At 46.9% G+C, this 71,246-nt stretch overlaps 1 protein-coding gene across 3 annotated transcripts; it reads right to left on the reverse strand.

The window, feature by feature from the left end:
• Nucleotides 1-24,050: 24,050 nt before the first annotated feature.
• CALB2 (calbindin 2) lies at nt 24,051-54,014 on the reverse strand. 3 transcript variants are annotated; one of them, XM_008069576.1, is made up of 11 exons: nt 53,849-54,014; nt 40,223-40,299; nt 37,365-37,454; nt 35,078-35,158; nt 31,529-31,585; nt 30,864-30,941; nt 30,272-30,327; nt 29,906-29,945; nt 29,631-29,684; nt 28,885-28,956; nt 24,051-24,744 (listed from the first exon to the last, which is right to left on the reverse strand). In XM_008069576.1, exons 1-11 carry the CDS (start codon nt 53,940-53,942, stop codon nt 24,628-24,630), a joined length of 816 nt encoding a protein of 271 aa, XP_008067767.1. In that variant the 5' UTR covers nt 53,943-54,014; the 3' UTR covers nt 24,051-24,627. The 3 variants fall into 3 exon arrangements, with proteins under 3 accessions (XP_008067767.1, XP_021574029.1, XP_021574030.1); XM_021718354.1 differs by lacking the exon at nt 28,885-28,956; XM_021718355.1 differs by lacking the exons at nt 29,631-29,684; nt 29,906-29,945.
• Nucleotides 54,015-71,246: the final 17,232 nt, after the last annotated feature.

Genomic DNA, 71,246 nt, shown 5'->3' on the forward strand with positions numbered 1-71,246 from the left:
GAGTGGTTTGAGTTCCTCTGGGTATATTCCCAGTAGGGGGATTGTGGGATTGTATGCATGGTCAATTTTAAGATCTTTTAGGAATCACCAAACTGTTTTCCACAGAGGTTGTGCTAGTTTACATTCCCACCAACAGTGTAGAAGTGTTTCCTTTTTCCCACATCCTCTCCAGCATCTGTTGTTTTTGGGTTATTGATGATGGCCAACTTGACTGAAGTTAGAACCACAACCAATTTTTGAGGAGGAGTAATGGAGGGGAGAGATTGTGGTTTGAGGATCATGGCACAGCCAAGGCAGAGTCTTGGGTAGTCCCACATTGGAGGCCATGAGAAAACAGTGGGTGCTTGAGCCAACGATCTGAGTCAAATCTCTATTATGTTCATGTTCCAGCTCTACCCTAGAGTTTTCATACCTTTAAATCAGGGGTAAATCACACCCATCTCAAAGCATTATTGTGGGATTAAATGAACTCATATGTAAAGTGCCTTAAATATGTGTAAAGTACTCAACACATGCTACCATTAATTAGGGGGCAAGAAGAGAGAGGAGCAGTTGAAGGGGCTGCAGAGACTTCCAAAGTGGAGCAAAGTCCCAGAAGCCCTGGGAGTTAGAACAGGCTTTGAGAAGTAGAATGGAGCCATCATTCCACGCCATGGAGCACCAGCTTGATGCCAGGTATGCAACATGTCTTATCCCAGGCAAGTCTCACTGTAACTTTATGACAGAATTTCTATTGTCATCCCCACTCTACCAGGTAACAAGCTCAAGGTCACAAGAGTATGACTTACACTTACGGTTATAATCTGCACCTTACGTGTGAAGTGGCCCTTGGGTTAAAGGTTAAAGGCTGGTCTCCCTTAGATTAAGATGGTCATTTGCAGGGTACCTTCCAAGGGCCAAGGCTCTGGCAAATCCTGGTGACCTTGAGATGAAGAGCCCCGAGCCACAACCTCCGTGAGTTCCCAGGATGAGGGATTCTGTAGCCTCTTCCTCCATTGTGCCATCTGCATATGCAACAGGTCTGATGCCAGGAGGTCTCTCCAAGGCCCAGATTCCTCTGCTGGCTCAACTGCCCTTCATGGCTCCCTGTGGCCTCCAGCCTGGGGTCTGATTCAGCTCTGAAAGTACTCTGCCTGCTTTCCAGGTCTGGTCTGTGTCCCGAGCCCCTGTCCTATCCTAGCTGTATTGCTCACTGCTGTCCACTCCTTACCTGTTCTCTGGTCATGTGGATCTTGTCCTGCCTATTGATACCCTTCAATTGTCTTAGACTGCAGGAAGCCTTCCCAGGCTACCCATCCATACTGTCTTGTTCTCCCTTCACTGTTTTTCTAGATGTAGAGATGGTTCTACTGCGTGGCTCAAGGCAAGAGGCTGCGTTTGGCTGATACCATGTGTGTCCGTTTTAAGTTAGATATGAGGACAGAAAATCTTTGAGTCAGGGATGGGGGTATCTTAGCCATCCCCAGGCCATGTGCTGACAGGTCTGGGGAAGTTCAAATATCCCATAAAACTCTTGCCACCATGTATTGCCATCTTGTGCCTAGGCCCTCCTTTGAGTTAGAGGAGCAGGGAGCACTGGACCTGGAGTCAGGGTCTTGAAGTCTGTGCCACCCCACTCAAGACATGGTCAATGACCTAGGGCAAAAGTTTTCTTTCCTCTGGGTTTCATTCTCTGCATCTATGAACTGTAGATACGACATTGGACCAGAGGGGCCATTTTGGTAACCAGGGACAGAAATTTCTCAAACTTTGTATATTTAATTAAAAAAAAATTTTTTTTGAGACAGGGTCTTACTCTGTTGCCCAGGCTGGAGTCCAGTGACAAAATCATAACTCACTGTAGCCTTAAACTCCTGGCCAGTGAGTCTCTTGCCTCAGCCTCCCAAGTAGCTGGGACCTGTCCACCATGCCTGGCCTGGTTTCTCAGACTTTAATGTGCACACAGTACCCCCCTGGAGAATCTGTTAAATTGCAGATTCTGATTCTGTTTGGGGTGGGTACTGAGATCTTGCATTTCTAACAAGCTCCGGGTTAACCTTGACACTCTTGGCGGGTGGCCTAGCCCAGTGGTTCTCAGCCCTAATTGAACCATAGAATAGTCTGAGAGGTTGCTGCTTCCCTTCCTTTGCTTTCTTCTCCATTTTAAATTAGAGTTCCTCTGGGGAGACTGTAAAAAGCCTTGATGTTAGGACTGCACCCAGGGTTGTAAAGTCAGAATTTGTGGGGGTGGGAACCTGGCACCAGTAGTGTTTAAAGTCCCGGGGGGGGGAATGGGCCACCTGAAACCCAATCCCCACTACTACACAATGTGTCCATGTAACATACATGCACATGTACCCCCTGAGTTTAAAATAAAAATGGAACAAAACAAAACAAAACAAAAACATAAACAAACAAAAAACTCCCCAGGTGAATCTAGGACTGGGAACCCTGCTCTACCGCCCCTAAAATTCCTTTCAAAGCTTTTGTCTCTGCTGCCGCCTTGTGGCCATCATGTTCACTCGCAGATTTCAAACTTGAGCCCTTTTCCTAGAGACAGGAATAGCAGAACAATAAAGAAAAGAATGCTGCTGCCCATTGGGAACAGGCTTTCCGGAGGCTTCAGGACCTACCTTGCCGTGGGTAGGCTTCTCCTCTTCCTGATGTTGAAGGGAATTCTTCATGCAGGGGCCTCAGTCCCACAATCCTGGGGGTAGCCCACTTGAGTAGGAAAGATTCCAGGTCAACGGGGGACAGGAAAGCTCTAGGACAGCTGGCCAGGGGCTGGAGACTGGATCCCAGCATCTGTGCCGGCCAGAGCTGGACAGCGCTCAGGGAGGCCATAGTCCACGGCTTGGCGTATCTGTGTTTCCGTGTCCAGCGATGCCTCATACCAAAGCCCATAGTGTTATCCACAGGGAAGTAAAAGGACTTTTGCTGACATTTGAGGGGCTGGGGTGGCTGTCAGAAGGCCTTGGCCACTAAGAAGAAAGCTCCCTTAGCAAGTGAGCAGCAGAGACGGGGTGAACACCTGGCCAGCTGGTGCCCACCTTGTGCTCCATCCCAGTCCCCCTTTCCCTGCAGCCCTGCATTTGTTTTCAGGACCAGCCCCTGGTGAGGCTTCATGGGGCCTGGGGTCAGCCAGGCACTGCTCGCTCACTCATCTGGGGGAGGAGGAATTCTGCCTGGAAGAACTGGCAGCCAGCCCTGTTGTCAGGGGAGGCAATGGGATCCCAGCAGGGAGGCGTCCTCTGACAGAATCCAGGACTCCCAAAGAGCTATGGCACCCAGGCTGCCCATCTGTCCCCACTGCTGGTTGACCACAGGCACTGCAGAGGGACATACACAACTTTGGCGCCGGAGTCTCTGTAAGCACACTTTTTATAATAATGTCCCTTTCCTGCTCTCAACCTTGAGCGGCTCCCAACTGCCCAGTGGGAAATATTCCTCAGAGCCTCACCCTAACCCTCTCATCCTGATCAGACCTGCCATGCACTGTCCCACAAACAGCCTGAGCCGCCCACTCTAAGACATTGCTCCTAACCCCCCATCCCACCACACTCAAGCAAATCCAACACCTCCATTGTGTGTGTGGGGTTCACATACCTTCTCTCCCACCTCCTCTTGCCAGCCCAAGCGAACTTGTTAAGGCCCGATCCGATAAATCGGCTGCTATCCCTCATGACCAATTAAAATATAAGGGGCAGAGACTGTGAGAAAAAGGAGTGTTTAATTTCTGTAACCAGGTTATAGGGACACAGGTTGGCATCACTGCCAAAAGAAAACCCGCTCCAAGTAACAAATTCATTCCAGTGTTTATATTCAAAATTCATAGCCCTTCACCCACCCTGAGTTTGAAGCCTGAGTACAGTTTTTGCATGACTAAAGATTTACGGGAACAATTTTTGATATGTTACCACTGACATGACATAAAGTCTCCTGGTCCTGTTGACGTTTTAGGTAGCATTTTGGAATTTGCAATATTTTTTTTTTACAGTTTTTTAGAGGAAGGGGCAGACTGCAATATTTGGATGGCAGGGAAAACATAATTGTAGCAATCTTTTATTCCCAGAGCCCTGGCCTATGGCCTATGAGTTCAATGTCCTTGTATTCACACAAGCTTTCAGACACACTCCTGCTGGCCTCAGTCTGTTCTCCTCCTCATTAGGTGGTCTGGTTTGCCCAGCTGTTCTTTCTTTTTTTTTTTTTGAGTTGGAGTCTTACTCTGTTGCAGACTGGAGTGCAGTGGCCGCTCCTGGCCACTGCAGCCTCGATCTGCTGGGCTCCGGCGATCCTTCCGCCTCAGCCTTCCAAGTAGCTGGAACTACAGGCGCACGCTACCACGCCCGGCTAATTTTTTTGATTTATTGTAGAGATGAGGTCTTGCTGCCTAGGCGGGTCTCGAACCAGCGGGCTCAGGCAATCCACTCACCTCAGCCTCCCAAAGGCGCGGGATTACAGGCTGAGCCACAGCTCCTTCTTCAGCACCAGCAACGGTTTTCTGGATCGTTAGGCAAGGCTGTGTTAGGAGAGGAAAAGTGGGGCGTGGGGAGGAGAAAAGAAAATTGTTCACTTCTGAATCCAAGTAGCTTTTATGTTAGCCCAACTCAGCTACAAGCGAATACAAGTTTTTAAGTCTTTTCTACATGACTGTTCTAATATAACCAAAATGGCCTCTTTTCACTCTATAACAAACTCCCTCCCTCCCCTGAATCTACAGAGAAACTTCTCCAGGCAGGGCTCCTTTGTTCCTTTTCTTTTCCCCTGGGATGATCTCTCTCTTTCTTGGGGGTGAAAGGTGGTTTGGACTTTTCTGAATCCCCTGCAGCAGCTGCACACACAAAAAATGTTTTCCGAGTGTTGAATTCTCGAGTGTCCGGGTTGTGGACAGGCTTGTGCAGGATTCAGGAAGCCAAGTGTCCCTTGGCAGGGTCGAGGCATGAGGGCTGGGAACGTTGTGGGAGCCCCATCAGACACGGACCCGACCAGAGAGGGAGGTCGGGACCGAGAGGTGGGAGGGAGCTGGAGGTGGAGAGCAGCTGTTACCTGTGGTGAGTTGGGAGAGGGGGAGGAAGGAAGAGGAAGCAACTGGAATGAGGGAGAAAGTTAGGAGGGGCACTGGCTGTGTCTGTTTCTTCCCCTTAGAAATGCTTTCCCCTTCTCTACCACATCTGCCTCTGCTTCACCATCTCCACCACCAGCCTCCTTGGCCTTTGGTCCTCCTTTCTACTGCCCGGTCCTGGCCCTGCATTCATCTCTGTCAGATCTTTGCTTCGCTGTTTCTTTAGTCATCTGCCTCATTCAAGAAGCTCCATGGGGGCTGGAACAGTGCCTGGTCACTTCTGGACCCCAAACTGCTGGTCCCTGTGGCTAGCACATGAAAGGCCACCAACAGAGGATGCCGAGTGGATACATTCATGAATTAGTAAGAGGGCATGGTAGGCATGATTTTCCACCTGTGAGGATCCTACTGATTCCCAAGAGGTTGTATAGAGCAGACGGAGGAACTTCCCAGGAGGTGATGTTGCCCTGAACCCAACCCTCCGCCAGCCTGAATGGAGCCACAAGAAATCTTAGATGCAGACCTGAGTTTGGGTTGCTTGGCAACTAGCCAGCAGGGGGCACTCTGACCCCACCTAGAATTCCTACGGGTCTCCTAGTCCTCATTCTCCAGAGCAGGGATGCTGGCCCAGGTGCAGGACACCCCGTGTGGAATGCAGCTGTCCAGAGCCCCAGGGCATGGCTGTCTGCAGCTGACTGGCTCTTTTCGGTGCCAGACGCCGTCCACACAGCCTAGTCTCCACGCGATGAGGAGTAAAAACATTGTGATGATGCTGCCCATTCATAAATGCAAAGTGGCCCAGGCCAAGAGCACAGGTGTAGTCCTTACCTTGTCCCGACTGGCTATGTGATCTTGACACATTCCCCTTTCTCATTCTGTTTCTCCCTCATCCAGTGTGGAGTTCATCGCTTCCAGCCTGTTCTAGAAGGTGGAGCACCCCTCTCCCAATCACCCTGGACTATGGTGCTGCTGTCTGGATACCGGGGTTGGATCCATCCTTGCTTTGGGGGGCCACATGGCTCTTAGGGGGCCAGAGTCAGGAGAATCAGCCTGTAGGGCCTGGTCCTGAGCTGGACCTCTCCTATCCTCTTCCCCAAAGTCACCCTTGTACAACTGCAGGGGGTGAGATATCCAGTCAAGGAAAAGCCATGCCCCATCTAAGAGCTGAGCCTGTATAGGCCTTGGCGTAGACAGTAAGATGTGCTTTCTGTTCATTGTTCAAAAGGCACTGGACAGTATGACATGTTGGTTCTGGCTACACAATTGCCCCATAACAGTAAGAAATATCCAGAGACAGGATGCACATCAGATGCAGATGGGGTTTGTCCTCGGGAAGGAGGGGACCAAAAGGAATAGCAGGATGATGAGAAACTTAGTTTAAAAGAACGTTTTGCTCATTTAAAAAATTGGGCTGGCACACCTATGGCAAGTAGGTGACATCTGCTAAATCTGGTTGGCTGTTGTTTTCTGAAACAAAAATTTTAGATTTGAATGTATGTATTTGCAAACTATAAGACAAATGTGCCTTTAAACACAATTTGGTCGAAAGCAGTTTCTTGGTGGTCACAGGCCTCCAACAGAGGTGCCCATGGGGTGTTGGGTGGTTTTTCACAGCAATCCGACCCCCAAAAGGGTGATCGTCAGTATGTGATGACAGAGGCCCTGAGCCTTAGGGTCAGACCCAGGCTACAGAGGGGGACAGTAAGGCAGACTCCTGCAGGACCACAGTCTGCCTGGTCCAAAAGTAGCTTCTCACTATAAAACAACAGCAGAGAGAGACTGAGGGAACTGGGAAGAGGTTTCAAGGAGGAAAACTAAGGCAACCTCAGGCCTTCAGTTTTACTCTCATCTATTTCCAGATATCAACAGACTTCTGGCCTCCCCGAGGAACACAGAAAGGGGCCTGGCACACTGAGCGGACAGGTTTGATGATGACAAATGAAGAGGTGATGATGGGTCATCTACTGGTGTGCTGGTCGTGCTTGCTGGTGAGCATGGTTGGAGATGAAGAGGAGCTACCCGAGGCCCTGCAGCTTCCTACCCAGGGGCGGTGAGCCCGCCAGAGCTGCACCTGGGCGCACCTGCACCTGGGAGAGATTCAGGGCATGGTCTGCTTTCTGCAAACACCTGGACACTGAGGAGCGCACTGCCTCTGCTCTGAGGCTTGTGTTGTCCATGTCTACGCCCATGCATCTACCCAGGAGTGTGACTGTCACTGTTGCGGGCAGTGTGACAGGGCTGGCTAGGTACCTTTGATGGTGTCTCTGGGCACAGCCTTCACACTTGACCCGTGTGAGCCAGAGGAAGAGCCTGGGTGGTGAGAGCGTCCTGGTTGGCTGGGATCCCACCACGCTGTTCCACGCAGGGTCCCAGAAACTGGAGTGTGGGGGCACCATTCCTGCACTTTGTCACTTGCTGCCGTGTCACCTTGGCAAAGCTATCTAAACCTCTCTGTTCCCCAGTCTTCTTCTCTGTCCCATGGTGATCATAATAGTCCTGACTTGATTGGATGACTGTGAAGTTTCAATGAGGTCGTATGTGCAAAAGGTTTTTTTGGAGCAAGGTGTTTATTATTATTATTATTATTTAGAAAGATGAACAAAAAATTGGAATATGTTCTAAAAAGAGAATCTGGCCTCATATACTTTGGGTGTATCTTTTGGTGTCTGGGATTGAGGGGTGTTCATGAGTGGACCTGCCCCCCCCAGTTTCAAAGCTTTGTATCTGTATACACATGTATAAATGCCCCCGCTTCCCGCCACCAGGGACAGAATCTACAGCTTAAGTAAGATGCTTAGAGGGGCCATGACTCAAAGATTGGATGCTTAGGGGGTTTCAAGTGCCTTTATTCTAGATGAGTTTCTTAACCTGGGCACTGTTGACATTTGGGACCAAATCATTCTTTGTCATTGTAGGATGTCCTGTGCATTGTAGAATGATTAGCAGTGTCTCTGGTTCTACCCGCTAAATATCAGGTACAGCTTACACCTCATCCCCACTCCAGTCAACAATGCAAAATGTCTCCCGACATTGTCTAATGACCCCGGGGTGGGGAGAGAGGGACAAAATTGTCTCTGAGAACTGCTGCTTTGCAATGTTCCCTATGGATCGAGCCCTCAGTAAGTGATGATTATTCAGTGTTAAAGTTTAGCAAGATATCTTTTTTGAAACTCAGTGATCTCTTCCTATTTCTATACACTGTTGGGAGGATTCAGTGCAATTCTGGGAAAGTCCATGACTACAGATCTTCCAAACTCTAGTTCCATTTGCTGTAAAGTCCTGGTTCCTAAGCTGGGTTAGACAGTTGAATCAACTGGAACCCAATTTTTATATTTCTTGTTACTCAAACCTATAGTTTTCCAGACTGGGCAACAAGAAAGACCCCTGTTCTTAAAAAAAAAAAAATTAGCCAGGTGTGGTGGCACATACCTGGAGTCCTAGCTACTCAGGAGGCCGAGGCAGGAGGATCACTTGAGCCCAGGAATTTGAGGCTGCAGTGAGCTATGATCCAGCCACTGTGCTCCCAGACTGGTTTACAGAAAAAGACCCTGCTCAAACAAAACTAAAACCAAAACAAACAACGCTAAGGATTTTTTAGAACATGAAATGCAACATAAATCTTTCATTCCTTTACTATTAGCAAAATATGAGCTACAATGAAAACTTAACAGTTGATTCTGTGGAGAACAAGATATTGAGCTAATCTTTTGTGGCAAATACATTTTTGTTATGCCTCAGAATTGGTAGTTCCTTATTCAGGGGAAAGATCAGAGAAGGGTCTTATGCAGAAGGCTCATCAGGAAACAGGTGGAAGAATTCGAGGTCCCCACTATCTAGGGGGAAGTCTCAAAGATCCCAGGGAGAGGAGTGGTCATCTCCTTTTGGTGCCCTCATACTGGGCACCTCGAGTGTGATGAGCATCTTGGATATTTTGTTTGGTTGTTGCTGTGTTTTACCATCCTCCACAGACAAATCAGGTCTGGCTCTCCTCTTGTTTGACTTCTTAAAGACCTACTCTAAAATCACCCCAGTAATTGCAAATGACTCAGGGATGTATCACTGCTCAGAAGTGAAGAATGTTCTCCAGACTTTGGAAGCTTTTTTCTGAGTGCCTCACAGAACTTGTTCAGGTGTACTGGCATGATAGTTCCCCATGGCTGAGATTGTCTCAGCCACACGTAGCATACAACCACAGAAGCAGCCTTTGGAAATGCCATTGGGGCAACCAGGAGTGCCTCTAGGCCTTAGCATGGGGAAGCATGTACTCATTTTTGCCCTGAGTTGGTCGATGACCCCAGGTATAAGAATCAGCATGGAGTCAAACTCTTTGGTGGTACGTCTCAGTGGTGTTGAGCACGGTCATTTGTGCCTCCTTTTCAGTCATGTAGATCTGAGCTGTCATTTGCACAGCTGGTCCTGTGAACTTGGTGCTTAGAATTTCCTCATGAGCCTTGGGGTACTTTGGCTGTACCACAAAAATTGTAACATATACTGAGATGTCCAGAGTTGAGTGAGGAACTGCTGCTGGCTGTTTTGAAGGCACTGGCAAGGCTCTCTGTAGAGCAGAGGTGGCTATTGCCCTGGGACTCTCTGGGTAATGAGTAATGAGGATGCTAGGATGTTGAATGCAGCATAATATAGACCAAATCAATGTTGCAGGTCATTATTGTATCAGAGATTCTGGTTTCCCAAGAGTATGGTGGCCACAGAGTTGGGGATTAGGCTTTGGAGGTCATTGCAAATGGCACCTCCGAAAATACATCTCTTAAAGGCTGGGCACACACAATGGATTGAGGTACAAGTTGTCACAACAGTGTGGTGTTCACTCATTTGCTGTGTATACAGACAGCATAATCAACTTTGGCACATGACATCTCCGCAGGTAGGGCCCCAGTCTCATAATTCTCACTTGGAAGAGCCAGAGAGAGATGCCGAGAAGCTGATGATTGGACTGATCTTGGATTGGCCATCATTTTGGGACCCGGGTTGGTTTCTCTTTGACATTTTGACATGATGGATCTTGTGTACCTGCCTACAGAAGTGAAGCTTTGCAGCAAAGCACAGGTATAAGGTCAGGAGAGACCTCAATGGGCTCCGGGATGAGGTGGAGGGGTTTCTTCCCAGGCATGGTCTCCAGTCAAGGCTGAATGTCCCAGTGAGGCCTGAGGAGGACCTTGCAGCTTGGCTCATTGTTGGTGGTAGGGGGAGGCAGTTTGGGAATAGTCTTTATAGTGGTCAAAAGAGGTCTTTTTTTTTTTTTTTTTTTTTAGTTGGAGTCTCACTCTGTCGCCCAGACTGGAGTGCAGTGGCCGCTCCCGGCCACCGCAGCCTCAACCTACTAGGCTCCGGCAATCCTTCCACCTCAGCCTTCCAAGTAGCTGCAATTACAGGCATGTGCTACCACGCCCGGCTGATTTTTTTGACTTATTGTAGAGATGAGGTCTCGCTGCCCAGGTAGGTCTCAAACCCACGGGCTCAGGCAATCCACTCACCTCAGCCTCCCAAAAGTGCAGGATTGTAAGCTGAGCCACCGAGCCTGGCAAACGAGGTCTTCAAAAAAAAAAAAAAATCTCAAACTTCAGATTGTTGTCTGCATATACCTTCTTAGGTAAAAGGAATTTATTTTTTTAGGGAAAGCACAGATTGTGTTTTTTCAAGAAGGCTTAAGGGGAACCAATGTGGGAAGAAGAGGAGACACAGGAAGCCCTCCCGGGTGGGGTGGTGGTCTCCCCAGTGGGGTAGATGCCCTTGTCTTGGTGTGACCATAGAGATCATGAAAACAACTGACAACTGTGGCATCAGCTTTTTAGAAGAGAAGGGTTTCTTGCATCTGCCGGTGGGACCTCAGCTGTACCTGACGAAGGTACCTACTGCATTGGGGGCCTCAGATGTCCCTAGGAACTGGTGTTGGGGCTCCCAGTCTACACTGGGCTCCTTCAGCAAGAAGAGAAAGACTCCACAGGCTGGCTGTTTGTTGGTGGTGAGAGAAAGACTTCACTTGGTCTGGGTTGGGCCAGAAGAATTCTGGTGGTTGTGGCATCTTTCAGGAAGTCTCTGATGATTGCTGCTTCTCGGAGTTGTTTTGAGGGACAGGGTTGGTTGAAGAGTCTCTTTCTCTCTTGGTGTGCTTGTCCTAAAGCAGGTCTCCAGTTGGGAGTGCCTGCAGGGAAGGCCCTGTGGCGAGAGCTCTTTGAACATCCTGTGTTGTGAGTGAGAGTTCATGGGTGATCTCGTTTAGAATGCAACTGACTTTCAGGAGGCCTTTCTTGTTTTTTCTCAATTTTTATCTAGGTTTATCCTCAATTTTCTTCTTGTTCACTTTCACTTCCTCAAGCAGCTTCTGCTCTTTCTCCTTCCTGATAGGTTGTCTGTCCGTCCACATGACTTGTGCCAATGGCCTTCGCTGAGGCCTGCTGGCGTGGTTGTGCCTTCATGATCCAGATGCAGGGAACACTTGGCTGCCTTCCCTGCTTTACTTACACTTTCCACTCTTGCCCAGTTGGCCCATCAGCTCCCCTGGGGCTATGCGGTTCCGTTTTTTCCACACCACTCTTTCTTCCTGACTTTGTGTTGCAGAACCACGACTTGCTGGGGACTGGGTTCTGAGGGCTTGAGGGAGATCGTGGACATTTGGCTTATTGGTGGTCGTTTTTCTTCAGCCTTCCCTTTTCTCCCTGCCACGGTGCAGTGATACCTCTTATTTGGGGTTGGAAGAGAAGAGGGAGGAGGGCTGCCTCTTTCAAACCATGGAGAACAATATTTTGTCCTAGGGTCATAATGAACTGACTTGTCAGACTGTATTTTCTCATCCTGGGATTCATTAAACTGTTTTCTGACTTGTGGTGCATTGGGTTCTAGGGAAGGTGGGGAGTAAGGGTGAGCCATGGCAAATGGCACAGGAAGTTAAAGTATTCATCCTGCCAATTTTTGTCTCTCATTGGTTGAATGATACTTTGGGGTGTGTTACATGTCCAGAATTTGTGGTTGCCTTGTCTTCTTGGGCCATTTATTTCCCCCTTTATACTTTTTTCCGTGACTCTTCAGCTTCTTAACAAGACAAGAAGGGTCACAGACTATTGTGGTCTGAACTGCTTAGTCTTTGCTGAAATATCCTGTCTTCTGGGGAAATATCCTGACTTCAGAGATTTTTCGTAAAAACTGAGGCCAAGGAAAGTCACACTGGAAAGAGAGTCAATTGCAGCGCCTTTCTTCAGGACACGTAGGGTTATTTGGTGAGGGGAGGAATCTCTCCTCTGGGCTACGTCTCTGGGAATGGTTCCCAAACCTTCTGGGTGCCTCCAGCAAGCCCCAGCTGATGCGCTGTCCTGTCCCACAGTCACTGCCTCAGAAGAGCAAGATGAGTTCCCAGGCTTCCACAACTGTAGTAAAGCCAGGCGATTTTGTGATTTAGAGTGCGGTTGGTGGTCAGGAAGGACTCTTCAAAACTTTGATATTTAAAAATTCATATCTAGAAACCTTGCTTTTCCTTACTTAACCTTTGTGTTCAGTTTGCAATATCTGCTCTGACAAATTCGAGCAAACCCTTAAGTTTAAAGGGGGTTGGTGAGATTCTGGGTTGCTTTCAAAGGAGCTAGTGATCAGACTCATGACGTCCCTTGTTCTTGACCTGCTAATGGGTTGTGGATAAGCTCGTGTCTTTCACATTCAAGAGGGCCAGGGCTGGCTTCAGGTGCGTGTGGCCTGGGTGGTCACACACAGCCCTGCACTTGGTTTAATGCTCTGTTGTCACAGTCTCGAAATTCTTAAAGACTTTTGAAGTAGGAGGTGTCTTCTATTAGCACTGGACCCTGCAAATCATTTCTCTGGTCCTGAAGGGGGCAGTCCTGGAGCAGGAGCCTGTTCACAGCCAATTGGTGAGGACTTGTGGGGGTTATGGGGAGCCAGCTCAGTTGAGAAGGAGCCGTGGCAAGAGGCTCAGGTTGAGGAGAAAGCAGAGGCGGGGACAGAGGGAAGACAATGAAGGGGTGACTGAGGGGCTGGCTTACTAACGGGATGAATAGGATGAGGGATCAGGTATTTTGTAGGGGATTCAAGAAGGCAAGAGCATTGCTGTAATTATTTGTCGTGTAGTCAGAAGGGGCTGGTGTGGGCAGGAATTGGCTGTTTTTGTTCCCTGTTGTATCCCTTAGTGTGAGTGGAGCATGCACACAGCCTGTAGTAATGCTCAAAAAAAAAAAAAAAATTTTTTTCAAACAATGAGCAACTTCACAGCTGAGCAAATGACAGTGGAATGTGTTTCTTTGACAGGTAGTGAGCTTCTGGTCTGGGGTGCTGGTTAAGCAGAAACCCATGGGCCAATTGGTGTTGATGGCTAGTATTTCTGCTGTTGGTTTAAAGTGATGGAGTTTACTTGCCCTTCGGTACATATCCGTGGGGTTGGGTCCCCTGGCTCAGATGCCATAATCATGCTATGCCTTTTGAATTGAAGAACTTTCTTCCTTTGGCTCCTGGCCCCCGACTCTGGATTTTTTGTGTCCCCACTGGGTTCCTTGTTCTTCCCTCTCCCTCATCTTGGGCACAGGGCTCTCTAACACATGCACCTTAAAGATGTCCCCTTAACAGGGTGGGGGTGCTGTGGGTCCCACCAACCACCTCTGTCACTTAAGGTCTGTTTCTGCACTGCTTATGATGCTTCCCACCCGACCAACACTCCCACTCTGTCCCTGCAGCCGAGCAATCCTTTTGCCAGTGTAGGTGGTCTTGAGACCAATCAATAGGCTCGCCTTGCCACCTATCCTCCCTGTCCTGGGATGCTGCTGTCTTGGAGATCAACTTGCCTTTGCTCCTCATGTTGTATAGGTTTTCTGGAGAAAACCCTGCAGGATGAGGCATCTTCAGGAAGGCTGGGGTGCTGGGAGCTCAGGGAAGGGACTCTATGGTGTTAACTCAGTCCAGGAGAACTACAGCTGCAGCGGGGCAGGGGAGCCCAGGGTTGTTTTTCTCTGGGAGGGATGGGGAGCCTCTGGTGCAGAAGGTGAATTAAGCAGCACGCTCCACAGTATGTGGTGGGTATGCTCAGTGGTCATGAGACATCCCTGTCTTGGCGTTCGGTATTTTCTGCATCAGATTTCTCACTCTCGTGCCTCCTCTGCCATTGAGGCAGCTGCTCTGATATGTCTACGGGTGTCTCTTTTAAATATGCTCTAACAAAGCATTGCTGCTGTTTTGTGGGTAGGTATTTTTAATTCACACAGATGATGTCACACACTCATCATTTTCTTTTCTCTCCTTTTCCACTCAACACTATGCTTTACGATATGACCTTCTTCTCTACAAACTTAAAACATGCTGATATTAACCAAAGAGCTTTTGTTTATGTGGGTTAGCACTATTGATATTTACCACATTAGAAATAAAAAGGTGATACTTAGAAAATAAAAAACTCATTCAAAAATAGCATTGATGGAGACATTGCATGCTAACATAAATAATATTTTAGTATTATTACAAAAATAGTTTTGACCTTGCAAATCCCTGTCCTAGTTAAGTGTTAGTTTGTTCCAGGATATGAAAGGACACTACTTGGAAAGTGAATTTTATTTATGTTGCTTTATAATACCTGAGTTTGAAAAGAAACTATGAAATGTATCAAATTTCAGCAAAATCTCAGGTTTGGTGGGCTTTCCCCCTTGGTGACTGATTAATTCCACTGCCTATAATATGACAGGTTTATTCTGGATAGCAAAGATTCTCTGTCTTACCAGAATACTTTATGGTATTTTGTATTGAATTTGTAATGTCCTAAAATAGATTATTTTAAAATACAAAGAACAAAAATTCCTCACTTATGAACATGCTATATGTACACTTTTCTTTTTATTTTACTTATTTTGCAATGTATCTGCATAGACTTCTTAAAGATTGAGATATTATTTGTTGTTTTAAAGAGTACAGGTGAATGGTTTTTAGTTTATGGTTAGGTGGTGAAAACATCACCACTACTTTATTCTAATTCCAGAGCACTTTCAAAATGAAAATCCATACTCAATAGCAATCACTCCCCATTACTTTCTGCCCCTCTCTCAGCCCCTGGCAACTATGGGTGTGTCTCTCTGGGTGTGTCTATTATACTGGACATTTCATATACAACGTGAGACCTTTTATGTCTGGCTTCTTTTACTTAGCATAATGTTTTTGAGGTTTATCCATGTTGTAGCAGGTATTAGAACTTCATTTCATTTATGACTGATTAATACTCTGCTGTCTGGATATACCACATTTTGTTTATCTATTCATCAGTTGATGAGCATTTGGATTTATTTCTACTTTTTGGCTATTATGAATAATGCTATGACCATTTGTGTGCAAGTCTTTGTGTGAATACATGCCTCCAATATTCTTGGGTGAGTATATTTTTCAGTGCTTCCTTATCTGAATTAAATGTGTATCCAAGAATTATTTTTCAGGCAACTCTTTAGATCCTTATATCAGATAGGAAGAAATGAAAGGGAACTTTCGGGGGTATATTTTATACCTACAGTGATTTCCCAGGGGAGCCTAGGAAAATCACAGAGATTTTTTTCTTTCAGATCAGAAGAGATGCTCAGCCTTCCTTCCCTAGGTTAAACTTACATAGACGAACTGTTATTAATGAATTATTAAATATTTTAGAAATTATATGTTTTATGGGAAGTCCCTGGTGATTGGTCAGTGCCCTCACTGCTCAGAATATTTTTGTCTTCTGGAGAAACACGAATCAAAGCTTTTATTAAATAGTTTATACTATGCCCTGATAGAGAAGTTTATTCTTCTCTGTTCTGACATTGATTAGAGTAATAAATTAACCACAGCCATGAAGTCTCTGTCATCTACAGATAGTTTTTGGTTTTCTTTTGATGCTTGCCTGAAGGCTCTGCTCTAAGCTACATGCTGCAGTTTGTAAAGGATGGTCATAGAGCTTGGTAAAGGACTATGCCAGGTACTTCAAACTGTTCACATTTTAAAGAAGAGACTCGTGGGTACAGGCACCTGAGCTGATATCACTGAGGCAATTCTCAGATTATAACAGTGGACTGAGCCAGGATTTCCAGGACTCTTCTTACGATGATGATGATGATGATGATGATGTAGAGACAGGGTCTTGCTATGTTGCTCAGGCTGGTCTTGAACTCCTGGCCTCAAGCGATCTCCTACCTCAGCCTCCCAAAGTACTGGGATTATAGGTGTGAGCCACGGCATCTGGCCAAGGATTCTTTCAAATCCAGAAGCAAATGGCCTCAAGAAAGCAACTTCTAATCCAAGATCCAGTGGAACAAGAATTACATAGGACTGCATGAAGTGATGCGGGAATTTCATTGTGGTTATTTGTTTAAACTACTGTTAATGCTGTCTTAATGTTCTATCTTCAGGCTATATGAGGAAGCCTTTTCTTTAGCTCTCTGTAACCCACAACAATTTAGTGGACTCTGTTTTTGTAAACTACAATAAAATATTTGAAAATTATACTTGGTTTTCGGTGGTGTACAGGGGTATCTCACTATGGTTTTAATTTGCATTTCTCTGGTGGGCCAGTGATGTCAACCATCTTTTATGTGCTTGTTTAACATTTGCATATCCTCTTCAGTGAAGTTTCAGGAGATGAGATTTGAAAGCCACTTGCAAACCATCCATTCCAAGTTCCCCATTCTACAGATGAGGAACCTGAGATCTGAGAGTGAATGTCTGGCCATTCTGTGGTCTCTGTATGAAAACAAAGGACAGATGCAGGGAGGACTGAGCACACTGAGCCAGGCCTGTGGGCAGTTTCTGGAACCCTCAATCTCTTCAGGTTTTCCTCTGCTTTGCCATGGGATTGGTGTATGCAGGTCAGCTCCCCAGCCTTGGCAGACACAGTTGTCCCCTTGGGGTATCATCCTGGTTCAGAGGACTCATGTCCCCTAAGTAGGAGGCCATGCAGCTGATGGGTACCTTGTCTGAGGGGTGGCAGAGGTGGGTAGGACTTCTGAACGTGGAACCATCTGAGTCCCTGCGAATCCTGGGACAGCAACAGAGCACACAGGTGGAAAACAGAAGGAGTATCTTCTGATCTCTCAAAGTGGGTCTCCCTTGCCTGAAATCAAGGCATCAGCAGGACTGGGTTCCTCAAGGCTCTAGGGGGGCCTATTTTCCTGCCTTTTCCAGATTCTAGATGCTACCTCTTCCATCTCCAAAGCCAGCAATGGCTGGTAGAGGGTTTCTCCCATTGCATCACTCTGTTTCTGACTCTTTGGCCTTTTTCACATGTAAGGACCCTTGTAATTACATTGGGCCCACCCAGATAATCTCCTATTTTAAGGTCATCTGATTAGCAACCGTAATTCCCCTTTGCATGTGAGAGAACATATTTCTCACGTTTAGGGATTAGGACAAAGATGTCCTTGAGGGAGGGGGCATTTTCCTGCCTTCTATAGTCAGCTTGGCCCCTTAGAGTTGATTGTTCTAGGAGAAGATGGGTACTCAGTGAAGAGATGCTCTGGAAGAAGCAGGCACCCCTGGGTGTGTGGGTTGAGTAGTCGTGGACAGGGAGAGTAGCGTGTAAGCCACCCGTCCTTGTGGGCTTCTCCTGGGGAAGCAGTGGCCAAAGTCCAGTGGAGAAAAACAGTGCAAAGGAGGGTGTGGAGGGTGGCAGCAGGCTGCAGCCTAGTCAGGCTGGGCTTCACTGAGAAGATGACAAGATTGGAAGGAGAAAAAAAAGCCACGCTGCAGGTTGGGAAAAGAGCAAAATCCAAACTCCCAGCAGGCCTGCAGGGCCCTTTGTGAGCTGAGCCTCACCGCACCTTGAGCGTTATTTCTTTCTTCTACCGCTAAGCTTCTGCTCTGTTGAGTGAGTTGCTGTTCCTCCAAATGAACCAGGCTATCTCTGGCCTTGGTGCCACTGTTTCTGCAAGTTTTTTCCCCCTGCCTGAACATTTTTTTTTCCAGTTTATTCATCACCTCATTCAGGAATTCACCCCACTCTTAACCTGTGTTTTTTTCAGACCCACCATTATCACCTCTTCATTCTGAGTTGCTAGTTTCCCCATCTCAGTCTAAGCTTCCAGCAGCCTCCCTAGCACTTAGCATGGGGCTTAGCTCATAGCAGGTGCTCAGTAAGTATCAGAAGAATAAATGGTCTCTACCATCTATTCAGGCACAAAACTGAAAAGTGCAGCCATTATGAACACAAGTTATGTGATCAAATTGCCTCCAGTTGAATTCCTACTTTACCGCTGTTACCTTGAGCAAGTTACTTCACTGCTCTGTGCCACCGTTTCTGTAAAGAGGAGACAGTAGTAGTACTTCCCCAACAGGGTTTGTGAGGACCAAGCTAGTCAATCCCATAAGTATGCTTAGGAAAGAACATAATACAGGGTATGTTATAAGCTGGTAATAATGCTATCGCCTTGTATTAGTCTCCTAATATGTCATGTATATGTTTTTACCTGCTCAACTTCCTAACAGGTGCTTGTAGCTTCAATTGTTCTGAAATAAAACAAAATAAAATTGGGCATGGAGTCAAAGTTCCAAAAACTGTGGCCACCAAAAGATGAGCCCTCTTGAGGGATTCTATGTGTGCTAGAACATTTTCTATTTTTTGTGCAGTTTTCTTAATAGGGGGCTTACGTGAAGACCCCTTTCCTCCCACACATTCTTCGTGGTTTTAGTTAGGGACTAAATCTAGCCACTATGCCCTCAAATGACAAGAGCCCCGGTGTATATGTGTGGCTCCTGAACCAAATCCTGTAAGGAAAAGGTGGTGGCCACTCCCTCTCCAGACTGTCTTGTCTATGAGGTCTGGTCAGCTCAGTACCCAGGGCCCAGGCTACTTTAGGGACCCACAGAAATGCTCTCATTTTTTTTTAAAGCCAAGGAAAAATGATCTTTTAGGCTTAATAAAATGTCTTAGTATGTAATATCAACATATTTGTTTTTATACCAAAGTAACCATAAAACATACTTTTTTTGTTGTGGAGGAAGGTGTTCACCAAAGCAAAAGTACCCAGGGCCCATGAGAGTCATAATGCAGTCCTGCTTCCTCTGCTTCCCTTTTACCCCTACGCAGGACTGGAAGGAGGCCTGAGAAATTTCTAATTTTATATGACTCAAGCAGTACATGAATATTCCTTGTGATGAAAGAATTCTTCTGGATGAAGCTCCAGTCTCTATGTATCATGCCCAGTCTTGTGCCCTTCCACAACCACTGTTAGTCCCGATGTGCTCTCCTAAACCTCGTGTTTCACCTACATACATGCTGGTGACCAAAGATGTCAAACTTCATAAAATATTTAAGAAGATTATTCTGAGCCAAATGTGAGTGACCTAGGCCTATAGCTCCATCCCAGGAAGTCTTGAGAACATGTGCCTGAGGTGGTTGAATTGTAGCTTGGTTATATACCTCTTAGGAAGACAAAAGGTCCTACATCAATGCATGTGAAATTTACATTGATGGGGCTTGAAAAGGGAGAACATCTCCAAGTGGTGGGGAGTGGGGGGGTTGCAGGTCATGGGTGGAGTCAAAGATTTACTCTAAGAAATTTTGAAATTAGTAAAGGAAATGCCATGTTGAGATAAGGGGGTGGCTTGAGGAATGACAAGGAAGTTTCTTTCTTTTTTTTTTTTGAGTTGGAGTCTCACTCTGTCGCCCAGACTGGAGTTCCTCGGCCTGCTGGGCTCCGGCGATCCTTCTGCCTCAGCCTTCCAAGTAGCCGGAATTACAGGTGCGTGCTACCTCGCCCGGCTGATTTTTTGATTTATTGTAGAGATGAGGTCTCGCTGCCCAGGGGGGTCTCAAACCCGCGGGCTCAGGCAATCCACTCACCTCAGCCTCCCAAAGGTGCAGGATTACAGGCTGAGCCACCAAGCCATGCTGGAAGTTTCTTAATATGTAGATGAAGCTTCATAGGTGGCAGCCCTGAGAGAGAGTAGACAGCAAACTCTTCTGTGGGTCCACAGGAAAGAGAATCTATATAGATGCAAATTTCCCCAAGTGATGGCTTTGCAGTGTCGTAAAATATTTTTGATTCTCTTCTCTATCTATTATGTGATGTTGTGCCAGCCAGGTTGGAAAGTAACCCACATTATATAGGGCCAATAAAAACTCATCTCCCCAGTTTCCTTAGTTAGGAATTTGGCATGAGAGAGGGAAAAAGAGGTCAGAGGTTAATCCTCAAGGTGCTCATGTTGACACATGCGTCCTGTCTCCTCTTTCAGGTTCATTTACATACGTACCCACATGTTGACATATATACCCCATCTTCCATATGCATCCAACATCCTGTGCTCCATGTTTTAATTTTTTTTAATTTTAAATTTTATTGTTGTAGAGACAGGTCTTGCTATGCCTTCCAGACCGGTCTCAAACTCCTAACCTCAAGTGATCTTCTGGCCTCCCAAAGTACTGGGATTATGTGCATAAGACTCCACATCTGGCCAGTTTTTGAGTCCTAACATGTTTATTCCTGTTGTCTTACCCTTTCCTCCCTCAATCCTTTCCCACTTCCAGTCAGAACTCAGGAACATGGTCTTGCCATCTGGGGACAGAGGCTTAAACTTTGTGAACCTAGATTTTTTTCATTTGTGAAATGGGGATTTGTTTGGTGACTGATGTTTTGTTGTTGGATACTGCCCTGCTCTGGGAACCAGATCACCTATCTTTTCTTTGGAATGTCCATCTCCCATTTTACACATTGGTTCTAAGAAGGACCACCCCACCTGTTGGCCATGGGTGATTGGTCAGAGGTAAGCACATCACCTAAGGGTGGGCCAGAGTTCCTACCTTTTGGCATTTTGAACTGGAACTAGAGGAAGAGGAGCAGACCCTCTTTGCCAGCAAGGCATTCAGATGTGTTATTTGGAGCTGATTAGTTCAGTCAACAAATGTTTATTGAGTTCCTACTGTGTGCTTGGCATAGTTCTAGATGCTGAGGATTCAGTCAGCAGAGGCCTTGTTTCCTGCCATAGGGAAGATATCAGTCTGAGAAAATAAAGCCATTAGTTAGAGTGAAGCAGAAATAAGAGACAGAAACAGTCCTTGCAGTATTCTAGTTCTCAGTTCAGGTTGTCGTAGAAGACCTTCCAGACACAAGATAGTCCAGCTTCTATCCACTAATTGTCCTTTTTGCCAGACTTAGATAGAACTGGGTTTCTGTTGCCTAACATTCAAAGTCTTGACTCCTGCAAAGATAATATGTTCTGAGTGACTCATGCCCCAGGATTCTTGAAGCTGATATTTTTCCATAATTCCCTGAAAGATTTCCCAATTTAAGCTCAGGCTCATACCCACCCTCTTACCCTGATGGTAGAGTTACTCATCCATTCATTCATCTACTTTTTTTTTCTTTTTTAAAATTAAAAAATTTATATATATATTTTTAGAGATAGAGTCTCACTCTGTTGCCCAGGATGGAGTGCGGTGGTGGTGCAATCACAGTTCACTGAAGCCTTGAATTGCCGGATTCAAGCAACGCTGCTGCCTCAGCCTCTCTAGTACCTGAGACTATAGGCATGTGCAACTACATTTGGCTAATTTTTTGTAGTTTTTATAGATACAGTGTCTCACTATGTTGCCCAGGCTGGTCAAGCAATCCTCCTGCCTCAGCCTCCTAATCACCCACTCTTGCATCCATGCACCTCTCAGAAGACACAGCCTCCACTTCAAGGGGTTCACATTATCCTTTCAGAAGACTTGGGGAAGAAAATAAGCGGTCATTGAACTCTCAGGCCTCAGCAGATCAGATTCCTTTCAATCAGCGGTATCAGATTCCTTCACCTTTTAAAAAAATATTATTTTATTTTAAAGATGTGGGATACAGTTCAGGATTAGGTAGATAAGTGGTCATTGTACAGGTAAAGTTTGGGCTTCCCTTTCGTCCCTGCTTTCAGGTACACTTTGGTCCCTTTGCGATCAGGTACACTTATTGATGTTATGTGCCTCTACTCTTCCCTACCCTGGCCAAACCCTTTCTTATCATGTAATGAAACGTTCAGGGTCCGCTTATAAATGAGAACATGTGGTACTCTGTTCTTTTTGTGTGTGTGTGAAAAACTCCCTATTGAATACTATGTTCATTATTTGGGTGACGGTTCATGAGAAGCCCGAACCTCAGCATCATGTAACATACTCATGTAACTAACCTGCACATATGCCCCTGAATCTAAAATTTAAAAAAATGCATCTTTGCACAGATGTTTTACAAATTCATATCTCTAACCCCAACCTCTTCCATAACTCCAAGTTCACATTCAGTGCCTGTTGGTATCTCTATTTGTCTGAAAGTGCAGGACATCTTCCAATCACCCCTTCTTCATCACTCCCCACCCTTCCCTGTCTTGTTTTCTGTCCTTGAGAGGCTGGTCTGTGTGGGCATCATCAGTAGGCTATTGGCTCTCTGGCTTCAGGTTGGGTTCAGGCAATGTGGAATCCACTGAGTTGGGGGTGGGGGTTAGGGACTTTCACTTGAAGCCTAGTGCCCTGTGTGTGTTGGAGGGTACAGAGTCGGGAGCTATTGCTTCTCATATGGGAGGACACTGGTTGAAGATCAGGAATGAATGGGGACCGTGCTTAATAGACAGGGTATACCCTCTCAAGTTAGCTTCAGTAAATATGGATTTGTTGTAGGATACATAGGGATGGCAGGGAAGTCAGTATTAAGAAGTGCATCAGGGCCTCATGAGAGCCCAGAAACTGTCAGAGTGTTACCCTGCCCCCTCATTCTCTCTATTTCTCTCTCTTCCCCCGCTCTTTCCTTCCCTTTTTCTTTGGCTTTTGTTTTCCAATCTGTTTTTCTCTGCATATTTTCTCTGCTATTATCTGACTGGCTCCCTATTCCAAGATCTTAGCTTCTGCTTTTCCCAGCATCCAAGACCTAGCTTGGGATTACCATGACACCACCTCTAATCCCAAAGCCATATTGTCACCCAGCTTCAATGCCACATCTTCTGCCTGACAGTCCCAAGTGTCAGCCTCAAATTCCAGGAGACTTTTAGATTGGCCCCACTTGGATAAAATGTTCATCCTTGACACAGTTGGCTATGGGCAGGTGGACAGAGGTCAGATGGCTTGCTGGGCTGTATCATCCAGGCTGTGCACAGAGTGGGTTCTCCCAGAAAAGGGTATGACTGGGAAAGAAATAAGGGTTGTATTGGATTCAGGTGGCCAGTACACAAAGGCGACTTTGGAGTCAGGCCAGCCTATAATCTCTGCAATTTAAGAGTTACAGCACTTTTAACAAATTAATGTCTTTGAGCCTTAGTTTCTTTATCTGAAATTAGTACCATCCTGTAGGATTATTGTGGGATTAAATGAGGTAGTGTTGTCAAAATGCATCTTGTAGACACTCAATACATGATAGTATTAAAAAGAAATCAGTCATCTCTCTATTCTAGGATCTCAAGGAGCTCTGTGGATTTAAGGGCCAAGCAGGCCCTACATCAAAAGGCATGTGATCAGGTGTTATGGGATAAGTTGCACTTTGAGGAAGATAAATTAAATTTGTGGTTGTCTAAATGTCTGCTGGAGGTCCCTCATGCTTGGTGGGAATCATATAGTCCCACCATTGTCACACCCCACTTGTGTCCTTACTATAAAAGGAGCAATGACTTAGAACATGAATCCAATCTGCTGGATTCATTTTCTAGCTCTGCCTCCAACTGGCCACGAGACATGGGCTCGTTATGAAACATTGTCATCTTTCTTGCCTGTATAGTGGAGACAATCACAACACCTCTCTGAAAGGATTTAGAGAGATATTTTAGGTCCACTGTTCATCACAACACTGGCCACTTAGTAAGATTTCAATGAACCAGTAACTGATGTGATAATCCCAGAGACATAGATGCAAACATGGAAGGAAGTAGTGATTCAGGTTGGTAAAGGGACAGCAATGAATGCTGAGTGAAAGACACAGAGTTGTAGAGTCCTACACCCCAATTAGGTGGTCCTAGTACTCTTCCTTACCCACATGAGAACAGGCCCACCCTTTGTCAAGAACAGATGCTAGCTGCAGAGAGAAGTCGACCACTCGACAAGAACTGGGTAAGCTTCCACAGCGGAACATTTCCATTTTATTGTCTATAAACTCTTCTTTGGTAAACAAGAAACCCAAAGAGAAAAGGAGCACACCGAGTAAGGAAGGCAAGGAAAGGGCAAGTGCCCTGCACAAACAGGAGCTCTGAGAAGACAGCTACACCATTAGCAAAGTGGTGGATGGAACTCGGAAGTCTAGGGTGGGTGGTGGCATGGGGGAAGGGCAGAGGGGAGAGAGAGGGAAGAGTCCTCTCTGTTGGACATAGAAGCTTAAATCATACAGCGAAGGAGCTCATGCATCACAGCAAAGAGAATTAGGGACCCTCCACCCATGGCCCCATCACCTTCCATGCACATGATCCACTGTAGGCAGAAAGTCTACCTCGGTAGGGTTGGGTGGAGGGGGTTCAAAGGAGGCCTGTCAGTAGCCCATCCTCCATCTCTCCTTTCCTGCTCTGCAAGCTGGTGTATGCAGGCTATAGGGGCGGGGGAGGGGCGCTCATGATCTCTGGATCTGGGTAGATGTGTCAGGGTGGCAAGGGCAGGGTTTGGGGGAGGTGGAGAAGCAGCCCCTTTCCCCCTTTTACATGGGGGGCTCACTGCAAAGCACAATCTCCAGGTCCTTGCGGTAGAGCTTCCCTGCCTCGGCCAAGGACATGACACTCTTTCTGTAGTTGGTGAGCTGTTGGATGTTCATTTCCTAGGAGATACAGAGAGAGGGTAAGAGCAGGCTCAGTGATGGTCCCAACCAAAGGAGCCCCCTACACATTCATAAACACACCTGCCTGACCTTTCATCCCATACCAGTGTAAGTGGTTTAGAGGAATACAAAGCATGGGCTTTGGAGTCAGATAGAACTGGGTTAAAAGCTTCTCTCTTTTACTTACTGACTGTATTGCTTTGGGGAAAGGAGTCAATCTTTCCGAGGCTAAGCTGCCTAATCTGTAAAATTACACTAATATTAAAATAATAAAATAAAATAATAAAACTAAAAATACACTATTATTAACAGTACTTGCCTCATTGAGGTGTTACGATGACTACCTGAGGGAATGAAGGTTAACAACCCTTAGCATAGTTCCTGACACAAGCACTCTGAAAAATAGTAGCTATTATGATGACAGCCACTATCTATATATAACTTGATGGGTCTTCTACTTCATTGGGCCTCCATTTACTCAAAGCCCATCTGGGTCCATGCAAGTGATGAAAACTTCCCTGGTCTTGTTTTCAGGCCTCTGAACCATAATTCCCTAACGTTACCCATTCAAACAAGGTTTACTAAATCCTGTCTCTCCCAGCAACAACACTCACCAGCCTCCTTCTTGTTCACTGGCTTCTTCTTGTGGTGCTCAAAGGTCACTAAGACAGGTGACCCATAAACATATGCCCATAGTCTCATATAAAATAGAGGTCCAAATTAAACAGACTATTGATATCTAATAGGCCCTGTGTTGAATATATGCTTTACAATTGCTTTGGATACAAATAGCCAATGAGTCTGAACATAGTAAGGTCATCACTGATACTGGAAAAACACTTAACTATCTTTTTCTGTATTTCCTTCCTTTCTTCCGCCTTCTTCTCCTCCTCCCTATTCTCTCCTTTCTTTCTCCTCCTCCTCCTCCTCCTCTTCTTCTGTATTGAAAATGTTGGCAGACTTTTTTTTTTTTTTTGGTGTTGGAGCCTCTGGAGTGCCATGGCACAATTGTGGTTACCATAGCCTTGACCTCCTGGGCTCAGGTGATCCTTCTGTCTCAGTCTCCTAAGTAGCTGGGATTACAGGCATGTGCCACCATGGCTTGCTAATTTTTAATATTTACTGTAGAGATGAGGTCTCGCCATGTTGCCTAGGCTGGTCTCGAATTCCTGGGCTCAAGCAATCCTTTCACTTTGGCCTCCCAAAGTGCTAGGATTATAGGCGTGAGCCATTGCACCTGAACAGCAAGAAGTTATAAAAAAAAAATTCTTTCCTTCTATGCTGATGGGTCATTATCTCCATTCTGCTAATGAGAAAACTGAGGTATAGTTATGCTCATTAGTATGCTAGTCCCCTGAGCCCTGAAGTCTAATTATTCACTTAGTTCAGTCCTTAGTCACCTCTTTTTCAGTGCTCAAACACCAGACTTTTTACCCCCACTGTTGCAGGACATCCCTTAGTTACTGATTTCTGGTTTGATGCCACCAAAACCCAAGGGCACTTTGCAAGCATGTCTAGCTCTGGGGAGCATCTTCCCTAGAGTTGTGAAGTCCCTGGAAATGTCACCTAATTTATAACACTGAAGTGTGTCTGAGCTATCTGCCATTCAGTTAGGAGCCAAATGGGGCCCCATATGTCAAACCCCAGCTTGAGACACCTCCCACAGTGAAGTCTGGCAGTGAGAGGCTTAGCAGCATGGGGGAAGGGGCTGCTTATTTCCTATGTCTAGAAGTTTCACATAAAACTGGAAAAGGCTTTAGTGAGTTGCCATGGCCTCAGGAATGCTGAAATACTGAAGTTCAGTTCCATCAGCCTGTCCCTCCAGGAGCCTCAAACATTAATCTGCTCAGAAACCTTATCATAGGCCATGCAGGCAGCATCCAAACGGAATGTGCATCTGCTATGTAGGTTTACCAAAAATGGCTTTTTCCCCAACTCAGGTGCTGCTGTGTGTAGTCATGCAGCCCTCTCCTTCTACTGATTCACTCTCTCCATCCCCAGGTGCCAAATCTGGAGGTTGGTGCAGGTGGAAGCCTCTCAGGTTGACAGCTTTAGGAATACCCTTGTTCTCTGACCTTCGGAGTTGCTTCTGAATCCCAACACCTGAATCTTTACTGTTGCTTTCATATGTAGAGTCAACCTGTGCAGCTCTCTTCATTACTTGTCCTTTGTGTTCTTCAAGAAAGAGCCTAGTTAGTTGATGACCAGGAAGTTCAGGTCACTCTGAGGTTTAACGTGTGTCTTTAGGGTTTATCAACCTCAGGAATATGGCAGGGTCTTATGAAGACCAGTTATGCCTCATTCACATGATTACATAAAGATAGTTTCTATTATGGTGTGCAACGTTCCTTGGACATAAAAAGACACGTACATAATTTTTTTGGCTTGGTGTAGTAAATCCTAGCACTTGGGAGGCCAAGTCAAGAGGATTGCTTGAGCCAAAGAGTTCGAGACCAGCCTAGGCAACAAGTGAGACCTCATCTCTACAAATAAAAATAATAAAATTTAAAAATAATAATTTTCTCCTAGAATTTGGTGCTAGGAAAAGAGTTTGCTGAGTTCAAACACTGGGTGAGTACTTCCTTCTCCCTAAGAAGTATTTGCCTCCTTATCATTTATTTTCTGCTCCTTTCAAGAGTAATTGTAGGTAACATAAAAAAAATAAATTTAGGATGAAACAAATGAAGGATGAGATTCAGGATAAAGAGATCAGAAAGCACTTGAAAAGAGAGATAAATAGATTCAGAGGCTGCAGATAATTTTTTCCTGAAATTGAACATTAAATTTAGCTCTTGCTTGGTAGCCAAGGCAGTTAGACAACTCAAGGAATTATAGAACTTTCATCATCTAATTAAAGAAAGCAGTGAAACCATTTGCTCAGAGAAAGGCATGAAGGAAGACAGCAGCAAAGGTTTGTCCCCTGGCTGCTGATCCACCTGACACCTCATGTGTAGAGCACTAAGACCAATCTACGGGAGGGTCTCCTGGGTATGCCCAGCAGGCAACACCAGGCAAAATAATGGAACTCACTTCTCTGTCTTTTCTTTAAGGGGAAAAACCTCCTTGGTGGCTCTTTTTAACCTTTCCCCATCTCCAGATTCCATGATTAATCAATTCAGAATAGCCCTTCATGTCCCACTGGCCCCTGCCCTCCAAAATCTCTCTTTGTGTGGAAAGCAGGGGTGGGGATGTGTGGTCAAGGTCTCAATCTGTTGCCCAGTGGCACAATCATGGCTCACCATAGCCTTGACCTCCTGGGGCCAGATTATCCTTCCACCTCAGCCTCTCAAGTAGCAGAGACTACAGGTGCATGGCACTGTACCCAGTTAATTTTAAAAATTGTCTGTAGAGATGAGGTCTCATTATGTTGCCCAGGCTGGTCTTGAATTCCTGGGCTCAAGCGATTCTCCCAAAGTGCTGGGGTTATAAGTGTGAGCCACCACGCTTGACCAAAAGTGGGCTTTGCTGACAATTTGGCCAACACTTCTGTGGGCAGGGCTATCTGCAAAGTGCTACTGCTTCATAGCAGCATCACTCGCAACAGCTAGCACATGGATAAACCTGTGTGTCTACAGATGAGGACTGGATAAACAAAATGTGGTATATATCCCCACAATGCAAAATTATTCAGCTTTAACAAGGAAGAAAATTCTGACATGCTACAAGATGGATAAACCTGGAGGACAACACACTAAGGGAAATAAGCCAGTCACAAAAAGACAAATACTATATGATTCCACTCATATAAGTACTTCGAGTAGTCAAATCAGAGACTGATAGTTTAGAACAGTGGTTACCAGGTACTGGGAGGAAGGGGGATGGGAGTTATTGTTTAGTGGGTACAGGTTTCAGTTTTGCAAAGTGAAGAGTGGAAGGTGGTGATGGTTGCACGTTATGAATGTGTTCAATGCCACTGAACTGTACACTTAAAAATGGCTAAGACGGTAAATTTTATGTTCTGTGTATTGTACCATAATTGCATTTTTAAAAAATCAACCAACCAGAAATAAAAACCAAAAAAGCCTGCCATTGCCTTGTTATGGTAGATCTGAGGGAAAGGCATTTCTCTCTACCTCTTCCTCAGAAACCTCTCCCATCCCCTGGGGACAGAGGCCCAGGCCTGTGGGCTCAGGAGCTCACCTTCTTGTTTTTCTCATACAGATCCTTCAAAAGGGCATCCAGTTCATGCTCATCAATGTAGCCACTTCCGTCCTGGTGATGGAAGCAGAATCAACACAGAGCTCTAGAACACCCCGACCCATTTCGGGAGGTCTAAAAGTCTAACCTGCCCATTACTCTGTGAAAACGGAGGTGTTCTGATTGTGTCATGTCAAGATCACACATCCCTTCTGTCTTTACCAAGTCAATGGGCAGCTGAGTGCAAACTTTGAGTTGTCTTTCATTTGCATGGAAAATATAAATGAGATTTGAGAAGCATTTAGTTAACTCCCTAAGTTTGGGAGTTATTTAAGGTTTACCTTCAACCCTTTGGTTATCACAGGGGACAGCAAAGGGAGGGGCAGGCAAGGGGGTCATTTCACTCTCAACTTCCCAGGGACACAACTGACCCTAGTGCCAAAATGGATCTGACACCAGGGCAGTATTGACTGTCACCTCCCTGTGGCCCCTGACAACACCATCATGCCCCAGTTCTGACCATAGCCCTCTTTCACTAACGATTCTGTTACACTCTGAAGAAACCAAGCCCTTGGGCTCCGTAGGCCACAGATGGAGAAGGACATTTGTCTTCTCATACAGCAGAAGATACTGCAGGAAGGAACCACACAGCCCAAGCTGCCCATCTGGAAAACTCGTCTCTTCCTGCAGATGAAGTCAAGCCCTTCTGGGGCTTCTGCTTTCCCCTTCCACACCATCTTCCTTCTTACCTTGTCGTAAAATGTGAAGATTGCATTGAACTCCTCTGAGGTCAGCTTCATGCCCTGTAAGGACCAAAGTGTTAAAGACAGAAGCAAAAGTCCCAGGATATGTGTGTGTGTGTGTGTGCGTGTGTGTGTGTGTGCGTGTGTGTGTGTGTGCGTGTGCGTGTGCGTGTGTGTGTGTGTGTGTGTGGTATGGTACATTGAGGGAAGGAGTGGAAGGACAAAGCTCAGAGGGATAAAGGGAAAGGAGGAAGCAAAGAAGATCAACGTGGCTTTTTTACCTGAAATTTAAGCAGGAAGTTTTCCTGTACAGGCAAGAGTCTGGAAAGAAAATGTTGGCAGAGATTAGGAGACAGAGCACAGGCGAGAACAACTCAGGCCTGAGGGAAGGCAGAGGCGGTGTCTGTAGTTACAGAAATAATCTCTGAGCACTTAATAATCAGGAGTTAGTGGAAAGTTCAAAAAGAGGGAGACAGACAAAGTGAGGTGTTGATGTTCACAGTTCTATCTAGCTTTGTCTTGAACTTCTGATGCCGGGTCCTGTCACTTTTTCTCACTAACTGATCTCAGAGATAGGGAAGGAGGCACAGGAATGATCCGCAGGAGTCTTGTTACAAGTGACACTGGGAGCAAGGGCATGTGCTTACCGAGACATCTCTGAGAGGCCCAATTTGCCATCTCCGTTTAAGTCAAACATTCGTAGCTGTTGGGGACAGAAAGAGGTGCCTGGGTTATTTGCTTTGAACTCTCACATGGAATCTTGACCTGTCATTCCTTTCTACTGGAGAGGAGAGGAAGGAGGACAGGTAGCACAGGCTCACGCCTCTTCTGAGATCACCCGGAGGCCAGGGACCAACATCATCTAAATCAGTCACTGGGGGAACAGCAGGCACTTGGTCACTGCTCCTATCTCCTCTTCTCAGGGAGAGGGACAGCTGGGGCACAGCAGGTCAGGACTAAAGACCCACTCTCTCAAGTTCATCTTCTCCTGAGCTGCAGAGGTTGCCATGGAGACAGATGTTCCCCAGTCTCACACTGGCCCAGGAGTCAGCTCACATCCAGCACATCAAAGGGTGTGTGAGGCCATGTACTAGCATCTGTTTTTTGCTAGCTGCCACTGTGAGGCACTTCACCTGGGCCTAAAGAATCAGCAAACAAAAGACCCCGCACAGCAGAATCCTGTGGCTTAGGGGTTGAGTCCTGCACCCCTGGGGAGGAGTCACATTTCTGCCCACTCACTATGGTTTGAGTGTATTCCTGGAGCTTGGGCTCATCATATGGTCGATTCGCCTTCTTCAGCAGGTCTGACAGGAATCCCTGGAATATAAAAGGCTTCTTCAGAGTTTATAACTCATTCATTCAGCCCCTCATTCTGTTACTCACTCATTCATTCAGATAGTCTACAAGTTTTCTTGAGGTTGACTAGTTCTGGGGCCCATGACCCTCATAATCTCCTAACCCCTTAACACCTGGGGAGTGACTTTGAAGGCCTTTGTAGCTCCTGGATGTAACCTTGCCCCCGCAGAATAGGTGCTAGAGACTGGCTCTGCCACCTGAGAACCCAGTATCCAGGGCTAAGCAGTGCCTGGGAATCACTGGTTTGCCAAAGGAATTTGGGTTAACATACAAGCTAGAGGGCCAATCTTCTTTCTGGAATTGCCTTGAGGATCCTTGTCCTGCACACAAAGGTGCAGAAGAGTGGGATTTGGTTGAACACTATGGCCTGCAGCTCCTTGTTCCTGATTTCCCTCAGTTCCTCTGAACAAGGTCAACAATTCAGTGCCAGGCCTGAGTCATTCTAAGAAGCTCACAAACCCATCCTCCTCATCTAACATCCCTCCCTCCCTAGTCTCCTTAAACCCACTGCCACTCTGGCCTCATACCCTCCCCAAGGCCCATCCTACCTTGAGCTCATTGGCTTCAATGTAGCCACTTCTGTCAGTGTCATACTTCCGCCAAGCCTGCAAGGGGAATATCAACCTATTTGCAAAAACATCACAATCTACATGCCTCCCTTCCATTCCCCTTTAATGGGCCAGGCAGGGTTTTGATATTCAAGAATATTAGAACAAGATGAAGACATGGCGATGGTGTAGCTTAGTCTCTTCAGTGTCACAGAGAATATGAGGAAACGTGAATTGATCATGAGATTCTAAACCAGAACCACTCAGCTAAGCTGTTTCCAAATTCCTGACCATAGAAATGGTAATATAATAAATGCTTGTTGCTTTAGGCTGCTACACTTGGGAAGTAATTTGTTACATAGCAATAGACAACTAATATAGTGGTCTTGAGAAAATATGGTCCTGTATACAACTGCTCTGAAATCTTGGCCTTTTGCCCAAGCTATCTGGTGGAGACCAGGGAATGCTATTGCGGGGTAGAGGGTGAGATGGGGGGTACTGCCTGTATCTGTGGCAAAGAGACCCAGAGAATCCTGTTCCCATAAATCTTTGGTCTATTTTGGTGCCTCATCTTTCTTAGACTTTCTTCTAAGTTTTGCTCCCCTGACTTCCCTTTCCCCTCCAACTCCAAATTGTACACCTGAATACCAGAAACACTTGATTTTCTGAGAGCAGGAAAACACTAATGCTTTTCCTAAATCTCATCTCCTGCCCTGACCACTTCTCCACCTTGTATGTCCCTTTCTATTGTCAGGAAAGTTAGAATTTTATGGATACTTACAGTTACATATATTTTATGTAAAGTGTCTTCCTTTCATACCAGTAAACAAGGCTATGTAATTCTCATGGGATATTAGTGTCAGGGTTCAGGAATTGGTCTTGACTTTTTTAGTTATGAGAAATGAGCAAATCCCAGCAAAAGGGTAGACTTGTACTTTAGAAAACTTGGGAAGATGATATTTCACTAGAAGAGTGTCTTTTCTCTGCAGAAAAAAAAATGCCTTGGATTCCATCAAAGTATTATTTCCTATGCCCAGAAAGCCCGCCCTTGAAAAGGTACTAAGAGATATGTGAGGGTTTCCAAATATAACTTCACCAACAACCTGCAGGTACTTAGTGCATTAGAGTTTAGTTCACTTGAATCTTGACTGAGGAAAAGAAGGCAGACATCTTCTCCAGGTTGTTTAATGGGAGGATAATCTGAAGGAACCTCTGTCCTTGCACAGAGCAAAGCGGCTACTTTCCTGCACCATCTGCCTGCAGGTTCACCTCCGCCCGTCCCTTCCATCCTACCTCTCCCCCCACCCCTTAGATGCCAGCTCTGGGCTCTTCCGCTCGCCTTCTCTCCCCTTCCAGCACTTGTGTTCATTCATCAGTGTGTCCTTATTCTCTTCTCATTCAAGGAAAAGAGTTCAAGAGACCTGGGCTTTGTGAAATCTCAAAGAAATCCTGAGGCATCACTAAAATTAGAAGTTAAAATGTTGTGCAGAACATAGGATGGGAACTACCCCAGAGCCTAATCTTCTCAGGGCTACCAAGGGACCATTTCATGTTTCCACCTGATAAAAACAATATAAAAAAGTGGACAACCCCAGGAGGGGATGGTACTATAGGAGGGTGGGGTCCCAGGAACCTTGGGAGGGGTGTCTGTTCTGCAGTTAAGCTGGAGCTCAGAAGGAAAAAGGCATATAGGAATATGAAATCATGTCAACCACAAAGGGAAAAACCACTAATGATTTTGAGAAAGAGAAAGAGAAGGGGGCGGGGTAAGGAGATGCTTTTAGCTCCTCTTTAAGCATTGCTGCCCCCTGCAAGCTGTCACCATCCCTGTTTCCAGACTAGAGGTGGAAGAGAGGCCAATCTTTGGCAGCATCCCCATCAGGAAAGGAGGGGTAAGCCATGATGTTCCCTTTTCTACAGGCAGAAAACTTGATACTCACAAAAGTAGCACCCTGACAAGTTATAAGGATATGCAGAACTTTTTCTCCCAGACAGGCAAGAGAAGGACTAAGAACAGAAGCCAAAATGTCAATTACCAGCTTGTGGATTCTTGCCATCTTGAGAAAACTAGAGAAAATTCTTTAAAGCACCATAAAATTAAATCCATATCTATGCTTAGACAAGCTGCCACTTTAAAAATGACTCTTCCACCCTGAGAACCGGTTCTTTCTAACCGACTTTCTGTCCATGAGGAGAGCTCACTGCCATTTGGGGTTCCGGGTTAGCTCTCCAATCATTTTAGGCAGTGAATCATGGAGAGGGGATTGCTGGTGGCTGGAAATGGATTTAACCCGATGAATGGCAGTGGAAGTCAAGTTGAAGCCCAGTCATTATTTACCAGAGCAGGCAGTTTGTGTTGGGGGTATGGGTTGAGTTTTACTCTGAGGAACACAAATACAGAATGGCTAGGGTGGAGTCCCAGAAGAAAAGTGAGAAATACTTCGCAGTTTGCGGGACATCAGGATTAGTAATATATTTGATTGAGCCATATAGAATTTCTAATTTTTGTAAGTGAAAAATGGTTAAATATCAGCAGTTTCATATGGTTCAATCTATCGGTTGAATATTACTCAAAAGTCGTGAGTTTTGACATCATATTTCACACATGGATCTCAAAGAAGTTCTACTACGAAGAGGGTGATGTTCATTTTATTTTTAGGTATGTATATGTTTTTATTTATTTATATATTTTGAGTCAGGGTCTCACTCTGTCACCCAGGCTGGAGTCCAGTGCCACAATCACAGCTCACCACAGTGCTGACCTCCTGGGCTCAGGCAATCCTTCTGCCACAGCCTCTCAAGTAGCTGGGACCACAGGTGTGTACCACCATGCCTGGCTGTTAAAAAATTTTTTTTATTTTGTGCAGACCAGATCTTGGTATGTTTCCCAGGCTGTTCTCAAGCCCCTGGACTCAAGTGATCCTTTCACCTTGGCTTCCCAAAGTGCTAGGATTATAGGTGAGAGCCACCACGTGCAGGCAATGCCAATTTTAAAGGGGTGCATTGAAGCCCAGACCACAGTCATAGATCAAACCTGAAAGATACTGGAAACTGAAATTCTCACTGGACTTCTCCAACTATAGAATGGGATATAAGTCTATCCTTCCCAAGCCTGCTTCTTGGAACTCTGACTTCAAGGAATACCGATATTATTATTGAGTGACAGAAGATCCTGGGGCCAAACTGAGTGGAACAGGTTTCTTTTTTCCAGGGTTTCTCAGAGCCTTTAATATGGAAATACCCACAACAAATCCCCAAAGAAGAGATGCATGTACACAGTTTTTCCCAAGTGCACTTGACCCAAGCTTACTTCTCATCTTATTCCCCACGCTTTGATGTACATGCATGTTATCTTGGGATAACATGTAGATTCTGATTCAGGGGGTTAAGTCTGCCTTTCTAACAAGTACCCAGGTAATACTGATGCTGCTGGTCCATGGACTGCACTTTGAGTAGCAGAGCTCTAAGGGAGTTCTCCCAGGGACCATTTCCAGGTAGGCAGGTAGGTCTGACTCTGAAAACGGGAGGAAGGCGGCGCCTCAGTCTTACCTCCATAAACTCGGCACTGGAGCCCACGTGCTGCCGAAAGCACAGAAGGAAGTTCTCTTCGGTCGGCAGGATCTGCGCCAGCTGTGGGACAGAAAACAACACTGATATCATGGAGGGTCCTGCCAGGGAGCAGAGCAGACTTTCCTGAGGGAAGGATGAAAAGGGGCCAGTGGTAAGGAAGCAAGGGAGTCACATTTTCTTCCTTCCTTGAGAACAGAGCCTGGTGGCCCTTCAAAGGGGAAGAAGGATGTTCAGGGACATGCTTCTGGGTCTCCCAACCCTTAGGGGATGAGCAGGTGGAGGGACAGAAGGTGGAACTCCCCTAAAATGCAAGCACCCAGACTCCAAAGAATACTTAATAGATGATTCCATGTATATAAAATTCTGGAAAATGCAAACTAATCTAAGTAGGTGAATGGTTGCCTGGGGTAAGATGTCCTGCACTGGTAGGAAGAACATTTTTGGGGATGATAGAAAGTCTGTATCTTGATTGGGGTGGTGCTTTCATGGCCTAAAATCTAAGCTCATGGAATTTTATACTTTAAATGAATGAAGTTTATTGCGTGTAAATTAATAACTCAACAATTCAATTAAAAAAAAATGCATGCATTCTCCTGCAGCAAACATTGTCAGTTGCCCACCTGTCTGGCTTTTCCTCTTTCTACTCCCTGAATCCTTGGGTCACAGGCAAATCCTGGTAAGTCTATATCAGATAATCCCATTCCCCTTGCCCGTGACTGGTTTACAGATAGACATATGACCCAGTTCTGGTCAATGAAATGTGAGGGAGGGCTACTGCAGGTACTTCTGGGAAAATTTCCTTGTTCTTAAGAGGGAGCCTTTCTGCAGCTGGTCATGATTGTATCTGGGTATGACGCCTAGAACTGCTGCAGCCATCTTGTTACCAGCCTGAGGATGAAGGTATTTTGGGGACAGAGAGCAAAACCAAGAGAATTGCAGAGAAGCAGAGCTAGAGCCCTGGCCTCCACCTGGAGCCAACACTTTCCATGACCTTTCTGTTTGAAGCCTCTCATGGTAAACTATGGCCCCATCACATGGCCACACCTACTCACTTATATATTATCTATGGCTGCTTCTGAACTATAGTGGCACAGTTGAAAAGTTGTGGCAGAGACTGTATAATATAGCACACAAACCCTAAAATATTTACCCTAATTTGTATTTTTACAGAAAATGTCTGCCGGCTGCTGATTTAAGAACCCTAGAATCAGCATGGGCATCTGCAGTGGCTACTGTTAGTGCCTCTCCCAGCTCCTCTGTAACTAGGCTGGCAGCCGTCTCTCAGCTGTAGTGAAGATTAACTGCTAACAGCTGACAGTTGCCCCTGCACAAGAACTGCCCTCAGCCAGACTAGAGCTGCCCAACTAGGGAAGTTCCACTGGTCCCCTCCTTGCCGGGAGAGGGGCAGCCTGCTTCTGATGACTGATTGACGTGGGGTTACAACAGACCATCTCCTCTTGCCTCATGGTGGGACCCACTCTGTACCACAATTCACACTTCAGAGACCCCATAAGATCACGCCAAGGCTAGGCTCCAGCTGAGATCACATCCTTGCTCAGCGCCCTTTCCTACTTCCCTCTCTTCCCATCTCTAGAGAGTTCTTCCTCAGTAGGTCGCATCCATTTGAGCCTCTGTCTCAGGCTGTGCTTCCAGGGCACCTGACCTAAGGCAGTATCTCAACCTTGGGAGGAGCTCTGCCCTAATTCCTGTGCCACTATCGTCATTCTTGACTCTTTGTGGACTGCAAGCTTATTGTCAGAGGTGTTTGACACACGCATGTATATGTATGAGTGTGTGTATGTGTGTATATATGTTTGTATAAATTATGTTATATAAAATATTTATGTATATAAATTACTTATGTAAATTATAAATGTGTAAATTATATATGTGTAAATTATGTATATACATATATAAATTTAAAAAATTTTGCCTTTGGGTCCCTTTAGGTGGGGCACAGACTCTCCCGTTCACCAGTCTTCACCCTCCCTAGTGTCTTAAGCTGGGCTCATCACATAGTTATCTTTTGGACCTTGAGGGCATTTAAGGTCTCCACTCCTGTCTCAGGCCATGGTTTATTGCTCCCTCGTTCCTTAGGGGACATACAGAAAAAGTCCCACCCGCTCTCTTTAGTCAGCCCAACTGCTGGGTGTGAGGGAGCTTTGGGGTCCCACCTCATTTTGTTCCCTAGAAGGATGCTCTAAGGAGCATGGGAGAGGTGCAGGTCCCGTCCCACATAGCTCTTAACCAGCACTGCAGGGCTCACCTCTGCCATCTCGATTTTCCCATCAGAGTTCTTATCATACTTCTGCATGAACTCCTTCATCTTCTCCCCAAGGTTGTCACTCTTGGACATCTGTGGAAAGATAAAGGGGGTTGATTTTGCTGTTGCATGCTGTGAGAATTATGATCTCAGGACAGTGGTCTTGGAATCATCTTGCATCCAGGATAAGCAGTTGAGGAGCCATGTTGTGCTGATGCTCTGAGTGAGCAGGGCTGTGTCTTTTTCCTTTTCAAGATCCCTCCAAATCAAGTCATCATTTTTAAAAGGCTCAGTCACGTAATTTTGAAAGGGAGACAGGACACATGGGAATGCTCTATAATCCTGTAAGTAAATCCTGTCTTTGAGAAGAATTAAACCACAACTGTATCAGAAGAATTTGGACTTATTCCCATCTCTCAGATATGAGAACTGAGGCCCCAATATTTCACTGAGACAGCTTGTGATCAAACTGACTTAATCCAGTGCCCCCCGATAGGTTATAAGCATGTTGCCATGGCTAGGTGGTTTACTCATTTTCTCCTTTAAAGACTAATTGGCAATTCTACAATACTTTTCACTACGATTTTATGCTTGGAGGAATATGGGGAGAAAGTCATTATATAGTTGAGGGGTAAATAGTCCACTCAATTATTCTGACTACTAGAAAGCAAAGAAAGAACTTAAAAGTTTCTTTAGCTCACTGCTGCCTATCTTCAATAGAAGACTCTCTTGACATTCTCAGACCTTCCCCTAGTTTGAAATGTTCCTGATTAATTATTTGCATTAAGGAGCTCTTCCTTATCCCTAATCAATGGAGAATCCACCTGGAACAGCTGATGCCTCTGTTTCACTTATCTGATGACTTCTAGATTTTCTCTGTGCTTCCCAGGATTGGGTCAAGGGAAATAATATCAACTTTAAAAAAAATTTTAATCTTAATTTATTTATTTTAAGAGTTGTAAGGTACATGTGGGGATTTTCTACATAAGTAAAAGGTGAGGTTTGGGCTCCTAGCAAGCCATCTCTCCCTGGTAGTGAACGTGGTACCCTGTGAGTGGTTGCGTGTCCCTTATCTGCCTGTCTTCTCTCCCTCTCTCCTTCAACAGTACCCAACATTTGTTATTTCCATATTTCTATCAACTCTGAGAGTCTTTTCTAAATTCCTTCTATCATTTTTACCTTTGGAACTGATGTCATCAATTTGCCAATATTTACTGGCTTATCAATATTTATTCATATTTATAAGTGCACAGGGTCTGATGCTAGGCACTTATTGCAAATGAGGTCATTCCATTTAAGTTTTACAATGGTCCCTGTGATGTTAGTAGCCCCTCCATTTTATACACCGGTGGAGGCCAAGATGATTTCCCTTGAGGTCACCCAGTTAGTATAGCCAGAATTTGAACTCATGGCTCCAGTTTCCAATAGTCTTTCTACCACATAACAGCTGCTCTGAGAACCAGTCCTAAATGACATCAGTTGAGATTGTTGTTGACAGACTTGAACATTGCCCCAATGCCATCTGAGCAAGGGAATGGCTAAGAGGAGGATTTTAGATTTGAAGCACTTGATAAAAACACATTTCTCTGCCTAGCCCATGATCCCAGAATCAGTTTTAAAGCCCATACTTTCCGTGATTCCGGCTTCATTATCCTAGTAATGAGGGTTGATGGGGGAACTGTTGATTTACAATACATGAATCACCTCCAACCCTTGTAAGCCCATCACTTTGACCTCCTTCTCATTGGGGCGCTATGCCGAGCTCTGAACCAGGAGCTCACCGATGGATTTGTGACTCATCTCCCAAACTGCTCCCTGAAGAGCTGCAAATAAACAGTGGATTGGCCGACAGACACGCAGCAGGGGTGAGGAGCGAGAACTTCAGAGGACCCGAGGGAGCTGGTGGGAGGGAGTGGGTCTGACTCCATATATTCCAGAACCAGACATGGGAATCACAACAGACTAGCTCCAATCATCTTAGCTTTTCAATATTCCAAATGCCTCCCTTCAAAGGCTTCAGCAAATTTAATAGTGTCAGGCTGGCATAGGGGGAAACAATATTCTTGTCATTAAGCGGCTGGGATGTGATCTGGAGTCACTTTGGGCAGACTCAAAACCGTGACACCTCCATGATTGTGGCCAGTCAGTGCCTTCCAGTTCAAATACTGGCTCAGAGCAATCCTTAACTTTTCTCTAGACACTCACTGAGGACTCCAGCCTTTGTTAGTTTAGAATCATGGTTCTCCACTGAGGACCATCCCCACCCCCACATCTCATACCTGGAGGGCATGTGGCAATGTTTGGAGACATTTTTAATTGTCACAACTTGAAGGAAGGTGCTACTGGAAACTCGTGGGTAGATCCAGTGATGCTGCTAAACATCCTTCAATGCACAGGACAGCCCTCCACACCAAAAAATTATTCGGTCCCAGATGTCAATAGTACTGAGGATAAGAAACTGTGGGTCTAGAATAAAGCCACCTGAAACCTCTTAGGGATCCAGTCATGATCCCTCTGAGCATCTTAGGGAGGCTGTGGACTCTGACCTTAGGGGAAAAAATTCTATTTTTATATGTATAACAGACTCAAAATCTTGCAGTAATTTTTTAGGGGGGTTCATTAACCGGTAATGCCCATTTGTGAATACCCCTCAATTCCAGATAACCAAGGATATTGAGACAAAGTACTCTTAGGGAGTATACTATTTTTTGTTATCCTTACAAATAAAAGAAAAACACTAGTGTCAACATCAGAGATATCAGGCCTGCTTATGGGATGCATAACTTGGGACAGACAATGCAAAAAGTCACAGGCCAGAAAGACAGAAAATTCCAAACAATGGGAAAGGAGGCTGGGCTTACCATGCCAGAGCCTTTTCTTGCCTTCTCCAGCTCTTGGAAAAAGTTTTCTAACTCTTTACCTTCAATATACCCATTTCCTGTAAAGAAAGCAACAACAACAACAAATCAATCAACCTCAGATCTAAATAGTAAGACTAACAAGGTGGGGCAGGGTAGGGACAAGGGGCTTCTCCCCACTGATCCACAAGCAGGAGACTAGGTCAGTTGAGTTAAAGGTATGAGTCCTGTCCTCAGGGCGTCTGCAACCAAGATGAACAACAGTGTCTCTGGGATATGCCACTAGAGAATATTGAAAGGAACTAGCATCAGGGCTGAGCCTGCAGAGGTGAGCAGAAGCTGACAGTGTGGCATCTGTCCATAACGGCCTGGGCAAACACTAGGTGCTGGAAGTGTGACAGGAGATGTGTCATCAGCATCAAGGGCTGCCAGCAGATGGCAGGCCCCGGGCAGAGGCAGAACTGGGGTCCCTGAGGTTCAGAAGGTATAGTGAGTTGGCGTGTCCCCCCATAATCTATGTCCACCTGGAACCCCAGCATGTGACCTTATTTGGAAACAGGGTTTTGCAGATGTAATTAGTTAAGATGAGGTCGTACTGGATGGGGTAGGTCCTATATTCCATGTCTGGCATCCTTATAAGAAGGACACATGGAGACACGGAGACACAGGGAAGAAGGCCGTGTGAAGACAGAGGCAGAGATTGGACAGATGTGTGTATAAGCCAAGGGACATCGTGTGTGGCCGGCAACCACTAGAAGCCGGGAGACAGGCAAGGAACAGATTCTCTCTCAGAGCCTCTAGAAGAAACCAACTCTGTTGACACCTTGATTTTGCACTTCTGTCCTCCAGAACTGTGAGAGAATACATTTCTGTTGTGTTAAGTCACCCAGTTTGTGATATTTTGTCATATTAGTCCAAGGAAACAAAAACAGAAGAGCATCTGCCCTATGGGTTGGGGGCCCCGTGGGGATAGGTCACAAGGATCAAGGGTAGAGGAGGCAACCCACTACCTGGTAATGAAGAGGGGTGGGGGTCTGAGGTCTGTAGATGCAGATTCAAACCCTGGTTCTGCTGTACTTACCAACTACGTGACTTTGGGACAGTTATGTAACACATGTCATCTGCAGCATGGGTTATTATAATTAAACGGGATTCTGTAAGCAAAACCCGCCACACAAACATACCATGAATGTTATTGTTTGGGTTCAGTTACCAGAACCTGTGTATGAGTATAATATGGGAATGAATCCGAGGAAAAAGTACAATGATCAGAACCGAGTCCCAAGGTCAAAGCCTGACTTGCAAGATCATATAAGTAGTGAGAGCTCCTTTAGGTTCACACACTGTAATCCTGGATGGCCTAGAGTCCAGGGCTAAGTCAAGTCTATGACCAAGGTCACTGGTCTGAGCTGTGATGGAGAGAGGGCATTTGTGGATGGGAATAAGACAGGGATAACACTATGCTTCCTAGACTTTGCTGCATATTGGAATCTCTTAAAAATATGAATAATAGGCTCCCACCTCCAGACATTCTGATGCAATTGGTTTGGGGGGTGAACTAAGCATCACCATTTTTTTTTATTTTTTAAAGCTCCCAGGTGATTTCTATGTGCAGCGAAGTTTGAAAACTACTGGCCTAAAGTCAAATTTCAAGTCTGATCTAAAGCCATTGATTCCCATAGAGGAGATTCAACTTGAACAGGGATGGTACTTTTCTTCAAGGACAAATTAATTACAAATGTAACAAAGAAAATGAAAAAAGAGTATTTACCTTGGCCTGAGGGGTGATGGGAAAGGTTTTTCCTACCCTCTCTTCCTAGTGTCCCCTGAGAATTTAAGTTCTGAATAAATAAACTTAGAGGCACCCTCTAGTGGAGAAGATGCCACAATAAATATCGCATGGAGAGACTCACATGAGATACATTATGTATTTTTGTCTGCAGGGAAAAGATGTGATTGTAATGGCAGGGGGTGGGGGAAGTGAGATTTGAGTTTCCTTTTATCCTAGGGTGGGGTGGTTATCTTTCTTCTAGGATGTTCTGCAAAGCTTCTTAGGACAGTTGGAATTTCAGGAGTCTGTGGTACCTATGAGGCTGGCTTAAGTGCGGGAGTAGGGAGTTAGGGAAGAAGGATTTTCTAGGCAAAAAGGCAGTCCTCTAGATGAGGATGTGGTGAGTGGGAGGAACAGGTACTTTGTCTTTCTGGTTACTTGCTGCAGTGGTCTGGCTATTCTCCCACTGCTTAGGTGCAAGTTCCATTCTCCTCCTTGGAAGTTTTGTTGAGTCAGACAGGGAGGTAAAAACTGAACTCAGCTCTGGGTCCATTGGTGGCTTCCAGAAGCCCAAGGATGGGGTAGGAGGTGGAGGCTCAAAGCTGGCATGATGAGTGAATGAGCTTCATGGTTCAGTGGAACAGAGGCCACAGGAGCTGGATCCCAAGCCAGGGTTGGACAGACACATGAGTGAGTGTGTTTCTGTTTCATGAGTGTATTAGGAGGTGGCTGAAAAGAACTGGGGGCAGGAGCAGCCCTACAGAGCAGTGTGATATTTGTTAGAGAGCAGCCTCCACTCGGCTCTGAATAGATCCCCGCATCCTCACTACTCCAAGCAGGGGACCTCAGTGCTCTGCCATTTCTTCTCTGGTCCATTCACTGTTTCAGGGATTGGCAGAGTTACTGGCTCTTCTTGTTGAGACACCAACATCTGGTTCTTCCTTACCTCTATCATATCCAGACTATAGAATATCACCTCTCTGAATCTCAGTTTCTTCACCTATAAAACGGGAACAGTGATAGCACCTTCCTCATATGGCTGCTGTGAAGATTAAATAGGATAATAATACACAGAAAGTGCCGGCCCATAGTGAGCCTCAAAAGTGCCAGTGGTCATTACCAACATGGCCGGCATTGGTGTCTGCTGCCCATGGGAACACCTAGGCCTTGGGCCGCTTTCTTGAGGCCGAAAAGATTTGGGGGCACAGAGGGAGGCCAGAGCGGGCAAGGTCAGCACTGAGCCATGTCCCACCGAGCAATTGGAATCCAAAGAAGAAAAGTAGAAAAGCACAGACCTGTAGGGGCCACTTTTTCTTGGAGTTTTTCGGGGACTTACAAAGAATAAGTATTTATTTTTACTCATCTTTTTCTAGAAAGGTTTGAAGGAGGTTCAACAACCTCAAGAAGCTCAGACAATCAGCCAGTGCCTCACCCAGCAGGAAAGTTCCAAAGGTCAGTGACTCCCATGCAGATAGAATGTCTTTAACTTTTCAAAGCACTTTTACCCTCTTTCTTTGCTCCAGCAGAAAATTTGAGCCCTGGCTATGTGTAAAGCCTGTGTGGGTTGCTGTGGGCAAGATGAACAGGTACAGGATGCCACCTCTGCCTTCCAGATACACGGGAGGATGGCATGGCAGAGTAGAATCCTTTCCTAGCAACAGAAGAAACTGAGGCACAGAGACAGTAAGTAACTTGCTCAGGATTACACAGTGAGGTAGAACCAAAACTGGAGTGTCCTAATTCCTGATCCAGGCTTCACTTCATTCATTTATTCATTCATTCATGGCAGTTTTGTTGAGCACCCATTTTGTGTGAACTGTGTGAGAGGTACTGGAGATGCAAAGGCTAGACAAGGTCCTGCCCTCATGAGACTTACATTCTAATGGGGTGTGTTGGGAGTGAAGCAGGGGCAAACAATCAGTGAGGAAATGAACTTAAACATGGTATTTCCAGAGTCAAGTGCAATGAAGGAACGATGATGTAATAGAATAGAGACTGACTTCCAGGGTTGCTTAGACAGGATGAGCAGGAAAGGCCTCCCTGAGAAGACTCAGCCACTGAGAAGAGGCCAGAGGAAGGAAGGAGCTGGAATGGCGGCACTGTGGAGAGAAGCCCCCTTCGTGAGTCTGGCTTGAGCAGCACAGGCAGGTTCCCGAGAATGGACGGGCCCCTCTCACTACATTAGGAATTCCACTACCTCCCTCTGTATACCCCAACAAAGGGACAGAAATGTTGTTCAACACAACCAGCCTTTATTTTTTGAACAGAGCAACAGTTCTACTTTGTGTCTGGTGCTTGGGAGCTATAACCAAACCTGTTCCTTAAAAGCACTTTACTGCAGGGATGAGGCAGTCAGACAGGCAGCAGATGGTACAGGGTGAGAAGCAGGGATAAGATAGGCAGTCAGGCAATGTGGGGTCTTGTGGAGAAATGGCCTTTGCTGATTTAGCGTCCCTTAAAGCAGGGGCCCTCAACCCCTGGGCCATGGACTCGTACCGGTCCATGGCTTGTTAGGAACCAGACTGCACAGCAGTGAACGGTGGGTGAGCGAGCGAAGCTTCATTTGTATTTACAGCCACTTCCCATCACTTGCATTACTGCCCGAGCTCTGCCTTTTGTCAGATCAGTAGCAGCATTAGATTCTCACCAGAGTGCGAATTGTATTGTATACTGCTCACACTTTATAAGAATCTAATGTCTGATGATCTGAGGTAGAGCTGAGGTGGTGATGCTAGCGCTGGGGAGCAGCTACAAATACAGATTAACATTGTAGTGACGTTTGACTTCACACAGACCATAATAAATCAATTGCTTACAGACTCATATCTTAACCCTATCAGTGAGTGCACAATAAATGTCACGTATTTGAACCATCCCAAGGCCATCTCCCCACCTCCCCATCCCATCCACCTCCAACCATAGAAGAATTTTCTTTCATGAAACCAGTTCCTGATTTCAAAAAGGTTGGGGGCCACTGCCTTAAGGTAACTCCTCATCCTTATCCAGGAGGCTCTCTCACTGGAGGCTGGGGTAGAGGAGGGTCTAGCCCACATCCTTCTAGGGAGGATATTGGCACTGGACCGATGGTTTGCTCTTCCTAGGACTCTCTAACAGGAGGGTGGGGTGATTGGCCACCAAGTAAGTCTCACATGAATGGGCATCCATAAAGATGTGGTTACCATAGTAACCATCATTCCTAACCTCCTTATCAAATCACATTCTCTGAACATTAGGGAGAGAGGGTGAGAGCCAGGGATGCTGCATCCTTCCTTAGGTCTACAGTTGCTACTATTCTTCACCATCATCATGCCTCAATTTCCCCAAATTGAAAGTGAAGCAACACTTCTTTACCAGTAATCTGACAACAGATGCTTGGGAAGTTTTGACTAAAGGATGATCCACCCTACGGTAGAAAGACGCTTGCTTATTTCTCTCTGAGGTTTGTATGTACAGATTTTCTAAGAGCTGAACAGGTAACAGGCACCTGAGTAAGAGGTATAATAATTCTACCACCAGCTCTATGACTTTCCATGTAATGTCAGGTAACTCAATCTCCCTGAGCCTCAGTTTCTTTATCTCTAAAATAAGCATAACTATGTATGTCCTCTGTACTTCATAGAGTTATGGTGACAGCCAAACAAGGTAATGTTGTGAAAGTGTGCTGGAAAATGTAAAATCTCACACAAATGGGAAGCATCATTTTTATACCCAGTGTCCTCTGAATCAATCTATGGGTGAAAACTTCAGCCAGAGTTTCAGCATTACTGCTTCCTTTACAGTACTGGTTCTCAACCCAGGCTGTATATTAGAATCACCCTGGGAAGATTTTAAAACAATGCTGTTACCTGGGCCCTACCTCCAGAGTTTCTGATTTCATTGATGGGGTGGGGTTAGTTTCAAAGCTCTTCAGGTGATTTTAATGTGCAGTCAAGGTCAAGAACTGTTTTAGAGTAACATGTCTCAAACTTTAAGGTATGGAAAAATTACCTGGGGATCTTATTAAAGTGAAGATTCTAACTCAGTAGGTTTGGCGTGTAAGGGCTTGCTATTCCAAGTGCAGTCTGTGGACCAGTAGCGTTGGCATTACCTGGGAACTTGTTAGGAATGCAGAATCCCAGGACCCACCCTGGACCTAGTGAATCTGGCTCTCCGGGCGCAGTGCCCAGCAATCTGATTATCACATGATCTTGGTGATTCTTCAACATGCTAAAATCTGAGAAGCTCTGGTTGAGTGGTTCTCAAATTGTGGTCTGACACATCAGCGTCACATGAGAGCTTGTTAGAAATGCAAATTCTTTTTTTTTTCTTTTTTGAGTTGGAGTCTCACTCTGTCACCCAGGCTGGAGTGCAGTGGCACACTCATGGCCACCCCAGTGTCGACCTGCTGGGCTCCGGCAATCCTTCCACCTCAGCCTTACAAATAGCCGGAACTACAGGCGTGCGCTACCATGCCCAGCTAATTTTTGATTTATTGTAGAGATGAGGTCCCACTAAGTTGCCTGGGCTGATCTCAAACCCAGAAATGCAAATTCTTTGTCATGAGGCCCCTCACACCTGTAATCCCAGCACTTTGGGAAGGTGAGGCAGGAGAATCGCTTGAGCCCAAGAGTTTGAGACCTGCCTGGGCAATATAGCGAGACTTCGACTCTACAAAAAAACCGAAAAAACTAGCAGGACATGGTGGTGTGTACCTGGAGTCTCAGTTACTTTGGAGGCTGAGTGGGGAGGATCAGTTGAGCCTAGGAGTTTGAGGCTGCAGTGAGCCGTGATTGTGCAACTGTTCTCCAGCTTGGGTGACAGAATGAAAAAAGATTCAAAAAAAGAGACGCAAATCCTTAGGACCTACCCAGGATCCACTGAGTCCGAATCTCTGGGGGTGGGGCCCAGAGGTCTGTTTTATTCAGCCCTTTTAGCACGCTCAGGTTTGAGAACTCTGACTTCGATGCTGCGTCCAGTCCCTTCTTGTGTGCCAGTCTGCATACATTAGAGAGGTCAAAGGAGGGAAGTTTAGAAGTTTCCGCACTCCCTTGTTAAGCTGCACCAGAAGCATCCATGAGGCCAGTCTCCTAGTCTGTCTGTCTTCTGTAGTTCAAATTCATCAAAAGGCAAATAGTCCTCTAACCTCTAGCACGAAACACCCTCGGGACAATCAAATCCTGCCTTTTGGGGGTAAGAAATTGGCTTCCCCAGCCTCTGTTACAGCATTGCTATCACTCTGCATGGTGTGCACCATTTACAAAGAGCTCTGGCTTCCCACCTCATCTGATCTTCATGACCCGGCCAGGCAGATAGTTATCAACCCCATCTTAGAAAGGACGAATTTGATGGGAAGGAGGTTCAGCCACACAGCTAACAGAAGGCCTGGATTTGCTTGCCTTCTCTCTATTCATTCCAAGGACAACCCCTGTCCATATGTGCATTTGTCTTGGTTTGTCTCTCTTTCTCTCACATCACACACACACACACACACACACGCACGCACGCACGCACGCACGCACTTCTTCCAGTGGCTCCCGGAAAATAAGAATAAGCCCCAGAGCAAACAGCTACCAGATGAATGTTTGGACACTTGAATTTCAATCTGTGTTATGGGCGGTGCTGCTTTGAAACAGTGACTGTGAGCTGGGCTGGGTCCCCTGAACCTGTGGATGTCTGGCAGCCTAATTCTGGGCTGAGTCCCAGGCGAGAAGGAGGCCAGAAGGATGGGGCAGATTGGACAAGAGGGGAGACAGCAGAGAGCCAATGAGGAAGGGGAAGGGCCGAAGCCGGGGGCCCGGATGGGACTGGCTCTGCCAGGGAGGGCCTCTGATGCAATCCCCCTGGAGCGCTGCTGGCGGGCACTGTTCTTGAAGAGCCTCATGCCTGCTCTATTAATTCTGGCTCCCTCGATATTGGAGTTGATTTCCCTGAAGGGTCTCCTTAGCTCTGGAAACCTCCCCCAGGGGCTCGCTTAGTAAAACCACTGAAGTCTGGAGGCAAATAAACAAGCTGAGCAGGGCAGGGATGCCCGGACTGGCTCGGTTGGTGGCTGCCCTGACAATGAAGGCTGGTGTCTTGCTTGTGCAACATGTCCCTAGGCCGCCTCTCCAGGGAGCCTCAGCTCAGCACAGACCCAGCTGCCCCCCCCTGCTGGTGCAATCACAGTCTGAGGGGCAGGGCAATGGGGCATGAGATCTCACCCAGAGGCACCCAGAGCAGGGCTAATACTCCATGGATACTCCTCAACCCAAGGGCACTGTGAAATTGGAGGTGGGAATAGCGGCAGGGGTGGGGGCCTTATCCCCAGGGACTACCCCTGGTGGGGCAGGAAGCTGCTTTCTGAGGGCTTCAGGTCCTAACATCATGTCAAGCCCAATTGAGAGGTCCATGGACCCTGTGGAAATTCACTCACAGGGTGAAGAGAAGGCCCTGCCCCAACCCGACAATTTTAACCTTGGTTCCCAGCACCAGTCCCCACTGACTTTAATAGGCCAAGAACCAATTGTTTTGATAAATCCCAAGATTGTCTTATGAGAATAGCACAGTTAAGTTGCAATGGTTGTATGTATTTATGTAAATTCTTAATATACGCCGCATATTTTGTGACCCTGTCATGGCCTGTCTTCTGTTTTAGTATTCCAAGTGCCTTCCTGTGGCCGTTCAATGCCAGTTGCCCAGGCCTCTGTTCACCTCTGAGAGGCGCTGCTGGTCTGACTTTCCTCCCCTTCCCCCAGCAAGAGACAACAAATTGGCAGTGAAGGAGAGCTTGCCTGGGCACTCTGGTCTGCCTGGTAGTCCTCAGTGGTGTGTGGGTTTGAAGGCTACTTCTGTCAAGGTCACTGGGTTTTGTAGGACAAGAAGGGGAGCCTAGGCAGAGCCCTCCTAAGCCCTTGGTGGCCCTCCTGTCACTATTTTCAAAATCCTTGAGGCCCACACAGATAAGGAACAGGGCGTAGTTCCTGTGAAAGCCCTTGAGAACCTAGCTTCACCAGGGCCACTGGGAGGCGGACAGAGGCCCAGAAGAGTCTAAGGCAGATTCCCCCACCCGGAGATGTGTATTTCTTTTGGGGGAGAGGGGAGGTGTTCATACAATTGTTTTCTTCTTACATCTTTATTTTATTTTTTGAGTTGGGGTCTCAAGCTCTGTTGTTCAGGCCGGAGTGCAGTGGCACGATCACGGCTCACCACAGTCTCAACCTCCAGGGCTCAGGTAAACCTTCTGCTTCAGAATCCTGAGTAGCTGGGACAACAGGCATGTGTTACCACACCTGGTTAATGTTTTGTTTTTTAAAATTTTTTGTGCAGACAAATTTTTTGCTATGGTGCCCAAGCTGGTCTTAGATTCCTGGGCTCAAGTGATCCTCCTGCCTTGGTCTCCCAAAGTGCTAGGATTACATGGCATGAGCCACCATGCCCAGCCTCTTCTTATATCTTTATTATAAGATATAAGAAACACATTCTCTTCAAACACTGCCAAAATTAACTTAAAAGTAAAAGGAAAATCTCTTTCATTTGACCTCGTCCACTCTTCAGAGGTACCCAGTATAGCTCGGTTGTAGTCTTCTAAAGAGTCTCCAACATACATGTGTCACTAATAATAAAATGGGCTTATACTATAATAGTATTCTGCTACAATTTTAATACATCTTGGACATTTTTCCATATCACTCCAAAGCTTCACCTCACTCTTATTGGTTGCATAATATTCCATTGTAGAGATGACTGTGACTTATTTTTCTGTCCCTTGTTGAAGCACACTTGCCCTCCCACTTCCAAATTTTCAGTATTCTAAAGAACTCTGGGCTGGGCTCGGTGGCTCAGCACTTTGGGAGCCCGAGGCAAGTGGATTGCCTGAGTCTGCCGGTTCGAGACCAGCCCGGACAACTTGGCGAGACCTTGTCTCTATAATAAAAAATTAGCCGGGTGTGGTAGCGTGTGCTTGTTTTTCCGGCTACTTGGAAGGCTGAGATGGAAGGATCACCTGAGCCCAGCAGGTCAATGCGGGGTAGCCGTGAGTGTGCCACTGCACTCCAGCCTAGGTGACGGAGTGAGACTCCAACTCAAAAAAAATAAAGAACTCTATAATAGACCTCCTCGTTCATACAACTTTTTGCATAGGTATGAGTATATCTATGCAGGCTAAATTCTTGGAAGCGAGTGGGATTCTCTACTTGGTCCCATACTATCTGCTTGTCTCTGGAGGAGAACCCATCATAGCCCTACACTCTTAGTTGCTCCAGAGGGGCAGCAAAAGTTACGACATTTCTCTTTTGAGACATAAATTCACTTCTCATGGATCGTCAGCAGAACAGGAGTCTGGTGGCCTGTTTGGTCAGAGTCACACAAAGAAGGCAGTGTGAACTCTGAGCTGGGCATCCCTCAGTCGCCTAGATCTTGCAGAATGAAGAAGTTCCTAAAAAATAAGTGACCAGGAGGTCGGGTGTGGTGGCTTACGCGAGCCTGTAATCCCAGCACTTTGGGAAGCTGAGGTGGGAGGATTGCTTGAACCCAGGAGTTCGAGACCAACCTGAGCAACACAGTGAGACCTTGTCTCTACAAAAATAAAAAAAATTGGCCGAGCGTGGTGGTACCAGCCTGTGGTCCCAGTTACTCGGGAGGCTGAAGTGGGAGGATAATCTGAGCCCAGAAGTTAGAGGCTGTGATGAGTGGTTGTGTGAGCTGCTGTGATAGTGCTACTGCACTCCAGCCTGGGTGACAGTGAGACCCGGACTCAAAAAAAAAAGTGACCAGGAAGTGACAGAGCAATGGGCCATATGCACTCAGAGCATGGAGGTGACATGGAAAGAACCCCAGCTCCCATCTGGGTCATGGGGTGGGTTTAGCTGTCGTTTTCCTTGGTCTGCCTTTGAGAGGTAACATTGGAACCCTCTGAAATGCATGACCTTGGCTGACCACTGAGAAGGAGTTGGGGGAGTGGCCGCGGGGACCAGGAGACTGGATTCCTGGGTGTCCCTCTACGACATCTGCTTTGCTGTGTGATCTCACGAAAAGAATTCTGCCTCTTTGAGTGTCAATTCCTCACTCTCCAAACACATGCTTTTTCCTTTCTCCACCTCAAAGCTAATGAGAATTTTTGAAAATAATCTAACTCTTTGGGCAAAAGCACAAGGGTGACAGTCCCTCCTCCTATTTTGGAATGGGCTGAGCCGAGGATCCCTGGCCCCATCCCACTCTCCTTGGGATCCAGCTGTCTCCTAAGGTTTGCTGTCTTTGTTTACTAGAGAGTCCAGGAGAACTGGGAGGTGGCTCCTACTCCCTGGGGGCTGAGATTAATTGGGCTCCAGCAAGCTCACTCCAGGGACCTGGCCAGCTGCAAAGGAGAGTTTTCCCAGGGGTCTTTAAGATAGGGAGCGGCGGGGGACTCTTAGACTCAGGAAGAAACCATAGTTGAAAACAGAAGCCAGCGTTGGCAAGAAAGAGGCCCAGATAGGGCTGGGAGGACCACAGGTGGTGAGTGTTGAGCTCACCTGAAGCCTTTGGGTGTTTAGGACCGGAGGGTTAGGGAAGGAGGAAGGCCAGAAGCGAAGGTACGGAGCAAGGAGGCTCAACGCCTAATTCTGGGTCTGTTAGTTGAATTGCAATTTGGCTGTACATGTATTTTCCTAAATCACCTCTTGTCATCTCTGGCATTTTGATCCTCTTTGCCTGCCTTCTCTGTCGAGCCCATGTTCCCTCCTTGGGATATCTTGAGGCTGTGACCCAACAGGAAGCCTGACAGACAAGGAAGCAAAAATCAAGCATCCAGCTGTTTCTTCACACATGAGCAGGAGGCAGACAGAGTCAAAGTGGCTTTGGGAGACTTTAAAACCCCTTGGGTCTAGTGGTAGCTTAGCTATACTCCAGCCAAGCCAAGGACTCCATTCTGGGATAAAAAGAATTGCCCATCATCTCCAAGGCTGGGCTGGGGGCTCTTCTGTGGGCGAATAGGAGGGAGACTTATACCTACCATAATGGGAAAAAGAAACCCTCTTCCAAGCCAAGCAGGTGTCCAGAAACCAGAGTAGGGAAGAAAGTGCTGGCCAGGAACCAGCACTGCCACTAACTTGCTACTCGACCTTGGATAAGTCACTCCCTGTGTCTGTTTCCTCAACTGCACAGGGGGAGTCATGCTCTGCCCAGCAGCCTTCCAGTGTGGGACTCAGAAAAGTGCGATGGTGCTTTGAAAAGTACAATGTCTCTGATAAGCGCAAGGATCTGCATGATTATGGAGAGCACGATTGGTTATCCCTGTGAGAACAGGGGCGAGTAGAATTGTGGAGTCCTCTGTTTATAGCTGACTCATCTAGCAGGAGGCCAGTGGCATAACCTTGGCCGCTTGGTAACTTTCCTTGAATCAGGCAAGTCTCTGGTGCAGATAAACTGGCAGGAGCATCCTCCGGGAATATGCACGTCATCTAGAATACGAAGAGGCTGCAATTCTCTTAGTATAGCCCGTTACACCAAGGGAATTTTATAGCACGAGCTGGGGATTGGAAATACAACCCCTCCATAGCCCCATTGTACAGATTTAACAATCTAGCCACCTTCTTCAGTAATTCATAGGCAGACATGGTCCTAACCCAGGTATCCAGATGCCCAGTTCTCTGCCCCTCCAGCTCTCTCAGTTGACTCCAAGGAATTAAAATTTCATCCATTAGTGTCCGCAGACATTAACCCCTGCCTCCCCACGGCACTCTGAAAAGAGGATCTCTGCCTGGTAACCTCCACACCATACCGAGTTGAGGAAAGGAGAATGGAATGGGCCACCACCCAGTATTCCCTGATTCCCATCCCCCTTGCTCTCAACTCCAGGATAAACACCCTGAGCCACCACCCTGCCAATGGGTCTGAGATGCCAGAACATTCTGGATGCTCATCTTAGGACCTCGGAGAGGAAAATCAGATCACTTATTTATTTATTTTCGGAGTGATGGAGACAAAGTCCCTAGTGATATCAAAACCCTTTAAAGGTGGGGGGCACCCTTTCTGCCAGAGTCAGGTCACCACATATTCTTGAAATCCTAGTGTGCCGAGAGCTGTCGCCAAAGGTCACTCAGTCTGGCCCTTGCTTTTGGGGTGAATCAGTCTGGCCCTTGCTTTTGGGGTGAATCAACGTCAAAACTGCACAGAACAGAGGGTTCGTCACTGAGGCATTTAAGACTGTGCCTCCCCCCAACTCAGAGACAAAGTCACCAAAAGCACCTCGGATTATCACCACGAGGGAACAAGTCAGGGGCTGGCACCTGGACCCTACCCTCACCACACCCACTGCAGTTGTGGATGGAAAACCCACATGCCCATAAAGGATGGTAAATGGACAGCAGAAGACCCGGGGAGGGAGTTGTTCAGGGCCCCAAATGCCATTCTCTGTTCTTGCTCCTCGCCAACTGATCTGGGGAGACCAAGGATTTCCCTTCAGGAGCCCCTAACTTGTCCCAGCCTCCAGAATGGTGACGGGGCTAATCTGGCATTCAGCAAAAGAGGACAGCGAAAGAAACGAGTGGGCTTCTGAGACCTGTGGCTGTGGCAGCTGAAGGAAAGAAGTTACCTTGAAGGGAGGAGTGGGGGAGACGGTAGGGGGAACATGGAGAGCCTTCCCAGCTCAGGCCTCCTCTCTGGGAACACTCCAACTTGCTCGGAATGAGGCTGCAAAGGCCGGTGGGCTGTGTAGTCTATGCCAGGGAACAAAAGTTACTGACAGTTGTCACCAGAACTGCCGGATGTCTTCCAAGCTCAAGACCCCGACCCCAGCAGGCTCTGCGACCAGAAAACCCCCTGGGGGCAAACACACACCTGCCCCGCATTGAGCAATGTCCCCTGTCCCTCCACCGGAGGTCCCCTGGGGGCCGATGGGCGCAGAAGTTGGGAGCTTTACTGACCGTCTGCGTCAAAGTGCTTCCAGATTTCCAGGAACTGGGACGCCGTCAGCTCTGCCAGGTGCAGGTAAGGGGGCTGCTGCTGCGGGCCAGCCATGGTGAGCCGCTCGGAGACCTCAGCCTGCACCGCGCTCCCTCTCCGCGCCGGCTCTGCTCTGGCACTCGCGCTGGGGCCGCGCGCCACGCTGCCCTTATATACGCTCCGGAGGCTGCGCCCGCGCCCGGCCACCGACAGGGGGCGCGCGGGCCCAGAAAATCGGCCGGGGCGCGGCGCGGCAGAGGCGGCCCGGCGAGGATCTGGGCTGGGGTTCTTGGCGGGGAGGGGAGTGGGCAGGGGGCTGGGGATCCCGCGCGCGTCTCAGCCGAGACCCCTCGGCGCCGAAACAGGGACGCTCGGAGGCTTTTCTGTGCAAGTGGGAGAGAGGCTGCCCTTGCCCTCCCTCCCTCTCGGATCGTCTTGAGCACAGCCTCCCCTTATTACTGCCGGCAGTAGCAATAACAACACCAGTAGTAACAACAGCATGGATGGTAATACTAGTAGTATACATTTGAGGAGTGTGTAGCACCTGGGGCTGCAGGCTTCACTAAGTCTCTCATGCCTCCTCGCACCGGATCCTTCCACAGCAGAAAGAGCAGGGACCACTTTTCGGATGATGGACTTGAGACTTAAAATGCAGAAATGCCTTGCCTGGCAAACAACCGGCAGAGCTGGAATTCGAACCCAGCACTCTTTCCACGCTCCACATGGCCCGCGAAGGGGGCTCAGTCTGGCGGGAGAGACGAGAGTGCTTTAGAGGGGAGCAGTTGGAACCAGCAAAGCCCAAGAAAGATTCAGGTGGGCGTAAGAGGGGCTTCCACGGGCTCTTTGGGTCTTGGTATATCCCTCCCTGGGAGCCTCCCTCCACCCGATGGTACCCATCTCACTCGGACATGCTCTGGAGGCTTTCAGACATTTGACCAGGGGAGGCAGAACTAGATCCTCCAGTACCACACCCACCTAGGGACATCTTGGGAATTTATTTGCCCCAGTGAGCTGAGAACCAAGGTCCACATCCATCCTGGGGAAGCTTTGAGCTGGTCTCAGAGAAAACAAGCAGCTACTGAGAGCACAGCCTGAGGACAGCAGAGAGGACTCCCTGGGCAGAGAACTGGTCCCCTATCCAATCTCTTTGGTGGTCTGAGCCCTGGAGGTCTATCCTGGCCTTGTGGACACCTTACCCCTAGAGTGACAGCATCTGCCCTCCTTTCTCTCCTCTCCTGCTGTGGCATGCCTGATACATGAATTGATGCTTATTAACATGTGCTAATGAGTGTTAGCTGAACTGCCTTCCAAGGGGAGAGGGAAGGAGGTGAGAATCAAAAGGAAGTCACTAGGGGAGAGGGGAACCCAGGAGGAGACAGAGAGGGGGAAGGTTGTCCCTTAGGGGAAGGGTGAGCCCAGAGTGAGCTGGGCTAAAAGGCGCACTAGAGAGTTCGTGTTCCAAAACCACTTGTGTTTTGCCCTGCGCAAATGTGTTCAGAGTTACCTACAGGAACAAACTAGGAGAGTGCAGTCATCAAAAGGTGACTTTAGAGGCCCTTTGCCGCCGAAAGAGTCTTGGACTGTGAAATCCACCAAATTCCTGGGGTCTCTTGCTTTGCCTTTAAGCAGACAGGATGGCTCAGTGGTTAAGAGTAGGTACCCCAGACCCAGGCTGCTTGGGTCTGAATCCCAGAATAAATTATGTAACCTTGGGAAAATTATGGAAGCTGTCTGTGCCTACATTTTTCTCTTCTGCAAAATGGGAGTATGGGTATTTACCTCTTAGAATTGGTCTGAGGATTACATGAGTTAGTGCTCCCACTGCTCTTCATGGAGCCAGTGATCAGTGGTTGACTTGGCAAAAAATTATTTGGTCAGCCTCCCTCCCTTGGGGTAGCTAACGGTTCTGGGAGGGGCTGACCCCAAAGTGGGGCCAAGGGGAGAGGAAGATGCTGTCTCCAGAACACAAGTTCTTAATCACAGTGCCTCAAGGGCTAAGTGACCCCCCCCCAGTCAGCTGACACCTGTGGTTCAGGTTTCTGTGACCCAGCTCCTGCCCCCTCCTCTGCCCCAGATCTGTGGGGTGAGAGAGCTCATCCCTGGCTCTCCCAGACTCATGCCCATGGAGTATTGAAGAGCCCCAGCAAGTCTCTTGGTCCTTTGTCCTCAAGTCCTGCAGAAGCAGAGCATTTAGGAGTCACAAGTGCCTGCCCTGGCATCAGATAGATGTGTGTTCAAAACTCACTTGTTGGTTGTGAGGCCTTGAGCAAACTATTTAACCTCTTTGAATCCTAATAAAAATCAAGGTAATCATGATACTATAATAATAGTAGTAATACAGTAATAATAAGAAATAGTCTGAATTAGGACCAAAAATAAGGTAGTCAAGGGGTTAGCCAGCAAGAACTCTGGCAGCAGTAAGTGCTTAATTAAAAGATGGGTACTATTACTAACAGGATGTTAGGAGGAATTATCCTTGTTCTGAAAGAGAGGCACTGAGGCCACACCTGGACACACAGGAGGAAACAGCTCCTGTCTGTGTGGCTCGCTCAACCTGATAACCACCATGACCAGGGATGATCAAAGGAAAAGTCTGAGTGGGGGAGGGAGGGAGGCACCTCAGCTTTGGGGAGTGAAGCATCTGTGGCTTCCCTGAAGCCAGCTTTTTTGGGGAGGACCCCCAGAAAACCTCTCTAGGTCATGGGGTATGCTGGCAGTAAGAGGGCTTTGGTGATCCATCAGGTTCCAGAGTGGGCTGAGGTGAGCAGAGTTCTGGAGTTTGGGCCACATGGAAAGATGGGGCAGTGCTTGTTTCTGACTTAGGGCTGTCTCAAGCCTGCTGAAGCAGCCTCAGCCATCCTGTCCTGCATCTAGAAGGAAGATGGAAGTTACTGTGGTTCTCTACAGCCTTTGGAGGCTACTGTGGCTCCTGGGACAGGTGCATGGAGTTCAAAGGAGGAGCCGAAGTCAGATACCTGCTGGTGTTTAAGATATCCTCAGTGTTGAAAGAAAGCTGGGGCAGAGATGGAAACTGCGCCAAGAAACTTTGACTCTATTACACACGGGTCCTCAAACTCCTCAGAGACCAGCAGCTATAGCCAGACCCTGGGTACTCCCATAACCCACCGGTGACCGGGTAGATAGGAAAATCTCCTTCATCGCTTCTCATAGCCCTCACCCTACCCAAGGAGGAGGTATCTCAGAGCCAGCCCACCCCTCCTCTCCAGGCTTAGCCCTGGAGCCAAACCCCTGGTCCAATTTGCAGTGGGAGAGGAGAGAAATAATGGAGAGAAAGAACTGGAGAAGACAGGACTGGAGTTTGAAGCTAGACTAGAAGGAGTTTAAACAACTGAATGTGTGAGAAACAGCATGGACTTGGATGAAGAGATCCTTAAGGGATAAGACAGGGAGATTCAACGGGCGTATTTTAAAGCAGTGACGGTAGAGGCAGAACCCATTTATGCTTACATCTCAATCAACTGAGGCTCTTGTGTGAGTGGCCAGAGTGGCCAGAGGTGGAAGAGGGCACAGAGCAGAGACTGAGGATGAAGCCAATATTGCCAAAGGAAGGACAGAGAGACTGCAAGAAATCAGGTCATGGGTGACAGGTCTGAGGTTTCATTCCTCTCCAGGACTCCTCTCGAGTTTTATTACAATGATGATGATGACCACAAGGCCACCTTTAAATGCCCTTGTGGAGGGGTTTAATGTGTCTTGCTTTGCTTGGTCCTCACAAATAGACTGTCAGGTGTGCAATACAAGAATTGAGCCATTCTAAAGATAAGGAAACCAAGGCACAGAGAGATGAACACCCAACCAAGACCTAGGAGGGGTAGACTATTGAGAACACTTTGGCTCCTCCAGTTTCCTCAAATATAGAGTCCTTGTGGACCAGGTACCAAGCTTCTGGGAAATATGTATAAAGTTCTTCCCAGACGCTGACCACCAGTGCCACAGGGCCCCTCCCAATGGCAAGGAGTAATGCCTTCCCCACTGTTCCTGGGATGCCCCCCAGTTCTCTGAATGCCAGTTCCTCCCTTCTCCAGAAGAGACACTGGAGACCATCCTCACCCGCTGGCTGCATCCTGAGTGCTGTGATCTCACACCAAGGATTGGCAGGAAGACTTATCCAACTGGCCTTCTGCCCCAGGCCCCTAGAATCACTCCCTAAATAAGGGAGGGAGGCCTGGCGACTGTGAGATGCCAGAGAACAGATGACAAACAACTTTCCAGCCAGTATCCACTGGTCTGCGGTGATTGGCAGAGCTCCTCAGAGCACCTGGTGTTATTTTGGAGCACATCAAAGAAAAAATAAGAAGCCCGACCCAGTCCCTCTCTCTGCCTGGAAATGTTTCTTCCGGATATTGCTTCTTTGGTCTTTATAATGGTTAGGCCTGGCTACTGGAGTGCCAGAGAGCTGGCCTTGCTTCCCAGAAAGAAGGTTGAAAGGGATGCAGGAGCCCAGCAGTTTCCATGGAAACGGATTGAGGTGGTGGGGAGAATAGAAAATCCAGAGGAACCAGAGGTAGCTGAGGACTTTTGAATAACTCGGTCTGAAGCTTGAGATCTGTGGATGACTCTATGAAAGGATTTGGGTCACCAGGATAGCAACAGGAGGAGGAATAGCAGAAGCCAGGGGCTGTTGAGTGACCTTCCCCCAACAGGAAGGGGTACGGGGACTGAGAACTCTGGCCCCCTTCACCTCCTAGGTCTGCTGCTTATGGACAATTCTGCCATGTGTTGGCTGAGAGACCCTGGGAAAGGTGTCCACCCTCTCTGAACTTTGATTTCATCATTGATAAAATTGGGATAATCCTGCAGGGCCTTTTGTGAGCATTAAGAGAGGTAAATGCAGGTAAAGGGTGTTGCAGCATTTGGGGCATAATAAACATTCAAATGCTGTTATTACAAATGCTGTTGCTAATAAATCCAATGAGCCCGATCTCAGAATGTGAAGGAGCTGTTGGAACTCACTCTCGATTTGCAAACAGTCTGGTATGATGCTGTGAGGTCTGGAATTGCTGCAGCCAACTTGATACTACGAGTGGCCAGAGATGGAAGAGGGCACAGAGTGGAGACTGAGGATGAAGCCAATATTGCAAAAGGAAGGGCAGAGAGACGGCAAGAAATCAGGTCACAGGTGACATCATTTGAACTGCTGGATCAAGCTCAGCCTGAAGTACCTTTGGATTTTTCAGTTATATGAGTCCATGTATACCCATTAGTACTTAATCTCATTTGTAGTAGGTTTCCTTTCATTTGCAACCAAAAAGGCCTAACTAATAATCCACAAAGAGGACAGTTTTCCTCACGGGAGCAGGAATTGGGCAAACTTTAGGAATCACAGCCTTTCTCTCCCTGTTTTCTTAGAACACCAGCGTTGCTCCTTCACACATCCTGTCTCTGGGGACACAGCTCCTCCATCTTCTTCTCCCCCTCCCAGCAAGCATCCTTACCGCCGTGCCTTTCCCAGTCACCAGCTCCAACGTGTCCTCAAGACTCGCTACTTCCATCTCTCCTAACAGCCTTGGCCTCTCTGTTTTCCTATTCCAAATTCCCAAGAGAAGAATCTGACTGATCTAGCTCATCTTTTTATGCCAGGCCATTCAAATCACAATCTGTTGTCCAGCTGTGCCTGGCCACTTGGTGCCAGGCACCCATCCCTCAGTCCAGTCAGCTGTGGCTGGGGCCAGGGGCAGGGGAGTGGTGATCAGTGCAGAGAGAAACCTATTTCCCTTAGGGACAACTGTGAGCGTGGTGGCATTAGCTGACACTTCTAGCATGGAAAACTCAAACAGGCAATGAGACGTGTGCTGTAAACTTGGGCAAAAAAAAAAAAAAGCACTCTGATCAATAGATCCAAATACAAACGGGATAGCCTAGGGGATGGTGTCATCTAAAACAAAGGTTGGAAAACTTTGGATAAAGGACAGATAGTAAATTTGGGGGGTCTTTGCAGGTCATAGATTCTCTGCTTTAACTACTCATTTCTGCCATTATAGTGTAAAAGTAGCCACAGACAATACATAAACAAAGGACATGACTTTGTTTCATTAACACTTCTTTAAAAAAAAAAACATGTGATGGACTGGATTGGCCTGTGGGACATAGTTTCCTGACCCCTCATCTAGTAAATGAATTCTAGGTAGAACCTATGTAGAAGGATTGTTGTAACGAGTCAACAAAATGACGTACGCAAATTACATACAAATTACACAGTGACTGGCACAGGGTAACTGGCTGCTGGCTGCTTTTGTTCTCTTTACTGTTGAGTGGGATCTCTGAATAAATGGATGCTAGAGCCTCCATTTGCTTTGTTCATCTAGAAGGCTCCTTCAACTTCTCTGAGTTGAGCTGGAAGCTGATCACCTCTCTCCATAAAGGGAGATGGAATCACTAAAGAAAGGAGGTGGAGGAGAAAGAGAAAGACAAGGCACAGGGCAAGAATGACAAAAGGAAATGTAACAGCACATGAATCTAGATCTGCAGGGCATCGGTATGAGGCGGGCTTGGCTCTGCCTGGGGACCTGGCGGGGAGCCCTGGGCTTGATGTACAAACAAATTTGCTCCATTTCCTGCCAGAGCAGGACTTCCAGGTGGCTGGGAATTTGGATCCTTTTACCAAGGATGGGAGAAGTGTCCCTAGAGGGGTAGTGTCCCACTTCCAGGATTCCCCAGGATGCAGCAGAGACATCAGAGTGAGATGCTCAAAGATAAGGGCTGTGTTTCAATCGCTCATGAATTCATTTAAAATTGTATTCATTCGTACTGTCAAAAGAATATAATGGTTAACCATCTGCTTGGTGCAGGGCACTGTACTAGGCCCGAGGGAGTCAACGATTAGTAAAACACAAATGGTTCTTCCCCCACGTAAAGTCCAGTGTGTGTGTGGGGGGAGATATTGATTAAACTGCACATTTGCATATATGAGTCCATTAGGGATCAATCTCATCTAGTGTGGATAGGAGGTCATCGTGAGTGAATTAAACAGAAATAGCATTCTGGGGATTTAAACTCCATGCACCGAGGTTCCAGGGTGGAGGAACAGCAAAGAAGCCAGAGGGACTGGAGCATGGTGGGGGTAGGAGTGGGGGTGGGGGTGACACTGGAGAGGTAGACAGGGTCGGACCTATAGCACTGGAAGCTGTTAAGGGGTTCTCTGAGGGGAGTGAACATGCCTACGCTTGTCTTTTTACAGGCTCCCTCTGGCACCTGGGAGACTAGAGAGGAGACTAAGTAGACACAGGGAGACCCACCACATGGCTTCTGCAGCTGTCCGGGGAGAACAGTCATACCCAGAACCCGGGAAGGGGCAGTAGATGTGGAGAGAAGTGGTCAGGAGTAGGCAGGCAGCAAGTAGGGTTTGGCCATGGGCTGGGTGTGGGTCTTCTCCTCCTCCCAGCAAGCATCCTTACCTTTCCAACGTTTGTTTTAGATGACACCCTCTCCCAGGCTCTCCCTTTTGTATTTGGATCTATTGGTCAGAGTGTTTTTGTTGTTGTTGTTGTTTTGTCCAAGTTTACAGCACACAGGGAGGGAGGGAGTCCCTTCCTGCTTGGGAGAAGAGCAGCTGTTTACTGAGATGGGAGGTGCTGGTGGAGGACTACATTTGGGAGGAATATCCCCGCTTTTGCTGGATGTGTTGAGTCTGAGATCTTTGAATCAATCTGCTGTGGACTAAATGTTTGTGTCCCTTCAGAATTCATGTGTTGAAGCCTATTCTCCAATGAGATGGTTTGTGGAGGTGGGGCCTTTGAAATGTGATTAAGTTGTGAGGATGAAGCCCTCATGGATAGGATTAGTGCCCCTCTATAAAGAGGAGCAGACATAGGACACAGACATAGTCACAGACACAGACACACACACACACACTCTCTCTGCTCTCTGCCACATAAGGATTACAAGGAAATGGCCATCTACAATCCAGGAAGTTGGTCCTCACCAGATACCAGGTCTGCTGGCACCTTGATCTTGGACTTCTCAGCCTCCAGAATTGGGGTAAATAAATTTCTACTGTTTAGATCACTCAGTCTAGGATATATTTGTCACAGAAGTCTGAGCTGACTAAAACAAAGTCCAAGGAAAGGCATGGAACAGGTGGGTGCCTTTGTAGACCCAGAGTGTAGAGGAGAGGTCTGGGCTGGAGAGGTAAATCTGGGAATCCCTAGACGCTGAGGTTGTACCAGGCCTGGTCTCCCACACTTGGCTGCTCTTTCCTTGGGTGCCCTCGGGTGCCATCTCTAAGCCCACTTCCCACTACCTTCATGCCCAGTAGTGGTTCAGAGCAGAGACAATGGCTGAAGGTTGAAGACATCCACAGTCTTGCCCTCAAGTCCCAGATCACTAATCTCACTGAAAGTAAAAGGAGTTCTTCCTAAGATGAGCATGTTGGCAAGAACCATAGATTGGCAAGTTTTAAGATATTTCTTCACCCCATGCACCTTCCTAGCAGGGTGAGGGTACTTGAGGAAGATCAGACCAGTTATGGCAAAACCAAGGAATTCTATCTTCTTGCACATCTATCTGTGACCCTGCTGCACCCAGGCCTTGTGTATCTCTCCTAATAGAACGGAGGGAGAGGCCTTCTATATTTTGCTCAACACTTTTTTTTGTTGCTTCACAGCACAGTTTGTGGCCCACATGCACTTAGCAAACAGCTGTTGAATAAATGGAAGACTGAATGAAGGGCAGAAGGTGTCTGCTTTTAGAGTTAGGACCCCTCTAGAAGCTCTAGAAATGATCTCTTGCGTGGTCCTGGCCAGCTCAACTCCTGGCAATCAGGTGCCAGGCAATGAACCCACTTGGGCTGCCCTCCGGAGGGCAGCTGCTAGCCCTGTTGGGGACCACAGTGCCGTCTGCTGCCTGGCTCCTGGTTGCTTCTCTGTGCTGCCTTCCTGAGCACGTCAGTGGGAATCCCCTCACAGGCAGGCCACAGGGTGAGCAGACCAAGGCTGGAAGAGGTCAAAGTGGTGCTTCCTGGAGTCTTTAGATCTGGCTGTGATTGCTGATGGTCTGAAACAAGAGCCAGAAGCCTGGGCCCAGCTCATCCCGCCAGGGAGAAGATCCAGAAGGAAGACAGAAAAGGGTATAGGAGATAGGAAAGGGAGGGGCATGTGATTTTCCAGGGATTGCAGAGTCAACTAGTAATGTCTGAACCTCCTGGGTCTCCTGCTCATGGAAGATACCAATGGCGCCCTGCTAAGGTCCCCTCTGGCAAACATATACCATTCCCTGGCTGCTGTGACTATTGGGTACCAAAGCTCAGAGCTGCACCTTGCCCAGAAATGCTCCTTCCACTCCCACCATAGGACATTGGCTGACAGATAAGGGATGTAAAGGGTCCTTGTCTCAAGGTGAGAAAACTCTGTGGTACCATCATGCTCTAGGGCTCCCCATGGGATCAGGCCGAGGCCAGGCATTAGCGGAACCCATACCTTCACTTCTTTCCTGCCCAGCCTTCTCTGCTCACTCCTTATGAGGTCTTTTCGGCCCTCCTATGATAACTCACCTGCACAAGACCCCTCACCTCAGGCTCTGTTTTAGATCAGACCTAAGACATGCTGTCAGGCCAAAATGTGTCTCTCACCACTTGTTGAAGCTCTAGCCCTTCATTCTAGGACCCCAGTTTCTGAAACTCCCAGAAGTGTGTGTCTTCACTTGAGGGCGGGTGGCTCCACATCTCCGCATGTCAGTGGTGTGCCAGGAATTCATTCTAACACCACCCTTTCTCCACTGTATGAACTTGGGCCAAGACTTCGACTTCTCAGATTTTCTATTTCTGCATCTGAAGATCTAGACCATCATACAGAATTGTAGAGTGTCTGTGAGTTAGGGAGAGGTAGGGGGCCCCGGTGATAAAGGACTTGGTTTTAGAGTCAGACAGACCTGCCCGGCTCTGTGACCTTGGGTGTCATTAGCTTCTCTGGCCTCTGTTTTATCATCCGTAAAGTGAAGATAATAATAGTATGGAAGCTGTAGGTTCCTGCACGCACTAGTTGTGCATAAAGCACTTCAAACAGAGCCTGGCCCACTTGGTGAATACTAGCCAGAAAGTTTCTGCAGAGCCTGGCACAGACCAGTACTCAATGGGAAGTGAGTATTGTTATTTTTATTAATGGGAATGATATATCTAAAGTCAGATGGTAATAATAACAATAAATACCTTTGGTAATTTCCGGGAGGTGCCTCAAGAGTGTCCCAGCAGTGTGGCAGATGGACCCCACAGGTTCTGATGTATCAGATGTGGACTGGGCAGGGGCAGGCAGATGGAACTCACCTGGGCTCGCTTCTCAGTCAACTGGCATGAACCCTAAGGCCTCTGTTCTGCTGCAGCCTGCTGCCGGTGGCTTGCTGACTCGCCAGCCCATTTGTCACCCTGTCATTGGCTCCACACTTGGAAGCAGATCCCCAGGGATCGTGGAAAAAGCACACAGAATGAAGAGGCCCCCCCCTTCTCTAGTCCTGGAGAAGGAGAAGCAAGGATGACATATAGCAAAGAAAAACCAAGGGCTTGTCCTTGTAGAGAGGGCATCTTGACAAGATGGGAAGGGGGCAGGGTCAGCAAATCACAGCTCACGGACACATTCAGTCACCTCCTGTGGGCGTGTGGTCTGTAAACTAAGAACGGCTTTGACATTTGTAAATGGTTGGAAAAAAATAAGAGGAACAATACATTGTGAAAATTTTAAGACTTTCAGAGTTCAATGTCCATAATAAAGTTGTATTGGAATGCAGCCACACTCACCCCTTCACCTATTGTCTATGGCCACTTGGGTGCTGAGGTGGCAGAGCTGAGTAGTTTTCGACAGACTCCATGGCCTGCAAAACTGAAAGTGTTAACTAGCTGGCCATTTTCAGTGAAGTTTGCTGGCCCCTGTCTAACAGCATCAGTCTGACCAAGGAAAGTTGCTTCCCCTGGCTCGAACTCCCCCCCTGCAATCTCATCTCTTTTTGATAAGTGTTTCCTTCAAATGCTGGGTACTTTCTTAATGCCTGGCTAACGCAGAGGGAAGAATCTGATTAATAAATTCACACCAAGGTGTTGGTGACTTCATGTATTGCACCCTCCTTGTCCCAGAAGGCCAAACTAAAGGAATGAATGTTTGAGTGGTGGAATTTGAGGAACTGTGGAATGTGTTTATTTGTGTGTGTGTGTGTGTGTGTGTGTGTGTGTGTGTGAGTGTGCATGCACGTGTGGGTGCATGTGCATGCTAGACAGGGGGCAGAAGGGGAGGGAGGGGGAGAGAGAGAGAGAGAGAGGTGTGATTACAAAGCTTGGAGGCTTCAGGGCCCAGGACCAAAGGAAATAGATAAATAGATTCCTTGGGAGATGAACCACCTGGGAATAGTATGAGTCCTACCTTAGTGACTTCCAGGAGTAGTATGAGCCCTACCTTAGTGACTTCCAGAACCAAGGTTGTGAGATAGGGAGAGGTAGAGGACCTGGTGACAAAGCACTTGACTTTAGAGTTAGACAGACCTGCTCAGCTCTGTGACCTTGGTTGTTGTTAGCTTCTCTAGAACCTCTAGGACAGGTTAGAAAAGGTGACTCCCAGGCTGGGCACAAGGCTCAAACCTATAATTCCGCTTAGGGAGGATTGCTTGAGCCCAGGAATTAGACGCCAGGCTGGGTAACATAGTGAGACTCTGTCTCTACAAACAAATAAAAACATAAAATAAATAGCTGGATGTGTTGGTGCATGCCTGTAGTTCCAGCTACTCAGAAAGCTGAGATGGGAGGATCATTTGAGCCTAGGATTTTGTGGTTACAGTGAGCTATGATTGCACCACTGCACCCCAGCTTGGGCAACAGAGTGAGACCTTGTCTCTAAAATATAAATATAAACACACATACACACACACATACACACATAAAAGGAAAGATGCTTCTCTTCTTTCACAAGGTGTACAAGGTTCCTTTGACAGTGCTGAGAGGACGGGGAAATGGTGAAAAAGGACAACGGGGGCACTACTGCTCACCCAAGGTTGTGCCTAGGAGGCCAACTCCCCCCTCCCATCTCCTGGCTTGGCCTAGAGCACTGGTGACAGCTGGTTTTGTGCCTTTGCTGGCCTTAATACTTGCTCTGTGGGCCCTTGGTGCTCCAGATACCAGCAGCTTGCCTTTGTCCCATAGTATACCTTTGTCCTCCTCTCTGCTGCCTGGACTTGAAGGTCAGTCACAGCTGGAGAGCAGAACTGGGTCAGCCTGGCTATCACTACTCAGCATCCCATAGACTATAGCACCAGCCATTCTTACTTCAGGCCTTAATTGACTGAACAGCTATGGTAGGCTTTCCCCTAGCCTGTCATCTCTGGTCTCTGTTCTCTAAGCTGCGCTTTTAGCCAAAACCAGGGTGAGCTTTCCAAAATGCCAGTGCACCTGCAGTACTCCCCAGTTAGAATGTTCATTAACTTTCCATCCCCTAGAATCTATTCTCTTACCCCTCTGACCTCATTCCCCCCACCCCCAACCACCCCTCTTGGCCTTCACTCCACCTACAACAAACTCCTTGAGGTTGCCAGAATGTGACTCATTCTTCCCCATTGCCTAGGCTTTGTATGTACTATGTCCTGTTAGGAAGATTTTCCCCCAACCTGGCAATTCCCATTCCTTTTTCAAGACTCCCCAAAGCCTTCTTCTCTGTCCTCTGGGATAGGAAACCAAGTAGGGCTCTGTTAGAAGTTCCTTCTATTTACATGTCAGATTCTCTCAGTGGTGCCTGTGTCCCCAAAACTCAGCACATGACCAGATTCAAGATAACACGCAGCTTCCTCTTAATGTTTTCTATGAGGTTGGTGCTGAGCTGAACACCTTGCCTGCATGATCTCATTTCATTCTTGGCGGCAAAGTGGGCATCATAGATTTCTCACCTCTAAGACTGTGGCAAGGAGTAAACATGACAATGTATGTAGAGTTCTTAGCACAATGACTTGTGCCTATAAAAGCTTGATAAGTGGGAACAATTATTCACAGCCGAGGTCAATCACATCAGGGCTCTACGCATCTCCCCTCAAATCCCTGTTGCAGGTTCTGGGTATACCCCTCAGCTTCTGTGGGCTTTGCTCCTACCAGCTCACCTGTGCTACCTTCATCAGGGCCTTTCTGAGCCATTCCATCTGCAAGGGACCTAGATGGTGTCCTACAAGGGCAAGCTGGAGCCAGGACTTTGCCTGACATCATGCCCTTGCTGGGCCTCCTTTCCTTCCCTGTTCTGCTTCCCTTACTCCTTCCTGGTTTCTCCTAGTAGCAGTTCCCTAATAAGTCACTTGTACCTAAATCCTCATCTCCAGTTCTACTTCTGGGAGTCTGACCTAAGGTGAGGTAGGCAAACATTTTTTGTAAAGTGCCAGATAATAAATATTCTAGGTTTTGTCGGGCCATGTAGTCTCTGTCAGAACTATTCAACTCTGCCACTGGAGCACAAAAGCAATCATAGGAAAGATGTAAATGAATGTGCATAGCTGTGTTACAATAAAATTTTATTTATAGAAATAAGAAGTGGGCCTCATTGAGTCTGATGGCCATAGTTTGCTGGCCTTTGAAGGCAACCTCCCTGGAAACTTGGTGCTCTGCTACACGCCCATTTTAACAAATAAGGAAACTCATGTAAAGAGAATTAAAATAGCCTGACTGAGGTCACATGATGGTAAGTGGCAGGGCCTGCAGATTGGCTATGAAGACTCTCTGCTAAAATGCTCCGTGCGGCAGGAGTTTAGTGCCCTTGGGGCAGAGAGTGTCTCCAGGTGTCTCCCAGGGTGAAAGAAAAAGTGGTAGAGGTGAAGAAGTTCTGGTTGGCTTAACTCTCCTCACCACTGTCTCCAGAAGGAACTGTATGGGGGTGGGGAGGGGAGACTGCATCTTTTGCTCAAGTTCTGGGTGATTTCCACTAAATTATTAATTGGTTTATTTGCCTTCCTAAGGCACTGGGTGGACTAAGAAGGACTCCTGGAATCCTTTGTGAAACCAATGTGTTGGAAGGATTTTTAAAATAGCACTAGGCCCTTTGACAAGTCGAGTGCTAATTACCCTGATGCTCTGACACCCCTGCTGATGTGCCGCTGAATCTTCTGCTATGAGCCCCTCCACTCCCAGCGTTATATCGTGAAGTCTTTGTTGAGAAGGGAGGTGAGGGCTGCCAGTATGCCCTGAATTTTCCAGCTCTGGCCAGGGAACTGCCTCATCAGAGGGGTCTCCAAACTGAACGTGACTCCAGTGGTGACATGCAGACTTGTTTTCTGCACATGCTGAAGTTTGGGCTGTGGGCCAGAGGAGCCTAGAGTCCCCGGTGCCCAGAGGCTGGCCAACCTGGGAAGCTTTCTGGACAGCTTTGTGTGTGTGTGTGTGTGTGTGTGTGTGTGTGTGTGTATGAGCACATGCAGGCATTTTCCTTTGCAAAAATAATGTATTTTCATTGTAGTAAAGGCTGCTAAGAAAAAACAAGGAAGACCACCCACAACCCCACCCCTTGGGTTGACTGTTATTAACATTTTGGTCTATTCCCTTCCAGTCTTTTGCCTTTGCATACATTTACACGTTTTTGTTTATTATAAAACAGTGGGATTCTCCTGTCCATATTGCTTAGTTTCAACAACATATTTTGACCACCTTTTCATGTCATTGTATACCCTTCTACAATGTGTTTTAAATAACCAGGTATGATACATTCTTTGCATGTGTGTATTATAACTTTATTTGCCAATTCCCTGTTTGTTACTGGGGAGAAGATGTTATTTCTAGTCATTTTGCTGTTATAGCTAAATATTTGCTCAAGTCCTTGATGATCTTACATTTTTAAATGTGGAATCACTGGACTTTGAGAAGATTAGAATCATATTGGCCTTTCTGACTTAACTTCAGTTCCTTTTCACAAGATGCTATAAGGGAGTGATTAGAGGAACATGATTAAAGATTGAATGGCTGGGCTTGAATCTCAGCTCTGTTTACAAATGGTTTGGGACCCTGGACATATTCCTTAACCTTAGTCTCTTCGTCTGTAACATGGGAATAATAGCACTCCACTTTGTCATGTTACTATGATAATGATCTGACTCCCTGCCATCTCTCTGACCTGTCCCCTACTTCTCTTATCCTTGCTCCTGCTCCCCAGCCTCACTGATAGAACATACCAGTGGCATGTCCACTACAGGGCCTTTGTCTTTCCTTCAGTATTATACATTCTTCCTTCAGATTTTCACATGGAGTGGCTTACTTCCTCATTTACTCAGGTCTTGGCTCAGATGACACCACCATCCCTTCTCCATCATCCTTTTTCCCTTCACTGTGCTTGATGTCTAGACTACTTATGGCCCCTTGTCATATTACATGTCTGTTTGTTTTTGTCCATGTCCTCCAACCCCAAGTATATAAGCTCCTTGAAGACAAGTAATTTGTTATTTTGTTCATGGCCATTCACCAGTATCTGAATTACATTGGCTGTCACATAGAAGGTGCTTAAGCATACTTTTTGGAATGAATGGATTCTGCATGTGAAATCCTGAGTGCAGTGTCAAGCCCAGGTTGGTGTGCAATTGTTATTCACCTACTAGAAAGACTACATGGAATGATTGGGAAGTTGTAATTGCCTGTTCCTGTGATTTAAGCAGCAGCGATACCCTGGGGAAACAGGAGGTGGAGGAGGGAGGGTTGTCCTATTTGATTGCTCCTCCAGCTTGGGGGTGAACAGGCAATGGAGGGCTGTGGCCATGTTGCCTCCTCCTGTCCCCTTTCAGCTCCCTTCTCCTTGGGGATACTTCTCCTCCTCCCCCAAACACAGAACCTCCCTTTAGCTGATTCTCAACTAATCTTCTCCTGGGGTGTTTCATTTTAGACAGCAGCCAGGTGACTGGGCAGCCCCAGAGAACCAAGAAGCCTTCCTTTTCCCACTCTGGAATTCTTCGTGAGCAGCATTCCTCTCGCCTTCACCCCTGGTCACTGAGCCAGTCACTGAACTCTCAAGGTACTCTGGATGGGATGCTCTTCCCTGCTCTGGTCTTTGGAATGCGCTGCCCCCCATGCCTGGAGCACTTCCCTCCTTCCTATACCACTCCATCCCATCCCAACTGACACCTGCTCATCCCATAAGACTCAGCTTGGGTTTCACCTGGAAAGCCGCCACGGTCCTTTGTCCAGGTTGGTGCCACTGCAGCCCCCGCTTTTACTCTTATGGTTTTTTTAATTGAATTGCATTCTAATTCTGTCTATCTGCGTGCAGTGTTTTAGCTTCTCCAACTAAACTGCCTTTGTGACTGCAGGAACTCAGTATTGCTCACCATTTATCCTCAGTGCCTTGTTGGACACAGGGAAGGTACTTGATACTGTCGAGTGAATGAGTTGATGATGATGAAATGGGCATTTTAAGTGTCACCGGGAATGCCTTCCCGATGGAATGCCTGCTCATGGTCACGTGCTGATTGGTGCCAGGGCCTGGGTCTGTCTCTCAGGCCAGGCACTATCTGTGGTTTCTGGATAAAGTATCGTTTGGCTAGGGGAGCAACATCCTCTGCTCGGTGACCAGACCCCAGCAGATTCAAATGTTTTCAGCTAGTGTCTATAAATGGGAACATTTCAACTGGGCAGCAGCTGCCATGGTAACTGGCTGATTTTTAGAACTTGGGGACTGCGGACAGACCAGAGACCAAGTATCTTTTAAGAGGCTATTTCCAAATTGTGCTGGTGTTTGGAAGTTCATCAATGAGAACTGACTTTGTCCAAGTGTCTCATCATGCCAGCATTCTTTCCTCTCTCTGGGAGGGGTCTTAAGGGCTTTTACTGGTCATATCTGTGGCATCTCCAGCATATCTTCTTGGATCCCAGGTTGTTTGGGGGCTCAGATGAGGTAGGCTGTTTTTTTTTTTTTGGTATACCAAGGTGATAAGATTTGTGAAGGGTGCAGAAAAGCAGGGAGAGGAAGGTCACTCTCACCTTTAATATTATTTTCCAGGAAAACCTCCAAGTAGCCCTCCAGGCTCACCCTCTGGGACTTTATTAAGTGGCAGGACATTGTTTTTGAAGCATTAACTCATGCCGTTTCCCCCATGGGATTTTTTTCTCCTCATTCAGGTGCATGACTGTGTGGTCAACATTTTTACAGCTTATACAGCTGTGCATGCATACAGCTGTTCAGGTTGTGCACCATATATATCCACTCAGGTTGTGCACATACTCTTCCTTGGAATTTTGCAGCATGATAGCTCTGGTAAGGGGTGTAACAACAAAGAAAAAGGGTGATGCTTCCAGGATTTTGCATTAAAAAACCTGGCCTTAGGGGAACAAAAGGAACTAATGTAGATAAAACAACAAGAGAACGTTGGATAACCAAAAACGAGGATTCTCAGTCAGTCTAAATAAAGATTCCTGGGTGGTTAAAAGAAGAAGCTACA

The sequence above is a fragment of the Carlito syrichta genome, unplaced genomic scaffold (genome assembly GCF_000164805.1).
Source record: "Carlito syrichta isolate Samal-C Ts95f unplaced genomic scaffold, Tarsius_syrichta-2.0.1 Scaffold312120, whole genome shotgun sequence".
Taxonomy (NCBI): Eukaryota; Metazoa; Chordata; class Mammalia; order Primates; family Tarsiidae; genus Carlito; species Carlito syrichta.

Coding starts and splice junctions, on each gene's coding strand:
- CALB2 (XM_008069576.1), bottom strand. CDS start 53,942: ATGGCTGGCCCGCAGCAGCAGCCCCCTTACCTGCACCTGGCAGAGCTG. Junction 30,942..31,528: donor TTGAAGCCAATGAGCTCAAG/GTAGGATGGGCC, acceptor TTTATATTCCAG/GGATTCCTGTCAGACCTGCT. Junction 28,957..29,630: donor TCTTCACATTTTACGACAAG/GTAAGAAGGAAG, acceptor TTCCATCACCAG/GACGGAAGTGGCTACATTGA.